General features: G+C 45.3%; 1 protein-coding gene and 1 long non-coding RNA gene across 2 annotated transcripts in view; one reads left to right on the forward strand and one right to left on the reverse strand.

The window, feature by feature from the left end:
* The first annotated feature begins 7679 nt into the window (after positions 1-7679).
* LOC131903744 (uncharacterized) lies at positions 7680-49707 on the forward strand. The gene is made up of 6 exons (XR_009377582.1): positions 7680-7781; positions 16902-17073; positions 33308-33470; positions 46350-46755; positions 47184-47678; positions 49587-49707. It is a non-coding gene; the product is annotated as an uncharacterized LOC131903744 (long non-coding RNA).
* Positions 49708-70289: 20582 nt separating this feature from the next.
* The window catches only part of Bnc2 (basonuclin zinc finger protein 2), a 407276-nt gene continuing 405476 nt past the window's right edge, over positions 70290-72089 (reverse strand). The window contains exon 7 of the mRNA XM_059254496.1: positions 70290-72089. This exon is cut by the window's right edge and continues 1463 nt beyond it. The gene's annotated coding sequence lies outside the window, so the exon portion shown is untranslated.

Here is a 72089-nt window from a genome sequence, read left to right on the forward strand (position 1 = left end):
TCAGGTCCCGTGTACCCACCCAGCTGGGACTCAGCTTAGGATCAACAGGTCTGAGGGCATTGACGTAGGGCTCAGACACGCAAAAAGGAGCTGAGAATCAGGCACAAGTCTCAGTCAGGTGGTGACTCAGGTTGATTCCATAGACTTGGGGCCCGAGCTACAGATTGGGTATTCCCCATCATCCCCCTAACTTTGCCTTTTGATGAACCGATAGACCAAAAAGCACCCAAGCACAGCTTATTGAACAAATGAGCCCAGTGAGGTTACCTGCAGGAGCATGGGTGACTCCTGGGAGCTGCATCGCTGAAAAGTCCTGATCCAGTACAGGCGACTCATAGGCAGCTATACTCTCCAGAAGTCCCCCTCCCAGTCACACATCTCCTGTAACACCCCAAGACCACGTGTAGCTGGAGCAGGAAAGAGAATGCTAAACACTTTGTTCACCACAGGCCTCACTATCTCAGTGCTGTCCTGCTTACCTCCTGGCCAGCTGAAGGCCAGAGTCACAAGTCACTCAGCTCTCTGCTCACAATGGTCATGTCAAGGCCCAACGGCACAGCCATACTACATGTCTCAATAAGGCACCTCCCTCACTCATCTTAGCACCAGCAGCCAGGGTCATCTGCTGGAGTGGAGGCTTTAGGCACATCTGGACAGGTGCAGGCTAATGGAAATGCCAGCATCAAGTGCACTTTTCTTGAGGCAGTTGGATTTATTTATGACTTCTTCAAGGACGCGCTGGAGAACAAGAGGTGAGTTGAGGCACTTTTCCAAGAACCTCGGTCTGCAGTCGCAGATGCATGGCTAAAAGGGGTTCATAGTCTGCTGGTTCATGGTGTGGCACCCACTGATGGACAGTCCTTCCGTATCTTTTGCACAGATGGAGCTACTGAGCTGTGATTTCCTGTTTGTGTGCTAGGTATGTGTCCATGGGTCACAAGTCTAGGTGACAGAGACAAGCCGTCCTGTAAAACGATTTTATATAAACGTGCCAGGTACCTGGGCACATGGTTTATGCACCACCAGGCACCAATTGTCAGTCAAGAGTGCCATGTGGGGCACAATTGTTTGCCCATTCAGGCACTCTACAGAGGCTGGTGGGATGCCCGAGCAGCTGTTGAGTGTTAGAGATCGAAAGTGTTCAAGGGAGGTCCAACTCCTTCCTGCGTAATGAGCTTGTAAGTTTATGTGTATGTACAAGTATATGTAAGTACACATGTATGTGTGGATATGTATACATTCGTATGTACACACATGTATGCATTTTGTGCTTGCTGCGTTTCCTTTGTAGTTCAGAGTCACTTCAGGGAAGAGCAATACTTCTTAATTTGGAGGAATTTTGCTTTTAGTAAACACCAATATGGAATTTCAAAACTGCCCTAGGAGTTTCCCATCACACCCAACCCCCAACCAGTGTCAAGCTTCCAATCCATTTGGGGGGAGTTGTTTTGTTAATTAATGTAAGGGGCTTCCTGGAGTAGTATATAAGAAGACAACATCCCTGTACAGCGCTCCATTCCTTCTGTTTTCAGTCCTACAGAGTGCAGGTGGGTTTTGGAATGTTCCACCAGACCTTCAGGCCACACTGGGGCTCCGGACACTTGGAAGGAAAGGAAACCACTGGGCTTTAAAAGAAGAATTTAAACAAGGGAATTTCAACCCACACTAAAGAGTCCCACATGTTCTGAATGTCCACAACATTCTGCTGTTTTAAACATTTTCCTCTTATTATAAAAGCCATACACGCTCTTTGAATATCATTTAGAATATAAAGACAAAATAATCACTTTTCTACAATCCAGGGAGAACCCTTATCATTTTCTCCCCCTGTGCTGGGAATTGAATCCCAGACCTCAGGCATTCTGGGTAAATTCTCTGCCCCTGAACTATGTACCCAGTCCTCTTTTCTTTAGAAGAAGAGCTTCACTAAGTTGCCCAGGCTGACCTTGAACTTGGAATTCTCTGCCTCAGACCTCCTGAGGAGCTGGACCATCTATACCATCAACCCATGACCAGCTCATTTTGGGATATACCTTTATATCTTTTACTATCGTGATAAACTTAAACCATAGCACCCTGCCTACATTAAATATTTTTATATTATTACATCTTGAGCATAAATGTAGGTCATTGATAGGGAAGAGACATTTGTTTGACCAACCTACTACTGTCACAGCCTTTTGCTACACAGACTTTCTGGCTTTTTCCAATAAGGAGTCACAAGTACTAGTTCAAATACTTCTTTTTCTGCTCAGCTAGTTGACATTCAGTTTCTGTTGCTTTCAGCTATGTCCTGGTGGACACACCCAGTCCAGTTGTTCGCAGCTGTCACCATTTAAGAGAGTGGCACAATTTTGGGAGTTACCCAATTAGTTCCTTGTCACTAGTCTTAAGAAGCAGGATTCCCAGATCACAGGCTTCACTAGTGTGGGGTGTAGCTCGGAGGAGCATGCCACCTTGTACAGGAGCTTCCATGTTGCTGTGAGGAGGACCCAGACGGAGTGCTGGCTGTGAAGCGTGGAACTTTACATACAGTATTTCCAGTATCACTGCCCCTTCCCCCTCAAGGGCAACTGTCACATGGATGAGAAAAACATATCAGTAAGCTGGGCCTCTTGTCCTCAGTCACAGAACTGAGAAATTGCAAAACTCCTTGAGACTTAGCTGGACACTCTGCTTCTCTGTCCCTCCCAATACAATCATTGTACTCTTCCTCTCCAGACTCATGATGAGCCATGTCACAGGCTCCTACTGAGTTCATCCCAGGAACACATGAGCAAGAGTTAGGAGAAAACAGAAGTGTGAGGACAGTATTGATTTCTCATTCTTTTCCCTGGAAGGCCATTCTGCTTGGCTGAGTGAGTCTACCAAAGGTCAACCTTATTCTCATCTAGATTGGAGAGTTTCTTCTTCCCTCAACTTGCCTTCTTCAAGTCTTAGGACAGCAAAGGCCCCATAAAACACTGCCCTTCATGGGGTTTCTATGGTCCCTTCCCTATGCTACTGCCTCCATCTTTCTTCTATTGATATCCTCACAATAGTGTGACTCTGCCTAGAGCCGATGCACATAGTTCCCTATCACTCTATATTGTACACCCGTGTATACCTTGCACACACCAATTCCAGTGGAGTGTGCTTTGAAGAGCACTGGGATGAGATTCAAGCTATGTTCTCTGAGGTGGCCTCAGCCCTCTTGAATTTAGTTTCCTCCATCTGAAAAGTGAGGTGCTAGACTAGAAGTTGTCAAACTCATGTACCCCAGGAGAAAGGACAGACAAATGCATGCCAGCAGATACAACATTTACATGTATACCAAGACTCATCTGTAAGCCAGTGTGTGCATTATCTGTGATGGAGAAAACGGAGCCTCTTTGGAAGCAGAGTTGGGGACCTTTTATTCCTATGGATTTAGAACCTTTGCTGTTTGTACTTGTCCAGATTTGGATGGCAAAACAGTCTATCCTCTGTGGAAATTATGACTTATTTTTCCAGCTGGTCTGCCAGTTGCCAAGAAATGTCATCTGAATATCATTATTTAATCAAAGATTAGTCCATGCCTGTGACATAGGCTGCAACTATTATCTTCTTTGATTCTTTACACAAGCACACATTTTCTGCAAAGAGTAGACCTGTATTTGTACAGACCAGCGGTGTCTCTTCCTTTACAAATGGCCCCAAATCAAGTCTACTGACCCAGAGCTGGTGGGGCCTTTTGTGTATCTTCGCGTACATGAATGTGTGCTAGGGTGTACATGTGAGTAGGAGGCCCTAGATGTGAGTGTGTAGAATTTTCACGTGTGCCGTGCTGAGGACCAGACTTAGGGCTTCATGCACGCTAGGCAAGGGTTCTACCACTGAGCCACACACCAAGCTGTCAGCCACCTCTGAAGCCATTTCTTGAAAAATTTCACAGAGAGGCCTTTCCTTAATCCCTGAGCCTGTCGGCATGGCCTCTTATTTTAACAGCTGATTTTTAGTATTGTATTGTTTTTCAGATTACAGCACATTTGAAACAAAATTCAACCAAGCCTCTGGGAGGCAGAAGGATGGACAGGACAGTGTTCACAGTCACACAGCAGACCTCTTGGTCAAAGCAAGGGAGAAGAGGGCAGAGGGGTATGAGCTCAAGCTGGGAATGTTGGCCTGGGTGATGGGAAAGTCTACAGTAGAGGACTGTAGACTGCTCCCACAAAGTCCAGAACATCTCCAACCTTTCTCAAGCTAGCTTCCCTTACTGCTGTCAGCACTTTCCAGAACATCTGTCCGTAGCCTTTGTTAGGCAGTTCAGGTGACAAGTATTTCAGGCTGATTCTAGTGAATCAGGGTCCCTGTTATCCTCTGAACAGGGCTCATTACAAGGCCAAGGCTTGCTCCCTCGTTCTTGAAGTTTCTTTGGACCCTTTCATATTTTTCAGCCTCTTCATTTCTGTCTGCTCCAAGGGACAAGCTATAGCCAAGCATCTAGAACCATCACAACAGGTCTAAATGGTTGTCAGGAAAGAGAAGCACAGCAAACAAGAACTTGAGCCTGGGGGATGGAGAGGTGGCTAAGTGGTTAAGGGCACTGGCTGCTCTTGCAGAAGATCTGAGTTCAGTTCCCAGCATGCCCATGGTGGCTCACAGCCACCTGTAACTCCAGTTCAAGGGGAGCTAATGCCCTCTTCTGACCATCAGGGACACCAAGCTTGCACATGATTCACAGACATACATGCAGGCAAAACATCCATACGCATAACATGAAATAAATAAAATAAACAAAAACCTTTGGGACTCTTTGTCACTTGATTCTTCTCAGACATAGATGAGGCAAGAGAAGTTGCTGGCTTTTTTGTTTAAAAGACAATAATAATGGAGAACCTGGGCTTCCTAAGTAGAAATTTTCAGTTAATTAATTAATTTGCTTATATTATTTATTTTCCTCTTTTCAAAGCCAGCCCATGGACGTGTCAACTCAAGAGCAAAGGAAATCTTAACAATTGTCAACGGGATCTTCATGCCAGGGCCCCTACACTTCACTGGCTATCTGGAATGTCATAGGCATATAGGCACACTTTAAAAAAAAAAAAATGAATGAGTGCCTGAGTGCCTGAGTGTGCAGATGGAGGAAGAGGGTTCCCAGAGTAAATCCTGAAAATAATCTTTGGTAAGAGGGGAGGGGAAGCAGCCTGACACTTGCATTTGTTATAGCATAAAAGATATCAAATTGCTGGCCTTTCTAAGAGACCCGGTCTTTAAATCAAGCTGGAACGTCTTCTCGAGCTCCTCTGGGTAGATAGACGAAGGCTGGCTGTGGAGGAGGGCTGCATGATGACAATCAGACCTCCATCCCCATCTGAGCTCCATGGCCGTTCCTGTCACTTTCTCACGCTGCTGTGCCCACCTCTGCCTGGCACCCCCCAGGGAACGGGAAGATGGCTAGATGAAGAGGGTGACCAGAAGCCCAACCATACATTTTTCAAGGTCCAGTTGCTAAGTGCAGAGTGACTCATAGGAACTTCAGACAAGAATGGCAATAGGAAAGAAATTGGACAGACCAGGGGAGGGGCTGAGCGAAGGCGAGGGGGACTCCAGGTTGGGAGAGAATAGGAAACATGTTTGTAAGAACTCCAGGATTTTGGGGGGCTGTTGCAAAGGACTCTTTCATAAGACCCATTATACTTCTGGGGTTTACATCACTATTTGATCTGAGCCCCAACAGGATGGCTACATCTGCTACTAAGCTGTGTTGTAAATGTCTTTAATTTTTATATTTCATCTGAAGGGAGTTGTTAAAGCAAGTTTACAGGGTGATGGCTCTTTGAATAAAAGCCATCAATACTGGAGCCGAGCTCTGTATGACACTTAATTTTCGCTCTAATAAGCCCTCCTAAAACATTACAAGATTTAGAGCCTTTCTTTCCCTTCCCTTTTCTCCTTCCCTTTAACTTCCCTTCCCGCCTTGCAGTTTTCTCCGCTAGCCATCTTCTGAGGCCCCTTTCTTGCCTTCCTTAAAGGACAGATTGGAAGAGGGCTTTTCTGCCCACATGCCATCACTTCCCCCTTCACCGCCAGCCAGATGTGCTCTTGACTTCTGAACAGGAGAAACGTTTCTTTGAAGTTTTTCAAAGACTTTGCTTTTATTTAGAATTTTTTCTCCTTTCTCTCTTCCTCATATTTAACTGGTTGGGAAGCCCCAGGAGGGGTTTTCGCCTGGGCCTCTTTTCTTTTCCTGGGGCATAAAAGGAACGGGATCAGAGGCGCTCTGTTCCCAGAGAGCCTTCTTGTTTCTGCCCTCAACGACTCCAAGTATTTTCTGTCGGAGCTGCTGTCCCCAGGAGCAAAGGGAAGATGGCTTTGGATTTGCCCTAGAAGCACAACTATTAAATGAACAGAATGGTTCTGATGGGAGTGGGGTCTGGAAAGCAACCTACCCCTTCTCCGAATATCTATCTTATTCTCTTGTCTGGGCAAAAGGAAGCTCCCTCTTTCCTCTCTATGTGCCAGACATGGTTTCTCAATGGCTGTGAAATTTTGTTCAAACAAAGACCAGTAATGGGAATTTCGGGGCACATCAGAAAACAAAAACCAAACAAAAACTCCCAACAGATCAGCACCCTACCATTAGACCAGAAGTCCCCCCAAAGCTGGAGTATCACAGTCGTCATCTCTGTCTCCCAGAGCATCCAGCTGGCGAACCTCTTGGTTTGCTTTGGCTCAGGCGCGGGTTTAAAGGCGGGCTGGGAACGTTAACACTGTGGGAGGCAGCAGTGACGATGGCGGGCTTGTTTGGAGAGCAAGTTAGTCTTCTGCATGATGTGTGAGCATGGAGGGTTTGGAGTATCGAGTCCAAATCAAAGTCCAGCTCCCCAGCTGACCATAAATTCCCAAAGGACAGCATCCCACTGACACGTTCTCAGGCCCCAGTGAAGTGCCAGGGACTCGAGGGCATCCGGCAGGAAATACCTGCTGCCTGCATGCATGCTTCTTTTTGACAACGGCCATGACACTTTTGAAGGGAAGTGTGTTCGGTTCCGAAACACCGATTTTTGTTTTAGTGAGTTTTTAGAGAAAATAGTAATTACGGGTTCTCTGAAGATTTATTACTCTATGAAAATATTTGTATTTCCTAAAAACCTCTGAGGTTGCTGAGGAAGCAAAGTGGGTTTAGATTTGGAGATTTTTGTTTTTGTTTTATATAAAAATGTATTGATTAAAACCCAAGAGTGTGTGTGAGTGCTGGATTTCATTTATCTAATGTGAAATATGTTCACTCCTATGTCCTAATTCAAGCATTCATTTGACTGACTTCTAAAGATTGAAACGTATAGAATTAATCCAGTTGGAGTACACCATCAGGCCCAGGCCTGAATCAGAATAGCATGCTGCAGATAATGGGGAGGGTTACAGGGATTGTGTCTAGGTCCAATCCCTTCCTCTTAATCAGTTTGCGCTCATAATCAACCCCGGAATGTGCCTTTTCCACTCCTGACTCAGGATTAAACCCTGAAATTGTCTTTATCTAGCTAAGGAAAGAGCTCACCAAACATTCCACGTCCCCTACTTTTCCCAGCTTCCCTGGTATTTATATCAGGACTCTGTTGTGATTCAGACCAACAGACTATGAATGGGGTCGAACACTTCTGTGCTGTCAGAGTCTTCCAGCCTCCTCCAATCCTCTCTTTTCTTTAGCTCCACATACATTTTAAGGTGCAAGGAAGAAGAAAATACCAGTTTCACTCAAGCTGAGATGCCAAATGGCTGTGTGGATTGGAGCCTCCTGCCAACCGTCCTGGATATAAGATGTGAGTGAGTAAGCTTCTATGACAAACACTGATATTCAAGATTGACTTGTCATTGCCGTACAGCCCTGCTCATCCTTGTTAATCCACCCTTGCCTGTCAGGCAAACCAGAAGAGACTCATCTGTCCCCAGCCATGTCTTCTGCCAAGATTCCCGTTCACAGCCCAGCCTCTCACCGGGTGGCTGTAGGAGCTCTTCCACATCTAGGCCCCCGGCTTGTCTCACTCTGGTTCTTCCTGTCAATTTCAGACTCTACAGCCTCCTGCTTCAACACCCTCACTGTCTCTGCTTAAACTGCTTCTCTGTTGCCTACACGACAAAATATAAGCACAAATGCCAGAGGCACAGAACTCTCCCTGATGAAAACTTAATCTGGTCTTCCCAACTTCCTTCCCCAGGTCTCCTCAGTCCCAGCTAAGCTCAGTAGTCCTGAGTCTGTCACACCCTCTCCTCTATCCATGGCTAAGTTTCCTCTCAGAAGGTCTCACTTCCCACCCCACATCCCAACTGTTTCTAACCCACAAAGGCTCCAGGACCAAGTCACCCATGACGCTCTCTCCCTGCGGCTCCATGGAGGCGATGTAGCACACAGCTGACCCCCTCACACCCTGGTCCTTTCTGCAGCAGTTAGCCCTATCTTCTTATGCTCCACCAAGTCTAGAAACTCCTTACATCAACATCCTCACCTAATTCAGAAACTAGCCCAGTACCCACACACAGTACATCAGAAACTAGCCCAGTACCCACACACAGTACTCTCCAATGTTCTACTGAAAGAATACATAAACAATGAGACAGTATCTCAGAAGCTTGGTAGGACTGACCGTTAGTGTTCCATTGTGTGGCCCACTGAGTGCTTAAAACCATTATGCTGAGAGTATGGTTTAAAAAGCATCTCCAAGGTGTTTGCTCAACTCCAGCACTGGGGGTTCCGATTCTACAGCTCTAGAGTGGGTGTTGGGATTGCACATTTTAACAGGAACACAAGGGGATTCTGATCCAAGAGATCTGCAGGCCACATTGAGAAACACTGAGGCCTATGCATACTGAGTACGTGTTTGTGAGTGCTCTCAGTGTGTGGATGAAATGGGCCAGTTTGCGTCGCTGGTGTGCAATGCTTTACGTTTTATCTCACTTGTCAACACCAATACATCGGTAGGGGCTGTCTGGAGGACCGTTTTAAGTAGGTCTCTGGGGCCACATCTGGACTACACAGGAAAATGTCCTGTGATTGATTGATGATGTCTGCCACAGGACCGAGAGGAGAGTGGTGGCCTGGGTGCCAGGTGCCTGCCGGCATAGCCAGTCCGCTATTCAGCAGACACAGAACCAGTACTTGGGAATGAAGATCAAAGGATCATTTGAGACTTCATCCAGCCCACAACCAGAATGGCTTCACTGTGGACTTCCTCAGGTGACTTGGCAGCAAGAGAAAATAAAATCAAGATGTGGCGTGAAAGGCACGGTGGAGAAAGGAGCCGCGGCGTCGCCGTAGCGAGCATTTGCTGTTTGTGTCCACGGCCTCCACTTCCTCCTTCAACGGCACCTTGATTTTTCCTTTCCTGGAATTTGCTCCTCTCTGTCTCCTTCTAGTCTCATTCCAGGGGTGCCCCACCACCACCTTCAATCCCACGGTGGGCCCCAAGTACTTCCGTCAAGAGGCGTGTCCTGTGTTCCCGGATGCTCACCTTGAATGTGAAGTCTGACACGGTCATTGTGTTATCACCAGAGAAGGGGATGCAGCTGCCAAGGGGAATCTCTGAGCAGGATGGGGATTCCATCAACCCTGCAAAAGCGAGCTAGTGAGATGGGAAGAAGCCGGACACGGGACGGCATCGGAGCCACAGGTCAGGTCTGACCTGACAGCTATCCCCCGCCCAGATTCTTGGATAGGTGAAACAACGCACTTCCTTCATTGTCTAACAGATTTCTTCCGTCATTTGTTTTTCAGCAGCTGCTCTCAGCTCTGTGATGGGGAAATGGGACTCAGTGGTGTTTGATTCTAGTACAATCCAGATACAGCAATGGCTCTGACTAGTCGGCCTGAGTCAGTGTGTGTCTCAGACCTCAGTCCTCAGCATCTGCACCTCCCGAGGGAGGGCACCAAGCACTTATACCTGTAGTTGGTTGTTTTTCACTCCTTTGGCTCTTTGCTCTTTGGGGGCCACCACCCAGCTCCCAAATAAATCACACGGAGGCTATTTTTTAAATGCCCGGCCTTAGCTTGGCTTATTTCTAGCCAGCTTTTCTTAAATTATCCCGTCTACCTCTGGGCTTTTGTCTTTATCCTATACACCTTTCTTTCCTTCTTACTCCATGGCTTGCTGTGTAGCTGGGTGGCTGGCCCCTGGAGTCCTCCTCGCCTTCTCCTTTTCATGCTCCTTGCTGTTTCTTTTCTCCTTCTATATATGCTCTCTGCCTGCCAGCCCTGCCTATCCTTTCTCCTGACTAGCTATTGGCCGTTTTCAGCTCTTTATTAGACCAATCAGATATTTTAGACAGACAAAGTTACACAGCTTCACAGAGTTAAACAAATGCAACAGAAGAGAATGCAACACATCTCTGCATCATTAAACAAATCTTCCACAGCATAAACAAATGTAACCGTCTTAAAATAATATTTTGCAACAGATGACTCAGCTTTAATTGCTATACTGCTGAAGGCCTTTGGAAGTGCCACTTGCCTAATGTCAGAGTTCTGAGTCTTTTGAACTTCGAAGCATGTCACTACACAAATAAAAATTAAAAAAATGAATAGCCAACAAATCATGCTGAACAAGAGTTGTTGGTTCACACATCAGCACCTAGATCGATGATTCCTTCTGTGTGATTGAATTTCTATTTTTTTGCACATTCCATTATTTTAATTATGAAAATATTTTATGAGCCACTACTTTTCTATAGCAACAGCTAAAAAGGGAGACTTCAACACTATTTATCCCTACCCTTGGCAGTGTGGACGTCATTCAGAAAAGTCTGAATGAATAACCACCCTGCAACGTAAGGACACCAGCCTCTGCGTGGTTTGTTTCTCCTTTTTCTTCCCTCCATCTGTTATCATTTCTCTTCTAGATTAAATGTAAAATAGACAAGAATGAGACTGTCTGCAAGCTGGAAAAGTAATCACTGGAAAAAATGACACTCAGATAGATCACTTAGTGTTATGTAAAATTTAGAAGGGGGTATTATTTTTCAAGACATTACCTCTGTTCAAATAGGTCAAATACAATACTGTGTCCAGCTTTGAGGAATGGCGCTCTTCCTCTTCCTCACTGTTAGTCCCTTCAGTAGCAACACTTGTCATTTTACTTCTTCTACTCTACTCTCTCTCTCTCTCTCTCTCTCTCTCTCTCTCTCTCTCTCTTTCTCTGTGTGTGTGTGTGTGTGCGTGTGTGTTTCTGTCTTTTTTCTCCATCTCTGTATATCTCTCTCTCTCTGTGTGCGTGTGTGTGTGTGTGTGCGTGTGTGTGTGTGTGTGTGTGTGTGTGTGTGTGTGTGTGTGTGTGTAGACCAGGGTAGGGGGGTAATAATAGAGTCTGTCTAAGAAGGAAGCCTTCCACATTGTCTTCTCAAAATGCTATTGTCAATTTCCTCAGTTTGGAAAAATATTGTCAAAACTTGGAAAGAGAAACAACCACCAAACCTAGAGCACCTTCCAGTCTCCTCTGAAAATCAGCAGGGGTCTGCAGGCCAGCCCCTGCTCTTTTCTTCTCCCCACCAAAATTATGCCGTCTGGTTTCCTACCTTATGAAATACCATCGATCCACTCCGAGGAGAGTGGGTTGTAAATTAATGCATGCGTCGTCGTCTCCCATCGGATGGTTGAAGCTGGAAAGCCACAGCTTTTAGGATGTTAAATATTTATAGTCATTGTTTCAACCAAAATAAGGGCTTGCACAGAGAACAGGATGCAGGCTGCAGTGGAGAAGCTTGCCTCTTGTGCTGTGTCTTTCGAGAGACTTCTGAATAACAGTGTCCATGAAGACCTACGCTGCAGATATAGAAGCTAACAAAAGTTCCCCAGAAGATACATGAAGGAGACCAGCAGTCACCTAGAAGAGCGTTCTGCACATCCTGGAAATGAAGGGTTCGTTTAGATTATCCAGTTTTTCACTCCAATTCTGGCAGACTTGTTCATCCTCTCAATCCTACCCCCAACTGTGGAGAAAGACTGTGCTCCTCAAATACTCATATGATGGTCATCACTGTGGATCAGTGTTGCAGACAGTGATTGTCTTACCATTGTTACTGCTGGAACTTTGGATGCCTGAGGTGAAACATCTGAGATTTGTTGTTAAGGAAAAACCTCCCAGCAATTACAGATCTGTGAAAGCTTCCAGGTAGTTTGTGAACATAGAATAGTATTTTAGAGGATAAAGCTGAATTCTCATTTGGATAAAATAACCACAGGGAAGTGTATTTACCTCCCAGTCTTGCAAAGGAATGCAAGGTAACAGTTTTCGTAGTCAAAAATGGTAGGAAGCAAATCACACTGACAATATAACTTGTAATTAAGAGTTGGTAGGGAAGATTTGAATCCCTGCAAAGGGACTTGATATCAAGCATGTCTCTAAGAGATCAGCTGGGCCTAGGAGGAATACTACACTCTCTGCCAGACAAGACAGGACAGTTTTTGAGCATCCAAACTTCTGAGTTAGAGATCAAGTAATTGCTTATATCTTCACCTTAGTCTCTAAAAAGTTTAAACTGGCTTACAAAGATGTTAGGTTAAATAAATTTTGCATATGTTTAAATTTGAAGGCAAAGGAAAAATAAGGTGGACAGAGTTTGATAGAGAGAAATAGATTAATTTACTGAACACCTGCCATTAAAGATTCCAGGTTAGCCTATGGAGGAGGGAGGATTATGGGCTTGGCTTTGAGCTTCCTAGAGGACGCTGTGAAAAAAAAAAACATAGAAGGTCATGGTATCTAATGTCGTCTGTAAATCTAAAACAAAAATAAATATTCTGTTTGGGGAAGGAACACAGCAATTCCTGATGCTATGGCCAATAATACATTTCTCCTGAGGGTCCTTGTAGGTAACGAACTCCATCTTCTGAGGCATCCCTGACCAGATTGATGAGTTTCATAGTTTGCCTCCTGTGAGCCGAAGAGGCCACAAGAGTCACGGGGCTTCCTGGGAAGTTTTCAAAGTCTATTTAAGGTTAGGACAGTAAAGTCAGACTCACTCCTTCCATGCACCAGGGCTCACACACTGAACTCCTCTGCAAAGTGCAAATGCTAGGCCGACAGAGCTTGATTAAAATATTGTGAAGGGCAGGCATTTCTGAAGAACGGACATGTACTGCTTTTCAGAGTCTACCTTCCAAGGAGACTGCCCTGGATTTGTTGTGACCCATCATCTCAGAGTTGATGAACCCGTTAAATTTTCAAGACTCCAGTGACGATTGCTTTGTCTTCAGCTGTATGTCTAAGATCCTTTCCTTTTTATACCATGACAAAGCTTTTCTGAGAGTAAATATGACGGTTTGAAATACCTCCGATACTGCCAGAACCCTTCCCTGCTCTTGAGACATCTGTTTGTCTTTCTAAGGATGTTGTTCATCCTTCTTCAAGTCCCCTTTTATAGTTGGAATGTAAAAACAAACAAACAAACAAGCAAACAAAAAACCAGCCCCTGGATCACAGCTGATTGATCTAGGGTGATACACGTCCCAACCTGGGCCTATCAGAACTCTTACTGGGAGTTTTCAAATAGAGCTGGAGAAAGAGTTTCTGTTTCTCCTTGGTGCCAGTATTGCCATACGGGGGCCTGGGGACTCTGGCTGGGTCTTCAGCCATGTGGCAGCATAGGCAGAGCAGCGGTCTAGATTGAGGCAAACAGGGGAGAAAGAAGTAGCCAGCAGCGTCATGGCCCCTGGTCCAAAGGCCTTGCTCTAAGCATTGCTAATTCTGCATTACCAGTTCAACAGGACTTTATGTTACTCACAAGCAGGAGTCTCAGGTAGTACACACTTCTACCCTCCCCTCAGACTGGTCACATACAGTTCTCCAAGTCTGCAAACTCAAGAAAATCTACAGCCCTGGTAAACTCCTGCGTGTTTCCCAGAAGGAGCCTGTTTGATTGGCAGTTCATGCGACTGCTGATTCTCAAAAGTGTACAAATACCAGGATGAAGAAAGGGGCAAATTCCAGGATTGTGAGTGTCAGCCAGGGTCTTGCATGAGCTCCAACCATTGCCAGCCACAGGCTGACATGGAGTCCAGCTTTACTATGTCACACAATGCAATCGCAGGCCTCCCTGAGCTTGGCATTTCCAGTAAGTGTTTAATCAGGGCTGTTTGGCAGTTTGTGTGATTTAGATGTAGCTATATCAGAAAGAAGAGTCCAAAAGTGTTTTCAGAGTCATTGTATGTTGGGCCGTCTCCCCTCAAAGATCAGATGTCCCCAACATTCAGCTTCACATTCAAAATGGAAGACCAGACCTTTGCATTATATAATGTAAAGTGGTTTTGAATATGAGAAATCAAGCTTTAAGAACCTCATCTGTAATCCTGAAAAGCATATGCTTAGCTTGTATAAATAGGAGCTAGATCTTTATCATAGCCCAACCATACACCGTTGATCCTCCAGTGTTTTAACACCCTGGTAATGGATAGCGACTGGTGTGACAGGATTCTGCTGTTGGCAGCCCCTGTCTTTCTCAGTGGTAGATAAAATGATAGAATTGCTCACAAACAAGAGTGCTTTTGACTTGACATAATGTTGCATTAAAGCAAGAAGGCATGTTTTAGTTGCCACAGTATTTTCAAATAGGTTTCTTCCTTTCCTTTTTTTCTCACAAAACAACTGATATAGAAAGATTTTTGAGGTTCCAGGACGGGCCTAAGGACTCCAACTGCTACTGGAAGAACCAGACTTTGTCCCGGGTGTTCTAGAAAGTATCCAGGAGTCTACAGATTGAATTAGACTCAGCAGAAGCCTAAATAATTAGCAGCCCAGCCACAGCCAGACAGTTGCTCTTACCATGTCCAGGCATCAAAACCAAAACAAAACAAAAATTCATCTTGGGTTAGGACAGAGAAAGCATAATGGAAAACAGGAAGGAATCAGTCTCAGTACCACCAGAGTGGAACCTCCCTGTCCTCTGTCTGGGCCCCAGGACAGCAATAGATTGATGGGCGCTCAGCCTGAGCTCAATTCTGCTGCTTGGTGGAGCCCTTTCCCAATGCCTCTGAGAAACCTTCACATAGAATAGATTGGCCAGCCACTGCCAAACCCACCCAGCCCAGGAGATAAAACATTCCACCTTGCCCTGACCTTGGCATGTAGCCTGCTCTCTTAACCCTTTAGGAGCTGGACTCGGCCTCCCTTTCTCCTCTCCTCTCCTGTCCATTTCCTTCCCATGGTGTTATCCTGTCTACACTGAGCTGTCTGTCAGAGCTAGAACAAAACTTCTCTTCCACATCCCACTCTCAGCCTCTATAGCAACACAGCTTCCTAATCAGAGGCAAGCTATTTGTGCTCTCAAATGGTTCTTCTCTGGGACCACTCTTGTATCAGGTATAAATTTGTTCCCCAGCTCCAGGCTCCAAATAACACCACATAGAGTTCTTTTTAACCTCCTGAATACACCTATGCTAATGACCACTAAGGGATGTGCTTTCGTTGGTGGGCCTGTAGCAGTGGGCATTTAGGCATCCTGGAGCTGCAGCAACAAGGTTCAAATGCTACCTCTGCTGTTTACCACTCATAAGTCCTTGGTCAAGAGACGTAACTTCTTTCTGCCTCAATATTGCTTATTTACAAAGAATTATTGTTAAAAATAATACGCACAAAGAACTGAACATAGAGCTTGTCATACGCGAAAGCTTAGGTGATGCGATTTATCATGCTGGTTGGCTTCCTTCCTGCTCTAAACTGGAATCTGTAAACATCTTAGGACTTCCATAGTACCAAGGAAGCAAAAGGTCCCTCGTTTTTAATGCCTTCACCATGGCCTTTCTATTATAAGATGCCACAGATGAGCACTGTTCTCTGCTGTCCCCAGAGGTCTTGGGGTGTGTCACCCCAGAACCCCTTCTCCTTCCCAGGCTCCCAAGCACTGGGAACTAATGATCAATCCAGACACCACCAGGCCCACTCTCTGAGAGCACTGTCTATACTGGGAAGGACAACAAGGAAGTAGAGCAAAAGTGGTGGCCGAGACTAAGCTCATCCACTCTTGCCAACTCTCACACTTCCTGCCCAAGCGGTAGCCGGGACTCTCTTGCAAGCCAGTCGTGGGTGAATCCCTGAGGATGCCATAGCATTCTGCATAGCGAAATCCTTCACCCATTAGGACTTGAAGATGATAGCATGCTTTTGTGCCTCCTACAAAAGGAAAAATGAGTCTTTTTGACTGTCTTGATTTGGAATTCCTGTGCTTCTCTTTGCCACTAGATGGAAGTTCCTTGTGGGTTCCAGCTCTGCCAGATTCATCCAAGCTTTGCCTCTGGAATGTACACAGAGACTCCTTATTTTGAGTGTTTGCAACAAACAGCATCCATACACCCCTGGATACTTTGTTTTTCCTTTCTCTGTCTCCCCCACCCCCAACCCCAATCCTGGAACCAACAGGATAAATGGCTTTCAAATGTACGCAGCCAGTGGCCTAGGCCAGATTGGGCTCTGTGGTCCCTTAAACCCAGCCTTAAATCCAGAGAGCATTGCCTGCCATCAGTCCCCCCACCCCTTCCTCACCTCAACTTAATGAGCAAATAAGGAAAGAAAATTAAAGCTAAAAAAATTAAACAGCTTTAGTGAAGATCAATAGAATTCTATAAAGCTCTGGGCTGTGGTATTGAGTGAGAACAGAGTAATCCCCTGCACACTGCATGTTAAGTTAACTTGTGAGAGAAATATGCTCCTTCTCAGCTGTGTACCTTGCCCTCCGTTGTGAACCAGGAAGCAGGGGACACAAATTAAAATAATGTTGATTTAGTTTTTCAAGGGAGTGCCCAGGAGCATTTTCTGCATGGCCAACCAAAAACTTCAGCCTTAGCTGCAGAAAGCCCGTCTCTGAACAATACAAAGAGAATATCTGATCCCCAGAGCTCTGCCCACACGTGGATTTTTATTTGGATTTTGAGTTCTCTTTCTTTCATGCTTCCCTTTTAGATTTCAACATCTTAAATGCCAACTTGAAAATTCCCTTTTCAGCACAAGCGCTCTGCTCTACTCCAGCAGGATCTTGAGGCATCGTGGTCATTAGTCTAAGCAGTGCAGGATCCAGACCACAGTGAGGGTGAAGTAGGAGGGGAAAGCACTGCGCGTGAGCAGGTACCACGAGGTTTGTACCGTCTTTGTGGCTTGGTTTTCAGGAGTGCTTAGAACACAGAAAATTACATCATCAGTTTTGTTCCTGATAATTCAGCCACCTGCTCAAATGCTGCAGATGCCACACTTAAATTCCAACTGGGGTGAGCATCCATCAGAAGCCATTCAAGCGCAAGAGATCAGTCCTCTCGGAGTAAAAGCAGCCAAGGTCACAGTGAAAAGCAACCAAGGGCCTGGAGTAGAATGGGGGATTCTGGCATAGCCGTGAGCAAACCTCCACTCCACTACCACCTATGCAGAATCTTGACCTAGTCAATTAACCTCTCCAACCTCATTTTCCCATCTTTAAGACACGAATTATAATGCCTCCGTTATAGAATGGCTTGGAATGAATAAAGAGTAGAAAAGAGGACTACCTAGCCAAGAAAATGCTCAGTGAATGCTGGTTTCCTTCTAAAGGGACAACCTCATGAACCCTGGAAGTGGACAGTGCCTGGAGAATCATAAACCAAACTGAATGCAATTCTGACTCTACAGTACTTGGCATTTAACAGCCTAAACAAAAGTAAGAGTGCCTGAATTAGTGAATGGCCAGAATGACACAGCCAATCTTACACACATTTTTCACATTACGAAACTAGTTCTGCTATATGGTGGTGGCACATACCTTAATCCCAGCACTCTGGAAGCAGAGGCAAGAGAATTTCTGAGTTCAAGGCCATCGTGGTGTACAGGATGAGTTCCAGGACAGCCAAGGCTACACAGAGAAACCTGTCTCACACACACACACACACACACACACACACACAAAAGACAAAACCTAATTGTAGTGGTTTGAATAGGAATGGCCCCCATAGACTCATGTGTTTAACTGTTTGGCCCATAGAGAATGGCACTATAGGAGGGATAGCCTTGTTGGAGGAAGTGTGTCACTGTGGAGGTGGGATTTAGGACTTATATGCTCAAGCTAAGCCTAGTGTGGCAGTCTGCTTCTGTTGCCTGTGGATCATGATACTGAACTCTCAGCTCCTTCTTCAGCACCGTGTCTGCCTGCATGCTGCCATGCTTCTCACTGTGGACTATAATGCACTAAACCTCTGAAACTGTAAGCCCGCCCTAATTAAATGTTTTCCTTTGTATGGCCAGAATGACACAGCCAATCTTACACACATTTTTCACGTTACGAAACTAGTTCTGCTATATGGTGGTGGCACATACCTTAATCCCAGCACTCTGGAAGCAGAGGCAAGAGAATTTCTGAGTTCAAGGCCATCGTGGTGTACAGGATGAGTTCCACAGTGTACACTGTGGTCATAGTGTCTCTTCACAGCAATAAAACCCTAACACCCATTCAATGTGGAATGTTTAAAAAATATAGACAATCCATGAAGGAAATGAAAATCAACCAGAACCACCCAGCTGGAAATAGTTAGCATTGCTGGTTTAGTATGTAACTCTCTGGGTATTTGTTGACATATCTGTGAAAAATATTTTTTCATGTAACATGGAGAAATCTTCAGGCACCTTTCAATGACTTTCTTTTGTGCTTATTTAACAATGGATTTTGACCATCTTTCTATGTCATTCTAAAAACTATTACACCGATTGAGTATATTTTAATTTACTTTAAAGGATGCCTTCTTAGCTGTTCAGGCCTGTCTCACTTGTTCTTTTCAATGTGCCCCTTTTAGAAATGATAATACAGGCAGCTGTCTCTAGGTCAACACCCTAGACAGTGCTCTCCCTGAGGACCGCTTTTGCATACTTCCTAATACTACATCCCTGGGTGGAGCATTGCTGGGTTCAAGTCTAGGGTTTATTGCAAGGGGAGAGGAAATTAAGGACAGCATATACACAAACCTCCTTCAATATTCCCAGCGATTTGACTCTTCCTTCAGAGAAAATGGGGCCACAGTCCCAGCCTCAGTTGTGATGAAGAACTAAGGGTGACCTTGGGAGTGGCCTAAGGCTGGCCACCCCACTGGGAAATGGGTGTGGAGGAGAACAGGGCCAGATTTCAAGTAGGTGCCTTCACCTCTAGCTGTTTGACCCCAGGCAAGTATTTTAATGACAGCAAGGTTCTGAGAACTCTGAGAAATGTGGACAATGATCTTTTCCATGGATGGGGTGGGGTGATTGCTGTGTGGCTCTAATGAAAGGATGTCTGTGAAAATGCTCTGCAAAGCGCAAATGGAACTGGAAGGAGCTTTCCTGGGGGCAGCTCAGGGAAATTGAGCAGCTTTTCTAAACCTCCAGAGACCATGCTCTCAGTGTGTGGCTTTAAGCTTTTGTTTGAAATAATGTGAATTCCCAGAACATCAGACACACCCGTGGTCAAAGGTAAGTAGGGCCCACACCCAAGCCAAGGGTGTTGGGAATCCTGGCCCCTTTCTGTTCACAGTTGTACACTGGGTCTGACTTCTTGTCTGTCTTTCCCCTTCCTGTGAAACCGACTGATTGTGAAGAAGGTAAAGTAGAAACACCACATTGCTTCCCCGGAGCGGTCATGTAGGACCCTCTTCCATCCCACCCAGTGATACCTGGTGGAGGGAAAGAAAGCAAGCAGACAGAAGCATGCTTGCTGCTTGATTTAGGTCTTCTGGGTCATTGGTATTTCCTGATAGCAAACAATTTTGCTCTGCTGAGATCTTAAGAGAGATAGCAAAGGTAGATGTCCTTCTTGCTGCTTGGTACTGTATCAGATGTTGTTGTTGTTGTTGTTGTTGGTGTGTGTGTGTGTGTGTGTGTGTGTGTGTGTGTGTGTGTGTTTGCTACCTGGGCTCTTCCAGGTTATGTTCGTATCTGCTATGAGTCCACGCAGGGTTCAAAAGAACCCGAGGAGAGCCACTGAGAAGAATAACTGCTCTCCTCTGCTCTGCTAGCAAGCTAAGGCTTTGGGTGGGACTGTATTTGGCTCTAAGGAATCTTCTAAGGTCAACCTTCAGGGACCTCAGCAGCTCTTCAGGCATAGATAGACAGCTTGCTGGGGACATGTGTGCTGGGGACAGGGACAAATGCTGAGATGTAGAATCGTGAGGAGCGATTCCCCCAGGAAACACTTGGCCCTTCTTCCTCTGTCAGAGAAGGGCGGAAGCACACTCCAGCTCTCCCCTCCATCACATGTGACCCCCTGGGCAAACCAGGTGATTTGTCACACCTACACAAGAAGGGAACGCACCTCTTTACCTCTACCAACGGTTGTGAGGATAAAGCGGGATGAGGTCGATAGAATGGAACATGTTGCAGTGGCAGCCTTATGCTTCTTGACCTTTCTGCTTGCCCACTCTGCACCTGCCCATCTCCTGGGAAGGTGACTCAGGTGGAGCCAAGAATGTCACCAGTCCCTCGGGAAGGTCTTGTTCTTGGAAACTGATATGGTTGAGATCGTCCTAGCACTAAACTTCCCAGCATCGTCCCAAGACAAACTCAGTAACCCTGCTTCCTGGCTCCTAGGGGCATCCTTTCTCTGTGTCCTCATGTGTCAGAAGCAGAGAGGGAGCTCATCAGCTGCCCTTTCATACAGGCACTGATTCCATTCATGAGGCCCAATCACCTTCTAAAGGCCCTAATACTATCCCATGGTGGATTAGAATTTAGCATGAACTTGAGAAAGATCCAAACATTAGGTCTATAATGTGTGCCAGAATAGCCTACTGATTTAGCTGATACTGCCAAGCCCTGCGTGGTTCTCTGTCTGACACCCGAGGCCTGTCCGCATAGGTGGTGCATCCTCCACATGGGATGGGCATTGCTCTGGGAAGGCCCTCCTCTCGGATAAGAACCCAACTGGGCTGTCCTATTAACACTGGAGGCCAGTAGCTCACCATCATCATTTCCCAGCTTGAGGTGTGCACCATGCCTCGTTCAGCCCTGTCTCCTCATTCTGTCTTTCCGTTAGCCTTTCTCCTTTAGACTTTGAAGTCTCGATGTCTCCATGTACCAACACTTAGTTTTCTGAGAATTCTCTTACCATATTCACCACTGAGCATGCCAGTGAGGCTCTAGAAGTTTCTTTTGTCCAACGATTTAGCTAGAGAATAGGGTTGGGGTTCATGCCTAGTCAGTCCTGCTCTGGCAACCTCAAACTTGGGCTTTCCCTACTGTGGAACTATTTCCATATGTGTTTACCTCACATGTAAGATCTCTTCACTCGAACTGATGCTACTTATATTAGCTGACCCAGGCTCTTAGCATGAGCTAAACACTGTTCTAAGAAATTAACATGTAAGCCTTTTGATATTCATTATTCTTCCCATTACAAGTAAGTACACAAAAGTATAGTGGTTAAATGATCCAGCCAAGCTCTTACAGCTGGTAAGTGGTAGATTAGAGATTTGAACCCATGCTGTCTTGGTGTAGTTTCTAGTCCCTACTCATAAACCCCCAGTGCCTCTCTGACTTTCTCTTTCCTAAGGTGGAGGTAAAAAATGGACAGAAAAGATTTTAGTCATCTCCTATCAGGTGCTTCCAATGTGTCTGGCCCCAGTTTTCAGAAGGTAGTATTTATTGTTCATTGCCCTCAGCTTTTAGTCAACCAAAAGTCCACAAGTAGCAGTCAAAGTTCTCTTTACTATACCATCACATATATAGATCTCTTAGAACCCTGCCAACCATTTATCAACAGTAAATGGAAGCTTCAAGGGTAGGAAGCTCATGGCTTAGGAGGAAGAGAAGTGGCCAGAAAATCAACCCTCATAATACAACAGTCCTTGATTTATGTAGTAAAGTCCACAAATATTTATTGCACACCTACTAAGGGGTGCTAGGAACTGAGAATATAATTATCAAGTTGGACAAGGTCAAGGTCTCTGACATATGGGAAATCCTTGCGATTCGATGGAAAAGCATTTACTAGAAAGAAAGAATTCCAGTTGTCCTTTGCTGCATGACAATCTGTCCTGGATTTAAAGATTTAAGATGACAGCATCATCTATTTGCATCTGAGTCTGTCACATGGGTGGGGCTCAGTAAGAAAGGTTCCACTCTAGCTCACATATGCTGTGCTTTCTTGGGCAGCTACACTCTTCTGGAGCTCCACTGGGGAACTGTCAATGAAGGAGTCACCTGTAGTTGGGCAATTAATGCAGCTAAGAGCTGATGTGCCTCAGTTATCTCCACACATCTTTTCCTTCTCCAGCCACCTGTAGTTGACCTCCAAAGAAAGGGCCTAAGAGAACAAACCTCATTGTGTAAGCATTTTTATCGAGTATCATTTTTATCAAGTCTCTGTAGGTAACACACTTGCTGATGTCTCAGGGCAAACTCCAGAGTCTATATGGAAAGAAGCCCCAATGAGAACAACACGAAGTGTCAAGGACCAGGGCACCAATGGAACAGTGCCATACTGCCTTCCTCTTCCGGTTGACTGGATCAGCTCTGTTCCTGCCACCCACTTTTCCCCCAGAAGCTCCATCAAAGCAGAAGGCCATGGGAAGGAGACCTCTTAAGTAAAAAGGGAAAGGACACCCCCCCCCATCAGCCCACAATTTACCTCCCTTCTGATCGCATTTGAAGCATCCATTCGAGAGGCACCAGGCAGGTGTCCCACCCCCAAATTGCCTCTGAATTCTTGCTGTTAGTTGTGTTCTTTGGAGCTGATGAATTCTTGTCCGACTAGAACCAACACATGGCTGGTTAACTTGTATCTGTGTCCTGCTGTGTGTGATTTGGTGTGCACTGCACTGGTGTGACTGGGTGAACACAAATCCTCTCTGTCCTGGAGATCCTTGGACAGTCCAAAGGAGTTAGCCAGATGAGCCAGTGCCAGTGAGAAGTCCCCATGCACGGAGGAGCGGTCCCTGTAGGATGCCAAGAACATTTCGGTTGCTATGCAGGGAATCCTGTGGAGGCCACAGGGAGAGAAGCTGACTAAGATCTGGGAGTACTGATGCCATGGATCAGAGGGTGCCTGACTGCCTGAAGCTAGAGGCAAGGTGTAGCCCCTCAAGCAGGACAACCCCCACAACCATGTGCTCTTAAGTCCCAATTCATCCTTCAACGTTCGTTAACCAGTTATTTCCTTCCGCAAAGGGGCTCAGTGAACTCCATGGTTAGGAAAAAGCTCCCCCTCTTTCTCACCACATTGTTTTCCTCAAGGTAATGAATACAGAATGATCTCCCTAATTGAAGGGGGCAAAGGGCCAGAGAACGCTGAAGGAGGGGACTGTCGACATTTCCAAAAATTCTTCTCCCATCACACAGACTTGCACAGCCTAGCCAAGCCGTGAGGTACGCAGTGGTCCTCTCACCGGCAACAAACCACCGCATTGTCTTTGTGAGCCGAGGACCTCTCCAGGTATTTTTATAGAGAGGGTGAGTGGGTGGAGCAGGAGCTGCCTGACTTGTAGTCAGGGTTCTGGCATCCAGACTGGGAAAAGTGAGGTAAGATGCTCCCATTATAAACAGGCTCCATTGGCAACTACAGCTTCGCAGAAGGATAGGCTGTGACATCCCGTCTTCCTGACATGATCAGAATTGTATTTGGAGGTGATTCATCTGGCAGCAATATCTAGTCTGATCTGGAGATGGGAGATGGAATAATGATATCCTCAAATTATAATAGCATCAGCGGTGACCCTGTGCTAGGCACCTGATGTAGACACTTCCATTCTATCCTTACACACCTGTGAGATAAGGTATTGTTTTCCATTCTTTACAGATAAGGAAACTGAAATCCAACACACCCAGACATTTGCCCAAGGGTTAAACTGCAAATGAGTAGTAGAGTCAAGATCAAATTCAGATCCATCTGACTCTAAATCCCCTGCTTCTCTCCGTTCAGAGGCTATTACAATAGCACAGATAAGAGATAATGAAAGCCAGAACCAGGGCACCAAGGCAAACACTGTAAAGAAAACAGTAGACAGAAAACCTGTGCCAGAGGAAATTGAGGGACTGGACTGTGCAGATCCGAAGGTGGCCTGGGTGATGGCAGGAGTGCTGAGTTCTTCCTGTCCGGCCTGAAGCAGGTTTGGAAGTGGATTCCCCCCAAGTCCACTGAGGGACATGACAGGAAGCAACGCACACAGGCTGGAGGAGTTCTACCAGCAATAGATCCAATGCTTTGTTTTCCTCCAAAGAACTAATGAATCTGCTGTAGTTAATAGGCCAGGAATAGTGTAATTATCCATTCATTTAAGTCCAATTCATCTTTTGTATTTGTATATTCTCCCGTTCAAGAAATGGGTGCTGGAGGGCAGAAACAAGGGGCGAGGAATCCTGGGGAAATTACTAATTGCTCTTTCATAAGAAAAGTTGTACCTTGAAACAACTGGCTGAGCTCTTCAGGCTAGGCAGGTCATTCACCCTAGTGTAATGCCTTCGCCTGGCTAACACCCCATATGTGCTCTGAGACAATGGTATTGAGAGTGTCTCTCAAGGAACTCTGACCACCTGGGTCCAGACTCTGGGACTGATGTCAGGCCTGTGGGTCATTGAGCAAGTCCCTTAAATCTCAGTACCTCTTGTTTTGTCACATGAAGGTCAGAGATGACAGAGGGACTTCTGTCACCAGGCTTTCAGTGACTTACATCTGAAGGACCTGGGTCAGTACACTCACTCACATCTGCCAGATAATATCATCAGTATCAGTATTGAGAGCGTGTGATTCCTGTCAGGAAATGCTATCTTGCTTTGACCCCTAGCCCCCAGGCTTGGTAGACAGGATTATCTGTGTTATTAAACATCAAATATTGCTGGGCAAAAGCTTAATCTCATTGATTTGGATGTTTATACACGAAGTTCTCTGAACCAGCTTTCACAGAATCCTTTTAGCACTGCTTTCTCTTACATTACTTGGCTTGGTGCATAGCCTAAGTCCGGGCTGTTGCCAGGAGCCGTGGGAAGATGTCTTCATTTCAGTCCAGGGCCTCCTTCCTCCCAGGAGACTCTCACTTTGGTCCCTTCAACTTTTCGGAGAAATGCTACATCGGCTCCGGTTTCCCACTCCTCAGCCCACTGTGTCAGCCATAGATAGTTCAGGAACTGTGTAGCACTCACCAAGAAGGTCAAAAAGAAAGCAATTTGGCATCTCTGACTTGGAGGGGGAGGTCCTGGAATCAAGCTCTTCGGCTTCTTCGTTGGTCCCTCCTCTCCCAAAGTTTCAATGCAGACTTCATCTTCCTCCCCACATCAACACGTTTCCCTACTTTCTGGGCCCCAAGGGAGAAGGACTCTCTTCTGAGGCCCTCTCCTCTGTGGGCTTTACCAGCTGCCTGTCCACCCACCTCTTGGTGGAGAGAGAACTTACAGTTTCTCTCTCTAACGGCTCCCCACCAGTCTTGCCTTCGTAATTTCCAGTGTCCAGCTGACAGGACTGTCTACTTTTTGAAAAGCCATAGTTCTATTGTTAGAGAAGCCTGACCCCCTGGTCTCCTGCCTTCTGTCGACTATTCTAGTTGGTCATTCTCATCCTCTTCCTTACGTTCTAGATGTCTCCTTCCTCTTCCCCCTAACTCTTGAGAGACTTTTCTCACAGATTTACCTTTGCCTAGCCTCAGCCTCACTGTCATGGGCCCAGGCTGCAGGTTGACTTGGCCCACTCACCCTGACTGATAGTTCCTTGGTAGAGCCTAGCCTTTGGGTCAAAGTGGCATCTCTTGCCGCTACAGTCTCCGCTCTCACTCTTCCTGAGTCCTCCTCTCGCGCGACTCTATTGAAATTGCTCCTCCAAGGTTCTCAGGAAAATACTGACTTCCAGAGCAAATGATCATTTCCTACTTCACATTTTAGGGCTTCTGGAAGTGTGTGTTCCCACTGAACATGCACAGGCCTTAGAAACTTCTCCTGACTTCCCTTCCCATTTCCCTTCTTGGTTCTCAGACTGTCCCACCGGACGTGTGTTTTCTTCCAGGGCCAATTCCAGGACCCAAGGCTCTTCAGTGACCACATGTCACCACTCAATGATCTCTATCACAGCAATACTGGCGTGGCCTCCAGTGCGGTGCCACCACATCAAACCAAGAGGTCTCAAACTCAGTGGCCCTGCCAGCTTTGGCAACGTGATTTCTCCTCCCATCTGTATTTCTCTGAGGGCGTGTGGCTTGTAGTAACGCCAGCTCACAGGGAACACTCGTCAGTGTCTGAAGCCATCTCTGTTTATGATTCATGGAACCCTGAGGACTTCCTTCCGTTTCTTCCTGTCATCACTGCCATCAATCCAGGACTTCCAGAGTCATGCCTCAATGATCACAGGCTGACATTTCTCTCCTCCAACTGTCTCCAATGTGCTCCATTTAGACGTCGCTTCAACCTTTGGTGGCTATTGGATGACTTCGAGCATGTTAGTCTCTTTTCACTAAATTGTCAACAGCTGAAGGACAGGACCATCCTCAGCTCCCTCACATAGTGCCATGTCAGCAGTGGACAAAAGAAATATTTTGGAAATGCTCATGAGTGAATCCACATTAGCAGGGGTTTGAGGAGTGACCTCTCCAGAGTTATTTCTGGAGCAGAGACTAGGGTAGTCTGTCTATGCGTGCCAAACATCTCCCTGGATCCCTGGCTACTTTCAAACTCGCTCTTGCTGCTGCTCCTTCTTAATCTTTATGTTCCCGAGCGTCTCTTAGTGGTATCATACTCTCAGTCTAAGTGCTTTCTGGGGAGAATTGTGGGCCTTTACTTAATGTGAGGACTCTCTAAAGATAAGGTCCAAACAATTCTGACAGCCATGAATGGAGAAGTATATTAAGACTGGAGATCATCCCCAGAGCAAACAAGTGAGTGAATGATTAGGCGTTCACAGGGTGCCAAGTTCCCAATTCAAACTAAACATCATTTATATTTTTTGGATGCTTCTTTTTCTTCGATGGGGAAAAGTTGCTTTCTTATAGAAGAAAATCAGAATTGAAAGTCCTTAGTTTTGCTGCCATTAGCTTAAAATATAAAGATTAAAGACAAATGTGCCCAAGAGTATCAAAGTGATTAAGCAGTCACGCTCCTTGCCTGTGGGAGGTCATTACCTTGAAGAATGCAGTAGTCTTGGTGGTTCCTATTAACGGTGCCTATTGACTGTATCTGTTTTCTAAATCCCTCCCCATAAAGATAGAACATGCTCCTAATGGCCACCAAGCTCTGTACCACTTATGTTGTATTGGCGACCAAGGTCATGACCCCAGCTCTGCACAGAAAGCCTGATACCAGGTTCATACTTGACCTCACAGTGACAGATCTGAGGAGATCAAACACTCAAAGAAGGTGAAAACAGAGCTGTGACTGACTTCAAAGGAGACCCCCCTGCCCCAGGCAGAGGGCTCTGGAGGTGCCATTGGCGTTACAGGACTGAGAATTGCAAACCCAAAGCAACGTGGCAGAGCATTTCTGTTTTGAGAGAAGATGAGCAGGTGGGGTCTGAGATAAATCATTTGATCATTAACCTCAGTTTCCTCATCTAAAATACATTTTCCTGAATGTTATGAGGGTGAAATATTGTGGAATGGGATTTGAGTACTTACTGTGTGCCAGGCACAATTCCAAGTGGTTCCAGCCCTTAAATCATCCTCTCAACAAACCCCAGACAAGTATTATTATCCTCATTTTACATGGGGAGGGGCTAGGGAAGAAAAGGCTAAGGAACTTGTGAAGGTCACCCAGCTAATCACGAACAATTGACCCAGGAAGCCACCAGCCAGTGAAGCTATAGCTCCAAAAGTTTGGAGTTGGAAGAGGAGACTAGTGTGGAGGTGACGACAAATAATAGCCGTGAGGAGCCAAGGGCCCGTGAAGAACCACGGAGTAGGCAGGGGTCACCTTCTGAAGGACAGAAACCCAATTTCGCTTTTCATGCCCTTCTTCTTACTGTGAGAGAGTGGATTATGTATGAACATGTTTTTTGTGCATATTTATTTGAGTATTTTTGTGTTTGTGTATATTTGAATGTATGTTTGGACTAATATATTTTTTCTGGGAGCCTGCATGCATTTTTGTGTGTGATGTATGTATGTTCGCATGAGTGCACACTTTTGTGAGTATATGTGTATGTGATGAGGACAAAGAGGCTTGATCACAGGTACCTACTGCTTTGTCGACATTCCTTGTGCCTTCCCTTTACCCTCATACACTCACTGAAGCCTTAGCCTTAGCAAAGCTCTCTTTGCCCTGGTCTCCTCTTCTCCCTGCCATTCTGGTTACTTCCTTCTGAGTAGCTACACTTGGCCTGTTTTGCTCACCGGGGCATGGATTAGGTCCTGTTAGGAGGAGAGCATTCTAGCGTTTTAAAAGCCCTAAGATCTTGTTTGTGGGTATAGAGTCTTCCCATATATACCCCAGGGGTTATTTGACCAATAAAACTTTTAAGAGTTAGATAGCAAAGTGTGTATAACGAGTTGCTTCTGGTAGAAGCTTACGTTGAGCAAGAAACTAGTTATCTTTGGCCAGCCTGCCAGCGTTTAGGAAGAGCTTCTTTTGTGTTGAGCTCCAAAGCTGCTGTAGAAATGATGTCTAGCGGTAGGATAAGCATGGGAGGAGACCCAGGTGGGTGAGAGGTAAAGTAGATATTGGAAAGACTGAAGAATGGGATGCCAGGACTTGAGTCCCTGAAGGAAGCCCTCAAACCTCTGGAACAGCTGTGTGACTGTTGGCTTCTCCAGAATCTCTGCTCAGAACAATCCACAGTGACTCCACTTACCCATGGCTTCTAGAAAACTCCATCCAAGCTTTCCTAGAGATAACCCAATTCACTGCTCTGTATCTGCCAACACCAAGGAAAGCCCAAGGTCAACTGCTCCATTCACTCAGTGGCGTGTGTAGTGTAGTCATCACTGTAGACACGCACAGTAAGAGACACAAGAATACCCACTGAGATTTTCCTGACAACCAGAACAACTATGGGGACTGGGGCTCAGAATCACCCCTTCTCTTCTGGGCTTTGCTGGAAGATGCTGACCTGGGGAGTCTTAGTGCTCTTCTTTCTAAAGGTGTAAGGCACCATTTTACATTCCGATTGCCCTGGCCTTTTTAAAATGCCACACTCAGGGTCTCTCTTCCGCTCTTCCACCCTGTCAGCAGCTCCAACTTTGCTGGCCCTTCTAGGCAGCCTTTGATTTGCAGGCTTAAGACACTGAAAATTTGAGTCCTTCTGAGACTGGGTCAGCACTGAGCTCCCTCTGGGAACAGGGCTGGTCCAATTCAGAGGGAAGTCATTCAACAAACAAATGTTCCTAGGAGGGATAGCTATCAGGGACTTGCGGTGATGAGAGATGGAGTGTCTTAGGACTTCCTTGAAGATGTCCCATGTCCCTGTTACCCATTACCTCGCTACAGTGAAGCCAACAGCTCTTCATCTTCAAGAAAACATGAACCAAGAAAGGGTGTTGGACACACTCAGTAATGAAAATGTGTGATTCAACTGTACATTCATAATTATTTCATACACAAATGGCTTCTGTAGAAGCGCATCTGTCTCCTGCCACCAAGTGTATGTCTTTCATTAATGCACCCTGGCTTGCACAGGGTGTAAGAGCTTGCTTGTTCTACTCCGGCTCTCCATCAACTGTCTACCACCAGGGTTTTGTGGTTCTGAGAGAGCTGCAAGCCCCACACTTCTGTGCAAGACTGATGGCTTGTCAATAACATTAGCCAGCATTATGGGCTGCATTGGGGTAAGCAGAATCAATAGGACCAAGTAAAAAGTCTAATAAGTTGACATGGCCATCCTCCGCACAGCTCACATTACAAGAAATGAGTTTCCTTAAGGAACTAGCGTCGGGGTTGCTCAGGTGCCCCACACCCAGATGTCCTGACCAAGATTTATAGCCCCATGCTTAGCTGGTGCAACAAGGTCAGCCTGGAAGTGGAATGGTAAATGGGGTTAACTGCAGAATAAATGGGTGACTTGGGCTACTCTGCTGATATCCGTTGAAGCGCAGGGCTAGAGGAGCCCTGGTGTGGCCGTGGTCTCAAAGAGCAGCCACTCTTGCTGACTCTGGCCTGTCCTCAGGGGAAAGGACCTGCTGAGTTCTAATGCAAACCCTCCTTTGAGTAGGCTGCTTAGGGCCTGTTCCAGTTCCTGCAGAGTGGCTTTCCTCATGTCCTCACTAAACCTTCCATCTAGTCATTCCTGGAGGAGCAGAGGACAAAACAGAGCAGGCATTTTACCTTCTGCTAACTCAGCTGCTCATCCTGTGTCATTGGTCCGCTCATCCAAGGGAAGCTCCACGTTACTAAGTAAGGGGGAAGACCTAACAAGGGCCCTCGCTCAGACCCAGCTATTTCTAACCACTGCTAGCCCTGGTACCAGGATTCTACAGAGTTGCTATCTTCCTTTAACAATAGAACAATACTCTACTCCACCATTATGAAACCTTCAGCAGATAGTCGCCAGTGAGCACTCATGTCATTAATCTTAGTTCTTATGAGCTCAGACAATCCTCTCCACCCTGTACCCACAAGCGCACATCAAACACTGAGTGAATATTGTGGGCAATTAGAGAGAGCAATGGCCTCTGTCCCCAAAGAGAAGGCGGAAGCAAATGCAGGAAGACATTGAGAGCAGCTCTCTTGTTCAGCCACGGGGAAACAGGCTCCTTCTTCTTCCGTTAGGCACATGGGCATTGAGGACCTACTAAGTGCGCAGCGCTGTCAGCAACCAAAAGGCCACAGCTCGCCTTGCAGAAGTGCGTGCTGATCTAGGAGAGGGGAATGCGAGCGGACATACAGTCCCAGGAGATGTTCTGATGGCGACGGGGAAGGAAGGAAGGAAAGGTGATGAAGGAAAGCTGCTGCTTCAAATCTTGGGGTGGGGGTGGGGGGCTCACCAAGCTGCCAAACTTAAGCAAGAATAAGAAAGCAAAGAGAGAAGGTTTCTAAGAAGGCATATTTGAGTGTATTCTAGGAAGAGGTGAGTGAGTCAGGGAAACAGATAGTCTGACCAGAGAGGACATTGGAAGAGCACAGGGCCTGGGTAACCCAAGTGAGGAGTGTGGAAGTCACCTCACGTGTGTGGGAAGGAGTCTTGGGGTTGGCACACGTATGTTCTTCTCATCAGGGCCCTTCAGCTGCTTTCTGGAGGAAAACTTGGATGGGGGGGGGATACAGATGAGTTGGCTAAGAACTGGCTGACTTAGCAGCATGGACAGCAGGGTCTATTTGGAGGAAGAGACCGAAAGGATTTGAAGGCAGTGAGGGCTCTGAGAATCCTCATGGCCGGTGGTCTAGGCAGGAGCAGCTGGATAAAGGTGGGCCAGTCTTCCTCAGATGCAGACTAACTGGACAAGATGTCACTCAGGGGCAAGCTGAACCAGGGATGCCCTTGAGGGACTCAGTCAAGATTAAGGAGCTGCTGGTATAGTGAAGCCTGGGGCCAGGGAGGGTTGACGCCAAAGAGATAAATGTAAAGTCATCTGGATATTAATGGTGATGGTGTTTAGCATCACTTGCTTGGATGAATTCATTTAGGGTCACAGTAGAAAAGCCAAAGGAAAGACCAAAGACTTGCAGGGGGGAGCCAGCAGAGAGGACAGAAGGACAGGGAGGAGCCAACAGAGAAGACAGAAGGACAGGGAGAAGACAGCAGAGAGGACAGAAGGACAGGGAGGAGAGAAGGGCAGTGGACAACATGAACACTTGAAGAAGGAACTGTATGGTCACTCAGGAGAGCAACTAGCTTTTCCTGGAGCTGGATGGAGCTGACTGGAAACCCTGAAGAAAGAGACAGTTGTGACAGCTAAATGACATCAGAGCAGAAAGGGCGTAAGTGTGAAGGTTGGGTCTGGGAATGTTAACTACTTGTCTTCTCACTGTGACAAAAAAAAACAAACTGAGAAGAAGCAACTTAAGGGAGAAGAGGCTGATCTTGGCTCTCAGTTTGAGGGGATCACAGTCCTCCTTGGTGGGGAAGGCGCAGGGATTAATGTTTTTATCTCTGGTGGTAAAAGCTGGTAGTATAGCTTCTTAGTGGATCTGGAAGCAGAGAGTTTTGGCCAGATTCATAAGTGCAAACACACACACACACACACACACACACACACACACACACACATACACACACACACACACACACACACACACACACACACACACACACGAATAAAACACTTTCTCTTTCACAGTCCCACTTTCATAGCTCCCTAACTTCCCCAAACACCACCAACAACAGGGAACGTGAGTTCAAACACATTAACCTATCAGGGACACTTCACACTCAAACTCTTTTACTGAACTTCAGCAGAACGCATGGGGTAGAGGCTCAGCGCCGGCAATAGCGGTTTGGAGCCAGAGCCCTAACAGAATGCACATGACTGGATGGGAGGGTGACCTAAAGGTGACAAGCCACCAAACCACGTGAGAGCCATCACAGGGTGGAGACACCATCTCAACAGGCATTCGTGAGTGTCCCAACCAAAGTGCCCTCTGCCTCATCCACAGTACCCATCCTCACCATTTCACCAGAACTGTGGTGGGAGACACACAGCAGTCCTGTAGAGTCCAAGCCTCTGCGTGAATAAGAAAAGTTAAACCGTCAAGTGCGTTGAACAACTTGGGTCGCTCACATGTCCCTTCCACAAAACTGAACCGAAGCCTCTTCCACAAATCTGGTATGGTTACTTGGTGATTTATCTGACGAGATAAACACTAGCAGACTGTCTTCCCTTCCCACCAATGTCTACGTTGATTTGGTGGTAATTTGCTTTATGTTGTGTTTAGAAGACCCAGTGATGACAAGCTCGGCCACAGCTTGGGCCAAAGCAATAATGTGTTGACCCTAAGGAGACCCGGTGCTTCTTTTCGGGGAAATGAGGATTTACCCCACAACGTCCCCAGGAAACTTAAAATCTGCCAGGGGAGAGAGCACAGAGAGTCAAGTGGTGAGGCCACCACAGGCAGTGACTATCTGAACAGGAGAGCCCCACACCCCCCAGCAGGGTGAGAGACAGGCCAGGGCCGCTGGAGGGAAGGGAAGGGAACCCGAGCACTGTTTGCTGAGAGCAGACCCAGATTAGGGCTTTGCAGGGAAGGTTTGTTGTTGTTGTTGTTTTGTTCTTGGTTTTCTTTTCTTCCTCCTCAAACAATGCTACTCACCCCTATTCTAGAGAGGAGCGAGCCAGGCTGAGGGAGGTGGTGGGTTTAGGAGATGGAGCTGGAGTGGCCACCTGCCTGTAAATAAACATACAGTCTGATTCTGACAGGAGCCTGTGCTGACAGGAAGCCGGGAGTGAAGGAGAGGGGCGAGGGAACAGGGGTGGGGTGGGGAGGGAGTTAGGCAACCTCTGCACACCTATCTGACCTTTAATCCTTCGTCATTTACTCCCCAGCTTCCCACAGAATTGGTGGAAACAACGTGCAGAGCAACGTGGGGAAAGGAGAGACACCTGATAAATCCACAGGTTAAGGGCGCCCATACTCATCGTATTCGGCCATGACAGGGAACCCGGGTGCTCGTAGTGGCACATGGGAGAGACTACACACCATCCCCAGGTAGGACCTTAGCACACAGAAACCTAGCAGAACCTCCCAACAGGACCCTCCCTTGCCCCCAACAAGGCCTTTGTACCTGGAGCGGTACCCTGCTATTAGAAGCACGAATTGCCCCTTTCCTCACGTCCACTCCTACTAGACAGAGAATCCTCAGATGGCTTAGAGTGATTCACCTATGCCAACAGATTGGATAATAAGTCACACCTCCAGTTTCCAGTGTGCACTGGGTGGGTTTGGACACTGTGTCTGTGTGCAGAGCGCAGCCTTCACATGTGGGTCGGTTTTGTAAGAAAAAACAATGTAACTATGTCAGCTAAGCCGCCTCGTCCATTCTGACTCACCTTCCTTCACCTTTGTCTGACAGGTGGGAATCGGAGCACTGAGGGACTGGGGCTGGGCTGCGGAAAAGTTGACTTTGGAGATAAGTGGGGGGTGAGTGTACCCCTGTATGGATGAGCGTTTATGACATGAGCATCAGCCAAGGACCCCAGTGCCTCAGATCCACAGCAAATGCCCTCCCCTGATCCAAGTATGGATGTTGACACTGTATGCAAAAGTATTAACCACAGCTTCTTCCTCCCATCTGCATCCCAGGACAGCTCCACTATAGAGACCTCCTACCTAGGTTAGCTCATCCACCCCCTCAGTCAGTTGTATATAATATACTGAGTTTCTGGGCTGCTGGTGCATCTACGTAAGAGCTCACAGCCCACCAGATCCAGTTTTTCTGCATGTATATCTGTCATTTCTTTATTTTCCATTGCTCCAGTCCAGAGCCATGCAGGTCAGGTCATGACAAAGATACATTTAGCTTGGGCTAGTTTACACAGCATATGTGGGTGGTTCCCAGTTACCTCATGTCTAGTTAGATCATTTGCCTCCGTGTTCACTTAGCTGGTGTCCTGGGGGAAACGGAGTCAGAGGTCATACCTTGATAGTGACCTGTTCTAGGAATGGGTGGGTAGATGAGAAACCAGGTTTTAAATGTATAGAGTCAGAAAAATTCTGACTAATGTGGAAAGATTTTCCAAAACTTACACTACTATTTAAAATAGACTTCATAAAAGATGTCTTCAATTTGGGAGTTACCCTAGAAGGGAAAATAGCATTAGGTGAGTTTTACATCTAAATGCAACTCTTATTCTAAATTATCAAATTTTCCTGTATGAGTAAGGTTCAAAACGTATTTGTCATACATGATTATTGTTTAAACTTGTAGAAAATTGGACCAGAAAGTCATGAGACAGAATAAAAAAGGATAATTGACTAGAAAGAATTGGATAGAATACTTGTTACATTTAGAAGTCAAGATTATAAAAACAAAATTACATCAAAGTATCCATTTTAGAATGCTTAGAATTAACACAGACACACACATATAGTGAGAACAGGGGAGACATTGTCATATACTCATCCCATAAATGAGCAACAAAATGAAAATTAAATTGTATTTTTACCAATCAAGTTTGTAAAACTAAAGGCATCCGTGGCATCTTTTGTTGATAATGCTATGAGGACACAAAATGGCTGGTAAAGAGGCTAAATGGCTCATCCTTTACAGAGAACAATTTCCACAGAGGTGTGGATAGAGTGGGCATGTATACTCTGGACACATCCACCATTCCCTAAGAATCAACTCGGAGACCATAACTACACAGTGTTAGGATTTACATGTAAGACTGTTCATTGATGATTGTCACGGTTAAGAAACTTAGAAGTATCTAGTTTTGTAAACAGAGGATTAAATAAATTCTGAACTATCCAGCAGGATGCCACGCCACTGCTGCTTCACATGAGTTGAATCTCTATGGTTGAGCACAGTAGGAAACGCTTTCTATATGGTTAAGCAAAGAGAGGACCCTGGTTTAGTAAAGTGTCTCATGGCAGCGAGCCATTTTCATTGTTTTAAGTTTAGACGTGGAACACACATGAGATGGATACAAACCAAACCGCTAATGGTGAGCATCCTTGGAAATGCAGAGGTGATCAGAGGCAACCTTACGTTTCTATTTTACACAGTTAAGCAATTATTTGAACGCCATATTAAGCAGATACTCCTTTTGTGATCCAGACAAAAATGATAATTCCCTGCTGAAAAATAAATAACTTCAGAACGGAAAAAAGGCTTCGGGGGGAAGTTTTTCAAGCTCATTTATCATTAACTGAAATAAATTTTAGTTGGATTCAAGTTAGGCATAAAAATATTATATAAACACTAGAAAGGGAATAAATTATTAGTAATCTCTGGAGAGAAAAGAATGTCCAAACACAGGGAAATATAGGAAACTACAGGGAAACGATATTCTTCATTTAACCTAAAAACAGAGAGCTGACTTTTGTATACCAGAATCATCATGAGTAAAATTGGGGAATTTTTTTTTCACAACTCTGCCAGAAAACAGTTACTACTGCTGATTCATGAAGGCTTCACAGAAAATGTTAGGATAAACAATGGGCATTCAATTTAAAACTAGCCAAAGAAGGTATACAAAGAAGGTGGCAAAACTATGTTTTTTTAACACCCCATCTATCATCCATTTCTAAAAGGAACATAAAAAACATTGGAGACATTTTCTTTATTGTTTCACCTATTATATTAGCAAAGATTTTGATGAAATAATACTCAGTGCTGGAGAATGGAGAACCTGGCCTGGCTGGCAAAGGTACAAGAGAAGAGAGTTGTCGTTTCTAGCTGTGTGGAGAGCACTGGAAATATGGAAATCTTTTTCTGTGCACATAGTACAAGATGCGCACAATCCCACATGCATGTTCACCATTGTAGAAATGGAAGGTCAGTATCCAGGGAAGCCACTCCTTACCACAGACACTGAAAGCCTAGGAAGGAGCTCTCACCACCCAGGGAGTGGTTGAAGACCACATACATTGAAGCATGGCCTAGCAGGAAAATCAGGACCAGCGCTATAAACCAGGGCCACATCCAATGAACACATTTGCCCTGTTTTGGTTTTCCAATGTGCATGTGGTGTGTTTGAGGTGTTAAACATTCACACCAACACTCAGTGATGTGAGCAAGGAGAACATGGCTTATCTGGGAATGTGACTGTGTTGTCAGGAGAGGAGCAGGCCAGAAGTGGAGTCACGTCTTCTTGGTTTCCTGCCTTGGGAGGACCAACACATACACATGCAGGTGAGGCTTGATGGGACACTGGCTGCTTCTGTTCCTGTGTTCCTGGGTCACCACATTTTCCTAGCCACTTAGCTCTGCCTCAGTTATCATTGTGAACTTTCCCCAAACCAACAGAAAGAACAAGGTAGACTCCAGGAAGGAACCAGCTCCAGCATCTCCCCTACCTACCCAGCCGAGGAAATGGCACATGGCCCTTCCAGGAACCCATTATAGTTTAGAGAGGGAAAAATAAAAGAAAGCAAGGATATACCACAATACTTACTTTTCTCAAAGTATATATTGTACATACTGTGGTATATCCTGCTTCACTTTATTTTTTACTATTTCCCTTTACTTTTCTTAAAGTAAGTATTGTGCTATTCTTAATGACATCATTTTGGTACTAATTGCCGAGAGATTTTATTACAATCGAAGTGTTTGTCAGCCACTGTTGGAGACTGCCATGTGTTCTTTTTTTTTTTAATGTGTTCTTTCAAGGTGACCTAGGCCCAGGGTCAGTCTGGGAAGGCACAGGGTAGGGGAAGAAGAGGCCATCAGCATAAACCCAAAGGCTGGATGAGAAGATACATTTGTTTCCTGTTGCTACTGTGACATATTACCACAGACTTCTTGCTAAAGCAACATAGACTCACCACTTCAACCTTCTTTGGGTCAGATGTACCACAAGATCCAGTAAACAAAATCAAGATGTTGACTGCCCTTCATTACCAGAAGTTCTGGGTGGAAATCCGGTTCTAGGCTCATTCGAGTCATTGGCAGAACTCAGTGCCATACAAATCTAGAACAAGTACTTGAGCCTTTGGTGACTTCTAGCCAGAGTTCCCCTAAGCCTTTAGAGATTCCTGAGGCTCTGTGTTCTCAGAGTCTCCTCCCATGAAGAGTCTCCTCTTCAAATCCATGCATGGCTAAACTCTTCTACTCATGCAAATCTCCTCCTCCTCATTTCTGTTATCATCATCATCTATTTATTTTTTATTTATTTTGGTTTTGCAGTATTGGGGATTGAATCTAGGGCCTTATACCTACTAGGCAAGAACTCTACTAGTGAGAGGCAACTTCAATCCTTTTTCCTTTATCTGTGTTGAGACAGGATCTCACACAGTTGTGCAGGCTGGTTGTCCATCGTTCTGTGGCCCAGGCAGGCAGGCATTAAACTTGCTATCTTCATGCCTCAGGCTTCTGAGTGGTTATGATTAAGAATCATCTGCCATGGCACCACCTTATTACTATGAAGCCAGCCAGAGAAGTTCCTCTGCTTCTCTAGGCTCAAGTGAATTAATCAAGCGAAAACTGGTCTGCTTTAGTCTTGGGCTGGCTGATTTCATAGACTTGACATCTGTGAAGCTGCTTCTTCACAGTCTCTAGATCTGCGATTCATTAAACATCCACAAAGGCAGCAGTTTTTTCTTTAGGAGGGGCATCTATAGAATTATGCCTACCATAGATGATCTAGAAGATAAAATAGAGACACAAGCAATTTGGTGACCACTGATATCTAGAGGATATAGAGAGAGATGACCAAAAGTTCATCCTTGTGACTGCATTTGGCCAACAGATCTCAGGGACAACGATGACAAATATTCAGCTCTCTCCCCTTCCTGTTCTTTGCTGTATCCTCTCTCCCACATTACCTTTTGTCCAGTGTGGTGTCAGAAGGAACTTGACAGGGATGTGTCTACACTTCAGGAATCAGTCCTTTACCAAGAAGGCAAGTATTACCCAATGCACCCCAAACAGACATCTGTGAGTTCTAATTGACTCCCATCATCACGGCTTATGCGTATCATTCATGTACTAAACAAATATTTTATGTCTACAAATTATTCAATATTTAGAAAGGAATTAGGCATTATTATTATTGTTCCCATTTTAGAAATGAAGCTCATAAAGTCAATCAGTTTTTCCGAGTTTACTGATTAGAGCAAGGTAAGTTGCTTAGTCATCAAAGCTGCAAGAGAAGCTGGGAGACTGGCTGACTGTGAAGGCCAGGTTTTCCAAGGATCCAGAGAGTACCCTGAGTGTCTTTAAGGATTTTCAGGGGTTCTGTGAGCCCTTGACTTTTCCAACTATTTCCCCTGACATCGACTCTCCAACCAAAAGAGCTCATTGCGTCAGTCTGAACACAAAAGCAAACATTCAAATCCAATTGTCTCCTATTAAGCTGGACATTAAAGAGATTTGCAAAAATGTCAAGTGGCATCTCACTAATTTCTTTGAAAACATAGATGTTTTCCAGAAAACATGTGTTATTTATGCTACCATGTAATGGATTTATTATTGTTAATTTTAAGTAATATAAATATTTTTTTACATTTTAATTTGTAATCTCTCTGTGTAAACATCAATAAATATAACCCTTGTAGACAAATGCTCTTTGGTGCCTTTAACAATACTTAAAAGTATAAAGAAGTCCTGAAACAGTTTTTCACTTAAAATCAAATCAAGTGTCCACAAACTGTAGCACTTGGGGAAAAAAGTCCAGCCCATCACCTTTTTGATAAAGGAAGTTTTGTTTTTTAAACATCACTGTGCTAGGTTTCCTTTGTAGTATCTGTCACTCTTTTCTCACCCTTTCAAGAGAGGTGAATACTTGTGACAAAGAGTGCAAGGACACAGAACACATTTACTAACTGGCCTTTTGGTGAGAAAAAAAAAAAGCCAACCTCGATTTAGATACACTTGATTCAGCACCTAGGGCTTGACACACTGTCATCTTGGTGGGGTGGGGGGAGGCGGGATAAAAATGAGGTTTCTGATAAGTGTGAGCAAGACAGATCCATCCTCCATCCTCTACCAGCGAAGCTTGATTTCAAGTCGGGTGTGCAGGGTAAAGTCATCACCACAGCAGCTAGGCCAGGGCCTTCCATGGTATACTGTAGATACTCCACAAGTAGTGATTAAATAAAACCAAATGAATGAAGCCACAGTGCATTCCCATGCTCTATCTAAACAGACGCCTGTCACTCCCTTCTCTCATTAATAAAACACTTTGGAAATGACCTAAGGATCCATTTTTATTTTGATCTGGTAATTGGTGAGTTCCCTTCCCATTTCAGCACTCGGAGTTTGCCAGCAAGTATCAGTCTCCATAAACTTTTCACTATTGCCTCGATGCCCCTCTCCCCCCAACTCCACACATCTTGCCAGAAGGACTTCTGCAGCATTAACATAACAAAACAACTTATGCCACACCAGGGTACAACCATATCCTGTTTCTATGACAGAGTTGAAGGTAGATTGTGGATTGTCCTTACATAGCTTTGACTCTGTGAAGTGTCCAGGATAGTTTAAATAATCATTCTGCCTAAACACGCTGGTCCATGCAAGTCTTGTCTTTGCCCAGTGTTGGTAGTCAAACTATTTGACAATTGATATGGCCTGCCAATGAGTTGTTTTGCACTCAGTACAGCGGCTGCACCTTAAGCAACTGTTGTCCCAACCGGCAAATGCAACTCTGCAGCTACCAGCAGCAGTTGGGCTGCATGGGCTGCATGGGCCGCAGCCAGGTGGGAATTCTGTTCCCTCAGGCACTGGCTCTGTCATATGGCTAAAGGACACTTTACCTAAATTTTTATCCTCCTATAGAACGCAGGATTCAAAGGTTGAGGTGAAATCCCGCTAGCTCCGAGAGGCTGAATAACGAATAGCTAACCTTCTCTCCTTGCTCGTGTCTCCGGAATAAAGGGCCGTCCTTCCGCTCAGCCCCCACTAAAGAACCCTGGCTACACTTAGTTCCTTCCTACCACTCCTGTCAGCTACTTGCTGACTCAGCCTCCTGACCCCAGGTTAATTTTAGTTAATCAAACAAATGTAACATGTCTTTACACAGTTAAAATAATATTCCACAACACCACTGGCTGATTGCATGGGAACTAGCCCTAGGCAAGCGTGTGGCTGCACTCAGGCATCTAGGCTGAAGGTGAGTCCTGCCCTGCCTTCCTGCTGGCCTGGGGAAAGATTTCCTTCATTCTTCTTTTGGGAATAAATAAGTCTTGTCACAATATAAGCCACGTTTTCCACACTCTAATGTATTTAATTAAGAGAATAAAGCCACCCTTCTATAGATCATGCCCCTAAGCATCCTATGGTCCCATTCTGATGAGGTCTTTGGAGAAGGTATGTAGGATGAAGGGCAGGATGGGAAGCCTGCCCATTCTGCAGAACCATCTTCCTTCATGGAGCCTGTGGTTCTGGCTATTGATTGGCTGGAGAAGATGGCACATTTATCTCTCCCTGAACTTCCTGCAAAGCATTTGTGGTGGTACCCGAAAGCCACAGTCACAGAGAAGCTGGGACACAAGAATGAACAGCGTATTCATTCATTGGGCCAGCGTTTCCTGAGTGCTCCTCTCAGTGAGGGGCTGTGATGTGCGGAGATTGAGAGAAGGAAATAAAGCCTTTGACCCTGTGGAGCTTGTTACCTGTGGAAGGATCGGGCCTGTCAATGGGCCATGCCACCAGATACAGGTGCTGAGCAGGAGGCTGAGCAAACACGGGGAAGAGTTCCAAACTTCTGCAGGCTAGGTCGGGAGAGGCCTTGTCGGGATGCAGCATCCAACTCAAGTCCCCAAGTCAGCTAGATGAGGCTTCCTAAGAGAGAGGGGAGAAAGCTGGGACCTTAGAAAAGAGTGCAAATCCCATGGGAGAATCAGAGAGCGAGTGTGGACCGGACCGGGATGCTGTAAACAGAGTCAGTGTGACTGAAAGGCAGGACACGAAGTGGAGAGATTAAGATAGATCAATTATCCTCTTATGTAAACACTGTTGGGTTTGCTGTTGTTGTTGTTGTTGTCTTGTAAACACTCTTAAGGGGCTTTGTACTTTGTCCTAAGGGAGACCCACTGACATAATTTTCTTTTTTAAGTAAGGAAGTGACAAGCTAAGATGAGCATTCTGAAATATCTGCAGAGAACAACAGGGTTCAGAGTCTAGATGAGGACTCTTGAGAAACAGAACAATCAGGCTTCAGCCATCTCTGGCAGAGGAACATCCCTTACCACAGGGCAGCTGGTGACCCACAACAGTGTCTTTTAGCTGTTGAAAGCCATTCTTCCTTGGGGCTCAGCTTTCTTAATCAGCCCTCCCAGAGTGTAACTGTCCTTGGGGAGCTGACTCCAAAACCTCTCTGGGGTTGGATAAGACAACAGAAAGATGTCTGGAAGAAAGTCGAGGGAGTGAGTTACCACATTGCAGGGGCCAAGGTAGTAAGTCCGGCGGCTGCCTCCTGCTGAATCATCACATGGACTCCTTACAGCTGAGTCCTTACAGCCTCCTCTCCAGCTACGGGCAGCAGGGTCAAGGCCATAGGCCACCACCAAGGAGGGTCTTCCCGGAGCCATGCTGTGCTTGCCTCATTTGTGACAACCAGCTCTACAGACTCTCCACTCACAGCATTAGAGCAGGCCCACAAAGGGTTCTCACGGTGGGAAGAAGAGGAGTGCTGACTTACTGCCTAGCTGCAGCAGCCAGCGACATCTACATGTGCTGAGTATGACATACCCTTATCGTCAAGAAGTAGGTACCAATGACTCTCTGTAGCGACTGATGACTCTCTATAACCACAGGGGATTGGCTACAGGACCCCAGAAGAACCTCAAATTGAATCAACATAAAATGTTGGTTTTGCAAATAACCTACGCACATCCATCCTCTTCCTACACATTCATCATCTCTAGATTACATATGCTACCTAGAACCACATGAATACTACAAACAGTTGTTAGACCATGTTGTTCAGGGAATACAGATGAAAACTATCTCTATATGTTCTGTGCAGACATGATTTTCTTTTTCAAATACTTTGTCTGTGTGATTGGTTGAATTCATAGCTATAGAGAGCCAACTGGTATTCTTCCCATCACTGTAGAGATGTGCACATGGAAACAGAAAGGAGCCTGTAGCTAGAGAGTGGCAGAGCTGGCCCAGGAACCCAATCCACCAGACTCTAGAGCCCTGCTTTCATCTGCCTGGCCATGCTGCCCAGGGAGCACAGTGCAGGACCCGGAGCCTCTTTCCTCTGCTGGATTCTGCTACAGGAAAGAATCTGAAATAAAGTTCCTAGGCTCCTTGTTTTCCTCTTACAAGGAATCCTGAACTTTAGAAACCCTTTGCCTGGCTGTTGTATTTTGAACATCCTTTGAAGTGGTACCGACTTCCTTGGTCTAGTAATGTGAGTTTGAGGGTTTCTATGGGAAACTCTATATAGCTAAATATACAATATTACTGTTGGTTATCATATTAAAATATGGACTTTAAAGCAATGAGCTAGGGATGAGCAAACAACAGGACGTCCAAGTGTTTCTCCCATGATTCTTTCTAGTGTTGGACCATTTGCATGGTACTGATGTATATTTGTGGAAGGAAATTGGCCAGGGAGGGAGAACCCAGATGCCTGGGTCCAGAGTCAGGCCGTTGGCGGGAACTGCCATCTCCATGTCAGAGTTTCCCCAGGAATAGCCAGTGGCCCCAAGTGGGGCCCCCTCCTCTCTTCCTGAAACTCCCAGTTGAACTTCAGGCCAGCTCCTTGAAGGCTGGTCTGGTGTTAATTATGATGCAATCCCCCAGCCATGCAGCCTCAGCAACAATTTCAGGAGTCAGGGTCCATGTGCAAGGCCATTAACACTAAACATGTTTTAATCCATAATTGTGTGAGATTTATTTAATTTAGGGGCTTTATTTATAGTTCGATCGGAATTGTAATGTATTTTCAGCTCTCCGCACTGGGATCTGTCAATTTTTACAGCATCTTTTAATTGTGTTCTTCTAGGGCCAGGTGCAAGCAGTTTTCCAAAGCAGGCTGATCAGAGAAGGCCCCTTGTCATGTGGTGCAGTGGGGGAGGGGTGCTGGCCGCATACAAACGTGACTCTATGCCACTATGGGGCAGGGGTACTGAAGCTGGATCCTGATGCTCTGAGCCCATAGCTTAAAAGTCACAGTCTTAAGCCTAGCCTGGCTAGCCTTTTCCTTCATGCTCTGTCAGCACTTGTGTGTCAGAATGAACTTCCCCAAATCCCTCTACTGTCCCTTTGTTTACTCCTTTGTCTGTTTAACAAACATTTACTATCTCAGGGTGTGTGCCGAGAACGCAAACACAAAGATGTGCAAAGCGGTGGCCAGCCTTTCAGGAGTTCTCGGTACTACAGGGAAGGGTAAATCAGAGAGACAGTGGCTACTCACGGAGCATCTGGTCAGTGCCAGGCACTGGAAGAGACAGTAGAGTCACAGTGCTTACAGATTCTGGGAATTTGGTCCAACCTAATTCATTGAAATGACTAAAATTTGGCTAAAAGCTATATAAAGTTAGCAAGTCAGTCAATGCAGCAGTTTGGGGTACATACCTACAGATCTCTGGCTAGCCTTCTGATTGATGGTAAGGAATATTTTACTCAAGGATGAAATTTCTTCCCCTATTACTTTTTGAGTATCAATGATGATTTTCAAACTTCATAAGGGTACTCTGAGAAGTCTTCATGCATCTTTAAGCATTTAGTCTGTTTTCCCCATGCTATTTTCTTCCAGATCATATACTGCCACAAGCTACAGCTCTTGGCATGAAGACACTAGAAGTCGAAGTAACAGAGTGGAGGGAGAAGGGTGGCCCTGCCATCTGGGAACATGCACTGGGGAGAGGTTCCTTCAGACATGACTGGAGGAAGCTGTCACCCAACACCGTGCTACAAGCAAGACACTCAGGAGGTCATGGGAGGTTAGCCATGTGATTCTGCACTGCCAGAGACCAGAACAATGCCAAGCACATTATCAATAAGTAGCAAATGGATAATAAGAAAGATCAGATATGGAAAAGAAGAAACCAGGGCTAAGGCTTTCCTGGCTGGAAGAACTAAGACTGTTGGCCCAGGAAACACAAAGAAACCCTTGTTATCTCAACCCCTTCCAACATCATCGAGCTAATGACTTTAGTTAGGAAATCCTCAGAGAAGTATGAAGTGAGGCCATTCTCAGCTCACAGAGGAGGACTCTATCTGAGGGGATTTCAGTACCTCACGGTCCCCAGTTATGAGAGCTAAGAGAAGGAAGGGGCTGGGTGCTCCTGGGAAAAAGGTAAATTCCTCTAGGTTTGTAGACGAGGCCCAGCATGCAAACAAAGATGGAGCAGCTACCAGAGGCAAAACATCGCTCCAGGAGGGATTTTTCAAATTGTTGATATGATGGTGCAAAAATGATTTGCTATATAGGTCGAGAATAGCTTCCAGGTTGAAGGAGTTCTAGAGAGTCAAATAGAATACAAGGTGCTCTGTGAACTGTCACCATGCCCTGGTGTCAGCCCTTCGTGTATTTCAGCATTTTGTCTGGATTTCTGGGGCTGCCCTGTTTCTGTTCCTTCTGCCTCTCTTAAAAAGCCGGTTAGGAAGGGCTCCTGAGGCCACATATGAGGCCTGAAGGCCATTTGAAACTGTCCACCGAGGGGTGTCTTCTGATGAAGACAAGAGAGGTGTGTACTCTGACTCGGGTGGCAAAAGGCTCACAAGGCCTGCACTCCTCAACCAAGTTCTCCTCTGGGAACAGGGAAAGCAATTTCCTCATGACAACCCAACATGGCTGTGATGCTCACCCCACGCAGCTCTGGCTCCTACATAGCCCTGCAGTGGGGAAGGAAATGCCACCTTTTTGAGATATATGAAGAAATACAGCACCATGTGAAGAAACTGGACTGGTAGGAAGAGTAGGGACTTTCGCTAAGCATTTACCGAGAACCTACTGTGTGCTGAATACTATGGATGGTTAGGAAAGATAGGAACCAAAACAGGCTGTCCTTAAGACTCTAGCAGAAAGGTGTGGCTGAGGACTCTGAAGCTACCTAGAACAGAAACAGCTGGACAGCTGCCTTGGCCAACTGGAGAAAGAATACATTAAGATATCATATAGACTGATCTACTTCCTTTAATGCCTAACGGGCCTTGAATGCGGTGCATTATTTAATCAATTCTCTCAGTCTCAGGCTAGCAGAGATAATACCAACAGTGTGTTGAGGAGGGTTGGATCAAAGAGGAGAACCGATGTATTGTGTCCTACCCAAGGCTGGGGTTCTGCAGGTGGCCATTGGTCATACTAAGACAGAAAATGTCCAGAAACGTGATAGCTTGGAAGTTGAGGGACTCTAAGATATCAGACTCAGAGAAGGTTAGGGAGGGAGCGTGTATCTTTAAGAGATGAGTTGGATGGATGGGTGGCGGGTGATTCAGGGGCGGACAAAGTTCAGGCTCCTAAAATGATCTGGTTTCTACATTCTAGAGGTTCTCAAGGATCCCTGATCTCTATAAATGACTTTGGGAAAGGCTTTCTTTTTCTTAGATTCATAAGTTAGGGTAAGAAGATTTGGGAACACATGAAAGGTTATTAGATAATCCTGCTATGGGATGATCCTTCTGTATGCTGTGAACATGCATTACTCTTGTTGGTTAATAATAAAGATGTTTGGCCTATCGCAAGGCAGGATAAAGTTAGGTGGGACAATCAGACTGAAGACTGGGATGAAGGGTGGAGTGGAGCAAGCTGCCCAAGAAGCAAGATGCCAGAGGACTAGTAAAGCCATGGGCCACACAGCAATATAAAGATTAATGGAAGTGGGTTAATTTAAAAGTAAGAGCTAGTAATAAGCCTGAGCTATTGGCTGAGCATTTTGTAATTAATATAAGCTTTTGTGTGTTTATTTGGGACCAGGTGGTCAGAAACAGAAAAACTCTGCCTCTGTTTACAAAATCCTTTGTAGGTAAATTCAGAAAATTGTGAAATACCTTGGATGCCACCTGAGAAGGCAAAGTTTATTCCTTAGGAGACTGCAGCAGTGCCTTGGGACGGTCACACTGGAGGAGGAAGCCTGGGAGAGCAGCGCACATACGTAAGAGCCAGTGGAACAAGTGGGCAGGAGAGATCAATGGAGGAGACCTAAGGGAGTGCTGTTCCTAATGCTGGTTGGAGGAAGACGATGCCTTTGACTCTTTGGAGTTCACAGAATTCAGGACAGAGAGGCAGAAGTAGGAGGAAGGGGAATTTGTGTGGATTTACACAGACTAAGCCTAAAATCCCAGAAGGAAGTTCATATGCGGGAGATATCCTGCCACCATGCATCCGGAGCCCACAGAGAGTGACTGATGGCATAGTGGCAGCTCTCAAAGGTAAGAACTGAACACGTGGGTTGGATGGAAATTTCTAAGGGTGAGAGGGAATGAAGAATTGGTCCAAGGAGATCGCTAAAGACCACTGAGAAACAGTGGTTCCAGGAAAGGGAAATCTCAGAGGGGTGTCCAGGGGAGTTTCAAGGACAGTGGCATTCACAGTCAGGGGCTTAGGCCATCAGTCCTGATGGGTGGAGAAGGGAGCCTTTGTTTAAGGGAGAACATTGGTGACCTTGGTAAATGACCAAGTGACAGGTGAAGAACTGAAGCTGTGAGCATTGGAAGCCAGTGGAGGAAGTTGTGAGGAAGGACGGAAGTGAGAGGAGGGACTAAGCGTTCAAGAAGACCTGGAGGTGAAGAGAGAAAGTTGATTGGGTGGCATCTCGAAGGGAATGTTTTCTTTAAAATCTCTCATTTTACACCTGCAGCATCAGCAGAAAGACTGAAGATGTGAGGGAGAAATCACAGAAGATGGAAGAGACTGGGGCCAGGAGCTGCAAATGAGAAAAGGCAGCAGAAGACCCCCACCCGAGCCTGATACGGAGCATTGAGAACAGTTACTTGTTGTATGACCTGAGACCTGGGTGTACAGTTACTTGTTGTATGACTTGAGACCTGGTTGTACTCTCTTCATACCTAACGGGAGGACCAATATCGGCTTCAGCATCGATGGCTTTTCCAAAAGGGGTCAGCTATGAGGTCTACACAGGCTGTTTCCAGCCCCCTTGCTGTCTCAGAGCAGAGTGAAAAGAGACTACTGGCAAGCAGTCTTACTGCTAAAGATGGGTGTAAATGTGACAGGCATACTTGCAGCAAGACCCTAAGTTTTAGAATCTCGAGAGGGTAAAGGTCACGTGTCCTGCGTGCAAACACTATCCTTGGTTTTCCAAGGACTGGTGTTTTCTGATGTGAACAATCAGAAGGTAATTTAAATAAGGTTCTTTTATCTCAGTTTATATAGTCAGCATTATGTGTGTGTAAATCTAATGACCTGCACTCCAAAAGTACTGCTCCATTTAATTTTTATATTACTTTAAACTTTTTGTGCATTTTAATTATGCAAGTACTACATGAATATATTCTCCTGGTTAAAATTTTTCTAACAAAATAGGTTTTTATCTCCAGGTCTTTACTCAGCCCTTTTCCTACCCAAGGGAAATGTGCATACATATTCAAAGTTGTAATTATATTTTGGGGATTTTTTTTACATCAAAATTTTAAATATTGTTTTTTAAACCTGGTTATAGATGTTACAAATCTGTGTTGGTATATTCAAACATACCCGAATTTAAAATTTTTTATTTATTGATTGTCATTTTGTGTGTGTTGTGTATTGTGTATGTGTGTTGTGTATGTTATGTGTTGTGTGTATGTATGTGTGTGTGTGTGTGTGTGTGTGTGTGTGTTGTATATATGAGTTTGCATGTGCCATAGCACAGATTTGGAGGTCAGAGGACAACTTTGTGGAGAAGGCTCTGTCTTTTAACCTTTTTGTAGGTTCTGGGGTTTGAACTCAGGTTACTTGGCTTATGAAGCAAATGTATTAATCCGTCAAAATGATGCTTGGAACCTTGAAGAGTTTGGAGAAAACATACTTTGTTAACTGCCTTCCTTATGATGAAGACTGTCTCCATTTTGTATCATTATCAGAGTACCAAGTGACATTTCTCAGTTCTCTTCCTGGTACTGGTTAAGGCTGTGTGCTCGGTGAGGAGACTCCTTCTGAATGTCATCTGTGACAGACACTGGCTGTGTGTGTCTTCACACCTTGGCTTGGCTTGCCTTCTGCGTTAGGATTGTGAGTGGGGACGACTGTGTGGCAGGTGTGCTTTAGTGAATAGTGTATTCAAGTGCATTTAAACATCCCGAAGAGGAGCCGCGTCTTTAAGTTGTAACCAAGATGGTAGCTGGGTCATCATGCCCTTGAGGTTTTCAAAAAAGTGAAGCAGCTTTCATCACATGCCAGAATTTGCCTAAGTCTCCAGCCTTGTCCTTCTTGGGCATCTTTGGGGAGCATTCCTGTGTCCAGGAATACTGCCTCCAGATGCTGCCTTCACTGTGCTGATGCTTACAGATCATGCCTGCATTTCAACAGTCCTATCACTGCTTTCCACAGTACTGCTCACCCAGGGCCTCTCTGTGGGCAGACACAGGGGTAACCCCTCCCCTCAACATCTTGAGTTTTAGTACTGGTTGGTGGTGGAAATCTTTGCCTACATGGGAATTCTTGCTAGCTCCCTGCCTCCCAACCATTGCTCAATACCTGTCCTTCTCACCCCACCTCTTTACCATTTGAAGCAGAGAAATTTTCCCATCTTCTCTCTGCATGTGCTGAAGGAATCCCGCCTTGGCTCTCACTTCCCAGACAAGACTTGGGAAGTGACTTCCCAAACAAAGACTCTCCCTCCTTTATTCAGAGGTGCATTATGTTAGTGAGTCAGTAACATTTTGCACCCCTTAAATAGATAACTCCACTCTCCTGGAGCACCCCAGGAGACTTCCTACACAGTAGCCCAATTGCTGTACCTTTGACAAGACTGGATTGGAGGGATCTGGGAGAGGGCTGGAGGAAATACGTTCCACAGGAATATCCTTCCTAACAGGAAGAAAAGATGATTTTAAAAGACAAAGACATTTGAGATGAGTATGAACTGCTGCTCTTGGCCTCGAGCAATGGAAGGCTGGATCCCCAAATTATCTGTTTGCTGTGGGTCAGCCAACACCTGGCACCACCACCAGGTTCTGTCTGACCTCTTCTGAAAAGCCCTTAAGGTGAATTCTCCTTGGAATTTGTTGGTTGACCTGCTTTCTAATGTAAGGATTCTTTTCAGCCTGTGAACCAAGAACTGTTCTGAAGGACTGAACACCATGAGCAGATGTGAGTGCAATTGTGGAGCCCTGAAACTTCAGAGAAAGCCAGAATTGTACTGGGCTTCATTTCCTTAGGAGAGGAAAGTAATTCCATACTGAACAGCTATGACTATTTTATTTTAATTAAAATAAAATAAATAATTCAAAAATAATAGATTCCTTGTTTTTTAAATACATCAAAATAATATATTTAACTTTTCAAAAGAAATAAATCCACCTAAAACCAGATTTGATGCTAGCACGCACACATTCACACACACACACACACACACACACACACACACACACGCACACGCACACACACACACGCACACACATGCACACACACACACACACACACACACACACACACGCACACACATGCGCACACACGCACTTGCTTGTTGACAACTTTTTATTGTCTAAACCTGCCTTGAGTGTTTTCAAAAACCATTCTCTCCCAGTGGAAGACTTCTCTGATCAATTTTTAACATTCAGTGATTTTTTTTTTAAAAAAAACTAAGATCAATATAAATAATCTCTCTAACAAACACAGAATAGAAATTGTAAAAAATGAATAGAAATTGTAAAGAATTAGCTGATTTGGCCCTAGGGTTCCTCTGCTCAAGTACACTTTGGACCCTGAACATCCAGTGAAGACCCCTGAGAAAGCTGTAAGGAAAGTGAAGCCTTAAAGAGGACAGATGGTAGGCTCTTTAAATATTATATGTTTGGGTGGATTTTATATCCAAAATGAGTTTTTAAACTCAATGTCATTTTTGTTGTTGTTGAGAATCCTGTCATATGAATCTTAGAGAACGTGGCAGTAAGCAATGGTAAGCACCCTCAGTCTTCGTGGCTGCTAAGTATTTAATTCTGGATACCAATGCATCATAGGACAGTGGCTTCCTCCTGTATCATCTACATACACAGGACCCAGGCCAAGCAGCAGTCCAATCCAGAACACAGGCAGAAGGAAAGCTGATGTAGACTACACGTTGGCTTCTACTGCATTTACTGGGAAGTTATCAGCAACAGTTCTGTTCATATTTTATTGGCCAAAGTAAGAAACATGGCTAATTGTGATGTCAGAGAGGCAGCAAAGCATACTTCTTCCTCAAAAAAGGTTGTATTAGGAACAAAAGCATATCCCTGTAGGCAGAACCGCCACCAACCCTGCCTCCCCTCTCCATTATGAGCTTGCAAAGACTGCAATGGCAAGAGAGGGGCCATCCAAGATTGACCCTGGATTGATCAAAAGCCGTCTCTGAGACAAGCAGAAGTCCCTTTGGGCCTAAGGGTGCCAGTCAGTTGTGGATTCCAATGCCTGGAACCAAGAACACAAGGCAGGTCCTCACTAGACCCGCCCCGCAGTGTGAGTCGGCGCTGGTTGCCTGGGGTTTAATCTCTCCTGTGCGGTGCTCGGGCTTAGTGATCCCTTACAGGATAGCTGCTCTCACTCCCTTTGTGTAACTGTCAGTGGTTCTCCACTACTACTTCCAGGTAACTGTCAGTGGTTCTCCACTGCTTCCGGGTAACTGTCAGTGGTTCTCCACTGCTTCCGGGTAACTGTCAGTGGTTCTCCACTACTACTTCCGGGTAACTGTCAGTGGTTCTCCACTGCTTCCGGGTAACTGTCAGTGGTTCTCCACTGCTTCCGGGTAACTGTCAGTGGTTCTCCACTGCTTCCGGGTAACTGTCAGTGGTTCTCCACTGCTTCCGGGTAACTGTCAGTGGTTCTCCACTACTTCCGGGTAACTGTCAGTGGTTCTCCACTACTTCCGGGTAACTGTCAGTGGTTCTCCACTGCTTCCGGGTAACTGTCAGTGGTTCTCCACTGCTTCCGGGTAACTGTCAGTGGTTCTCCACTGCTTCCGGGTAACTGTCAGTGGTTCTCCACTGCTTCCGGGTAACTGTCAGTGGTTCTCCACTACTTCCGGGTAACTGTCAGTGGTTCTCTACTGCTTCCGGGTAACTGTCAGTGGTTCTCCACTGCTTCCGGGTAACTGTCAGTGGTTCTCCACTGCTTCCGGGTAACTGTCAGTGGTTCTCCACTGCTTCCGGGTAACTGTCAGTGGTTCTCCACTGCTTCCGGGTAACTGTCACTTGTTCCCCACTGCTTCCAGGTAACTGTCAGTGGTTCTCTACTGCTTCCTGACAATAACTTGATGGCACAAGACGGTTTGCAGTTAACCCAGGCAATTCTTAGGCTCAGTTTCTCATCACCAGGATTGTTATGATGCAGGCCTTGTTACTCAGAAACAGTCTTCACTAAAAGACAGTGGATAAGTAACCTGAGTAGGAAGGCTACTTGAGTCTTGGTTCTGTGAACTCATTACATGGCAAAGCAAGGGATCATACACACACACACACACACACACACACACACACACATGCTTGCACACATACACACACATGCTTGCACACACGCGCACACACAGGACTTTGTTAACAGGTCAAGATCTGGGCAATGTGAGCTCTGAAGAGTAAAGATGGCAGGCAGTGAGGTTTCATTAGACATACCACCTATTCTAGTTTGCTGGGGATAGTCTCAGGTAACCACTGTTGGGGTCATGTGAATACAATGTATTCTTTGTAGTGCCTTTCTTCCACTTTAAAATGTTTCTTGGCTTAGACAGGAAGTGAAGTGGTTGTTCACCTCTAATGGGAACGGTCTTGAATCAGAACTCAGAAGATCTGCATTGACTGGTGGAGTGACCCCAGGTGGATGAGGTGAACTGCTGCACCTCAGCTTTCTTATCTCAAAATGTGGACAGGGGACATCACTGAGAGCATTAGTTAACTCACAGTGTGTTCTGGTTTTCAGGACAGTATAGCAGCACCCTCCATCTGCCAAGGAAGATGAGGCCTAATGGGGCCACTCTGCCTGTCCTAAGGTGTCCATCTGCCTGTCCTAAGGTGTCCACTCTGACTGTCCTAAGGTGTCCATCTGACTGTCCTAAGTTGTCCACTCTGACTGTCCTAAGGTGTCCACTCTGACTGTCCCAAGGTGTCCATCTGCCTGTCCTAAGGTGTCCATCTGACTGTCCTAAGGTGTCCATCTGCCTGTCCTAAGGTGTCCATCTGCCTGTCCTAAGGTGTCCATCTGACTGTCCTAAGGTGTCCACTCTGAGTGTCCTAAGGTGTCCACTCTGACTGTCCTAAGGTATCCACTCTGAGTGTCCTAAGGTGTCCATCTGCCTGTCCTAAGGTGTCCATCTGCCTGTCCTAAGGCGTCCATCTGCCTGTCCTAAGGTGTCCATCTGCCTGTCCTAAGGTGTCCATCTGCCTGTCCTAAGGTGTCCATCTGCCTGTCCTAAGGCGTCCATCTGAGTGCCCAGGCACTCTGCTGGTATTGACTTCATGCCTTGGGCTGTACCCAAGTACTTTGTTTGGAGAAAGAAAGTGTTTCACAGGAAGCAATAAACATGCGTACTCTTGAAAGTCATTGGCCTGGATAATTTCTGAGGACACAGGTCAGGAATCCTGCCCTCCTGCTGTCACCCCCATACCCTGACAAGGAGCAGGCTGTGGGGCATCATCTAGAAGCTGGAGGAGGTGGCTTTGTCAGTCTCAGCCATTCCCTTTACTTGAGATAACACCAAACTCCTCACTCTTACCCAGCAAGGTAGATGATATTGACATTTACTGGATTATTTTGTTTGTAACTCTCTTTTTATCTCCTAACCCCCTTCACGCCTGCCTTCCCAGACTCTAAAATGGCCGCAACTAGACTGAAGCTTTCCTGTGTTTCTGCCTCTACTCTTGGGGTCTCTCAGCCTCTCTAGGCCAGTGCCAGTTTCAGTGTGAGCTCAACTCTTCCCCGAGGCCTCCCTAATCTGCCACAGCTCTGGGAGACGATGCCTCCATCCCAAGCTTCAGCACCATGACTGACAGCGCCTGTGTCCTCTTGTCTTCCAGCTCTGAACCCAAGATTCAAGTGATGGTGGGAGCGCGTTCCTTCCAGCCCCATTCCGCCTTTGCCAATTGGACTGCTGCTTTGTGGTGACAGTGGTGCTAATTCCAGAGTTTGGACTCCCAACATGCACATAAAAGTTGAACACAGAATTGGGGAGACGATGACAAGCAAATCCCTGGAATCTGTTGGCCGGCCAGCCTGGTGGGATCAATGAACTCTACCCAGGTTCAGAGGCAGACCCTCGGAGAGATTGAGGAAGACCCTCCACTTCATCCTTCCTCCAGTCTCCATATAAACATGCACATATACAAATATCCACAATCACAGCCACACACATACATCACATGTGCACACAGGGCACACACACACACACACACACACACACACACAAAACACACACACAATGAAGTAAAAACTAAGGCTTGCATTCATTTTATCCACACACCTTTGTATTCGAGAGCAACAGTAGGGTACAGTGTCTTTATCCACGTTACGTGTCATTCTTTCTCTCCTCTTGAACAATGCTAGTCTTCAATATGTAATTATTATCTTTTCTTTGAAACAGATCTCATTGCCGCTCACTGCCCGGTGAGTAGTCAGGAGTTCATGCCCCATCAGTTTCTGGTCACTGTTATGAAAAAAATAATGTGCCATGACCTGCTTGTGTGGAGATCGAAGGCCACGTCGTTTCTTAGCAACAAAAGCTGTGTGCGGTGGGCACTATAGTCTTTATGTCTAGGATATGACTCATGCCACTCCAGTATTGACAATACCCCTAATCACAAAATCTCAAACAGATCTTCCAATTTCCATTTTTGCCTAAGCTTTCTGGAGTGTTCTACATTGTGATTATGACTCTGATCTGCCTCTCTCCTTTACCTCGTCAAAAGCCGACTTTACGCCTGTCTTCTCTCCTTGGGTTCCTTCCCCACCCAGCTCTTGCTTTGAAGCAACAGTTCATCCCTGGCTTGATGGTGCAGAGAGAACGTCCAAGGGGATCTTCACGCTGACACTCTTGTGTCTCAGGGGTGCTACCACTTTGTGTGTGTGTGTGTGTGTGTGTGTGTGTGTGTGTGTGTGTGTGTGTAACAATCTGGAGGGAGGAAGCAAAGATCTGGGGGTTCCATGCAGGAGGTGCAGGGTACTGGAGGATGCCAGTGCCCTGAATCAGCAGTCACTTACTGTGCTAAGTGGAGACTCTTGGTGGCTTATGTCACAAAGCTCCCCCCAGCCTCCACTGCCCTTTCTTGTCAGGCTTTAAAGTATTCTCCAACGTAAAGGACAGACCCTGGTGGCACCTCCTCCCATCCTGTCTGTGTCCTTTCCCTCTCTCAGACTCCCTTCAATCCCTGTGCTCTGCTGGAGCTATGCAGGGAATGTCTAAACCTTAAGCTGACTTAAGTCGATGGGTTTCCTGACAGAGTTTTGTTTTAAGCTTTATAATTTTGCTATTAAGGACTTTGCCTTCCTTTAATCATATTCTTTTCAAAGAAAAACAGCAAGACCTGTGTCAATTGGGTCCATGGGGTCAGGAGATAGAGGAAGATTTCGGACAACCAGGGTTTCTATCTGTACCTCCAGTTGTTTTTAAATTGGTAGACAGTAAAATCGACTTCTCCCCTGTGATGAGTTCCGTGACATTTCACACATATAGATTTGTCACCGTACCTGGGATCCAACACAGTTTCATCTCAGAGAAGCCCATCTGCCATCCTCTTACCTGGCCTCCTCTTGTCCACCCGGGACTTCCTGAGTAACCACCCGCCTGCTCTATGTCTCTCTGCCTGCATCTTCTAGGGGATGTTTTAGAAATGGAGGCAAAGAGTTACTGCTGATTTATATATCTTATTTACATACATAGATAAAAGCACCAGATTTCACATTTTCTTTAAATAATAATAATAATAATAATAAAACTTAAAAGACAAGGTGCGTCTCACCTGTGCCATCCCCCCTTCCTGCTTCTGCTGTCCTCCCGCTTCCACACCCTCCCCCATTCCTGCTGTCTGTCCTCTTCCACATCCCCCCTCCCCTCCTGCTGTCCTCCCTCTTCACCCTCCTCCCTCGTTCCTAGTGTCCATCCTCTTTGTGGGCTTCCCATGCTCCTTTTCATGTCCTGTCCCTTCATCCTGAAGAGTTTCCTTCAGCAGCACTTTGGAGCTGTTGCACATGGGGGATGGGGGGGGGTGAGAACAACTTTAATTCACCCCCATTTTGAAGAAATTTTCCTGAATTTAGAGTTCTGGATTGACAACTCCTCTTCTATCCCCTTCAAAATGTTCCTCTTCCTTCTGTCTTTCTTGGGAAAAAAGCCTAGCTGCTCAAAACAAAAAAATACTTATTGTCCCACTGTTTCTTTGGGACTCAGATGAGTCTTCTCCTTCAGGATCCATCAGCGGTCCAAACAACCATGTGCTGATCAAAGGTCTATGGTTTTAATTGGAAGGCTCATTCTGGAAAGGGTCAGCATCCAGCTCCTTCAGTGGCTGTTGGCATTCCTTTCCTTATTGTTGAATGGAGCGTCTCACTTCTCCTGTGGCCCGTGGCTGGAAGCCCGTCTGTGTTCTTTGTGACACCATCTTATCTCAGATGGAAGTTCACTTTGTCAAAGTGTTCAGGTCAGAAAGAGCGTATGTGAGAGTACTGAATATGGTGAATATAGAGATAGAAAGACTGTGGAGCCACAGGAGAAAGAGATTTAATCCATTAATATGGCAGAAGTCACAGTGTTTTGCAACCTGATCAGGAAAGTAATAGCTTTATCACAGTCTATTTGTGAAAAGTAAGTTAGGTACACCTTCCATTCAAAGGGAACGGATCACACACAGGCTAGACAGCTGGTATGTAAGGATTATGGCTGTCTTAGAAATGTGCCTACTTACAGAAACAACTCAAATATCAAACACTGGATAGTTGAATAAACAAAACAGGGCCCATGCATTGCACAGAATATTGTTCAGCTTTAAAAGAAAGGTATGTGCTATAATATGTATGAATCTCGAAGACATCAAGAAAATGAAGTAAGTCAGACACATATGATTTCAGTTTATGAGACACCCAGAGTAGTACAAGTCAGACACAGAAGAATGGTGGGGATGGAGGAGCTGACGCTTAGGGGATGGTGGTTCCATTGGGGAAGATGAAAAAGTTCTGGAAATGACTGATGGTGATTGCTGTACAATACAACCAAACACTTAAAACAGTAAATTTTATGAATTTTTAGCCAGAATTTTAGGAAAATAATGAGTCATAATTTTAGGAAAAGAAGAAGAGGAAGGTGAGCAGAAGAAGGAGAAAGAGGAGAACATTTGACATATTGGCCTGTCAAGTATGCCGTAAGATGCCAAGACTTGCTGTCTCTTCCAGTTTCAGATGCTTCAGGAGCAGTGAGTCCTTTGCAGACAAGTTCAAGAGCACACTGCATACTGTAGATGTATTTCTAAACAATCTTATCAAATAAGAAACACAGAGCCAAATACAGAGATAATAGCCAAAGAGATCAGAGCGAATAGCCATGACTAGCCTTAGCTTACCACCACACAGTAGCTTCCGCAGAGAGAGCTTCTTCCTGTCTAACCTGAGCTTGTATTGCCTTCCTGTTCTGCCTTCTCATTGGCTCTAAACTCAGCCACATGACTTCCTCGTCACTGTCTGTCTATACAGACCTCCAGGTCTCTATGGTTGGTACTGGGATTAAAGGCTCGTGTCATCACGCTTGGCTGTGTCCTTGACCACACCGAGACTCTGCCTGCCATGTGATCGGACTAAGGGTGTGGGCTACCACTACCTGACTTCTGTTTATGGCTCACTTTGACTTCTGATCTCCAGGCAAACTTTATTTATTAACATACAAATAAAATATCACATTTCAGCACAAATAAAATATCACCACAGCATACAAAAGGCCTCCAGTGGCACAGACATGGTACGAAAAAACAACAGCCACAAAACTAGGAATCTTCTAAGGGAGTCCACCCAAAGCTCCCGAGGAGCATAAATCTTGCAGAACAACAGAATAAGAAAGGCCTGAAGAAGATGCAAGTAAACAAGGCAAAGGTGATGAGCACTTGTGCCAAGGCCATCATGGCCCCTGTAGAGCCTGAGAAGCTTAAGCCCAAGACGCCAAAGGGTCCTAACAGCAAGCTCCACCAACTCGCTTTTGCTGATTACCCAAGCTCGGAAAGTGAATTTATGGCTTGATAGCCAAGGGTTGCAGGTTCTGCCAATCAAAGACAGAGGTCCAAACCAAGGCAGGGCCTTCAGCTCCAGCTCAGGCCCAAGTTTCAGCTCCTTCTTCAGCTCAGGCTCCCAAAGGTGCCCAAGGCCCTGGAGGGCCCACAGGGAGGGGCTTAATCTGCCAATGTGAAAACTCCATTCACACCCACCTCTTCATTATTTGCTGATGTCCAGGGCTGTTTTCTTGTGAATAAACTTGAGGAAGGATCTGAAAACGAATAAACAAACAAAAACAAAAATAAAAAGGCTACAACCCTTGTTTAAATCCTACGGATGCTGTTGATGTTTTTTTAGCAACATTTGACACATGAATAGGTGGAACGTTCCAACAGTTTCTATGGGTCATGGTTCTAGTGTCGGTAATCAGTTTTTAAGCCTTAACTGTGTTCCATTCCTACACTACTCAGTAGTCAGCGTGGGACTTGCTTATTGGTCCATCCCACAGAAAACTTTTCAAGTTCAGTTCCGGGCATGCGCACTGTGGACATAAGCCTAGACAGTGGGCGTTTGGAGGACTCACTTTCCCGAGGACTTCCCTTTCTGTGGCTCTCTGGGAGGTTGCTAGCCTTGCTTTCTTCAGTAATCTACATCTTCGCTCCTGTGGCCCTGATCTCCAGGCCCAAGCAGAAAGACAGCAATAAGAAGCAAAAAGAACCCTACTCTCCTCCCCTCTTTTTAAAATTTTTTTTTTATTAATCCTTTGAGAACTTTATACAAAGTATTTAGTATATCCACTCCACCATCTCTTCCCAGAGCTACATCCTCTGTCTCTACTCACCCAACTTTGCATCTTCTTTTTATTTATTTATTTATTTATTTATTTAGCCCCTGAGACCAATTTGTGTTACCCACATTCTCTTGGGCTTGGGGGTCACCCACTGAAGTATATTTGACCTACTGGTGGCCACCCCTTTAAAGAAAACTTTCTCTCCCAGCAGCTCTCAGTTGCCAGTGGCTCCCCAGGCAAGGGTGGGATTCTGTTCCCACCCCCCATCTCCACGGGAGGACTTTGTCTGATTGGGCTTCTGCAGGTCTTGTGCAGGCTGTCACAGTCACGGTCCATTTATCTGTGCAACTGCCCTGGGATTTCTGGAAGGTATTGTTTCACTGTAGCCATTCACATCCTCTGGCCCTTACTACCTTTCTGCCCTCTCTTCTGGGATGATCCCTGAACCTTGGGAGGGTGGGGTTTAATACGATGTCTCATTTAGGACTGAGAACTCCACAGTATTTTATTCTCTGCATGACGACAGCTCTGCCTTTCTATATTAATCATCATCTGCTACAAAAAGAAGCTTCTCTGATGAGAGTTGAGAATTGCACCAATCTGAGGGTATAAAAATAAGTCATTAGGAGTCAGTTTAATACTATGTTCATAGTTTTATAGCAGACTAATAGTAGTAGGTTCATTCCTAGGGCCTATTGCCTGTCTACCATAGGCTCCTGGTCCTGAATGGTACCTGGTATGGGTTCCATCTTGTGAAGGGGGCCTTACATATAATCAGAGAGTGGTTGGTTACCCTACTTATATTTATGCCATTATCGCATCAGTGGACTTAACTCGCTGCCATGCCAGTCATGACTTTAGCTTGCAGGATTCACAGCTGAGTAAGACTGACGATTTTCTCCTTTGGTAGTGTGCATAGCACCTTTCAGAACTATGAAATCTAGCCAGTAAGGATGAAACTTTCAGCTCAGTACCAGCTTGATTTCTCCATCTTCTATGTCTCAGGTATGTGGTGTTTCCAGCAATGGAGTTTTACTGTCAAGTTCTGGAGAATAACCAAGACCAATGGCACTAGTCTGTAGCGTCCTCACATTCTTGACACAGTTCCTGGGTTCCCTTCTCATAAGGTGCTGGCCCCTTTAGGCCTCCACTGTGGTTGTTCTTAGGGATTAAAGTAAGGGGTGACAGCACATTTCTCCCTGAGATTTCACTGTGTGTCCCCAGTCCCTGACTGCTGGACTTCTGAAGATGTCTCTGCTCCTGTCCTGATGCTCCTGTGCTGGATTTGTACTTCTGTTCAGACAGCAAGGCACACCATGGGGAAAGAATCTTCACTGGCTACCATTTCATGGCACTTTGGCTTCTGGTCTTATTTCTCGCTATTTTTTTTTTCTAGCTCTTAAATGGATGCTTTATGCAGTTTCTGCCTAGATGTATTCAGTTGGAGAGATGGGTCAGCTCCTCCTCTGCAGGAAAGTCAACTTCCCTCCCTCCCTCCCTCCCTCCCTCCCTCCCTCCCTCCCTCCCTCCCTCCCTTGTTTTGCCCTCTAGCCTAGGCTTGCCCCAGGACTGTTGGTAATTCTCCTACCACAGTCTCCTGATGCTGGGTTTACAGGTGTGAACCTACACTTCATTTAGCTCACGTAGAATCATAAAGCTTCTATGACTATACATTGCCAAAGGGCCCTGCCTATCCCCCATCTACTCACCCACTGACTCTAAGGATAAGACTGGAATAATCACTGCTCATCACAGCCGTGTAAGAAATGTATCACATCTTCACGGAGTTTAGAACAGAATTCCCATGTGAGACATGGTTCCTGAATTCCACCTGTACACTGTCCCACCCAGCTCACAGAAGATAAATGAGGAATTCAAAGAGTTTTGTGTCCTTGAGCTTGTGAGCATGTCACAAGCCCCCCTTTCTTGCTCTGGGGGTGAGAATGAGGGCACCGGGAGAAGTCCTGTTTTTAAGCACAGGTTTGTGGTTTTTGAAAGAGCAGAAAGCACAAAAACATAACCACTTATATGATTGTTCTCCGCTGAAGACCGACTGACAAGACGTCTGAAAATAATCCAGAAGTGTCTTGTTTTCAGCAAATGACTGTGAAAGTTTGGGAGGAAATTTTCACTTAAGAAAAACAAACAAGGAAAATTGAAATGGAGACACTGGAAAGAACAATGATGGAGGAGCTGGAGAGTGCTTCAGTTGTTAATGGTATTTGCATCTGTAAAATGAATCTCTCTGAAAACCTGGAAGTGGCCTCATAATTTAAAATCATCTCAGACAGCACACGTCCCCAAACCTGATAACCTCTGAATTCAATTGCTCAGAACCATTTTTTGAATCCTCCTAAAAACATGAAGTTGTGAGAACAGACAGAACTCTAGACTTTGAATTATCAAAGACCTTTATATATATATTGCCTGTAAGGTCTTGCATTAGGAAAGAAATCAAGGTACAGGCTAACCCCAGAGAATCAAATTTTATTGAATCTTTTATGTGAAAAAGAAAAGATGGTGTCAGCGAAGAAAACAAGAATTGAAGTGAGCATCCTGCAAAGAAGAGCCGAACCAAGGCTGCAGGTGTCACGCACAGGACGATTCCAGAGTTGGAAGGCTGCTGGCCAAGGTAAGAGAGACCAGGTCAGGCTGGTGAGGACACTGACGAATAAGCACCTCACCTGGCCCAGGCAAGGGGAGCCTGGGGGAAGAAAAGCATGCAGCACCTTGCCTAGGTGGCTGAGGGGTGGTGTGGCATTGCTATAGCTCTGTTAGTACTCTGCCAGGAGCTGCTGACGGCCCTTGGGGATGCCAGGCAACTGACTGTGAATTTCTGGTTTCTGACCATGCATTTGGGATTTATTTTCTACAGCTGTCCTTGTCTTAACCATGCACTCTTTTTCCCCCCTGGGTTTGGTTTTTGGTTGCATTGGGCAGCATGCAGCCTGCCCCTTGGGCGGCACATGGCTTCTGAGGTTATGGTGCTTGGCTGATCGCTAGTTCTTTGCAAGGACATGTGCTGCATACTCCCTGGAGGATGAAACACAGCAGTGCAAGTTCAGGGCATGGGCCAGACCTCCAACCAAATGGCATTTGCAAAAGGCAACTCGGCAAAATGCTTGGGAAGTTGTGATGTATTGACATTGCCAAGTTTGGGGTCAGCATGCTAAAGCCAGGACTCATTATGTTCCTACCATGCCAACTTGGTACGATTAGCCTAACTGGATCATTTCCTGAGGCCGTATGTTGATCTTTAGGGGAGAGAAGTCTTCATGTGCCCGATGGCTCTGAGCTGTGCCTGGCATGGTCCTGCTTTGGGCACATTTCTGTAAATGAAGTAGAACAGTGAGCCTGGACAGTGCCGGGAGACTTAGAGCAGGCTTGGGTACTTGTTGCAGAGCTATGCTTTTTTTGGTTTTCCTTCCCAAGCAAGCCTTCAGAAGAAGGTCAAGGCAGCTCCACTGTGTGCAAGGCCGACTCCCCCGCCTCTGCCCTCCCACACAAATAAAATCAATAGAAGGACCTAGAACACTATAAGTTATGTTTCTGGGCTGTGTAACCTGTATTCCCATTGGAGACCTATCAATGTGAACTAGCACTGTTGGGAAATCTCTTCAGCGCCCCTCCTAATCAATACCTCTGTTCATTATACATCTCTGATGAATATGGGTAATGATTGGGTGTCCACGAATCAGGTGACTAAAAATAACTGTGCCTTGCTGAGGATCGATAGCCGTCCCCCCAGTATTACTTCAGGCAATTCGATATTCTCAGCAACCCCTCCCAAGCTCAGTCACTGTGGTCCTTTCTCGTCCCCACTGATGGATCAGCTTCGTCCTTAGTGGCTTTATTAAATTAGTAGCTCTTAATCTACTGTCACATTGTCAACGGACACAGAGCAAACCAGCAGGAAGCAAGTCCTGCGTGGCTCAGGACAGCACCTGGCCACAACCCTGGCTGTTTTGATAAGCTTTGTGCTAGGACCCGTCTTCATGGGTGCCTTTTCACTAAACAGAAGGTGCCTCATCATTTAATAACATTTAAAACGACTTTTTTTTTTCTTAAGGAGAAGGAACTATGTGAGGGAGAATTCTTGCCAATTACAGATGTGTTATGACAGATGAAGAGATCATAATTATGCCTGGAATCCCTGCAGGAGTGTGTTAACACATCAGTGACATTCGTAACCACATGCCTCAGAGGTGGCTGCTTTCTCCCAGATCACTTAACCTTTTTTTTTTTTTTTTTTTTTTTTTTTTTTTTTTTTTCCGACACCCCAAGCATATCTCTGAGTGCTTGGAAGCCAAGGGAAGAAGCCCCATGGTGGCTGGCTCTCTTAATGCCATGGGAAGGACCATTGGTCAGGAATGTCTGCAGCTGGGCAGCTACTGGGCCTGGCCACAAGCAGCCTGCCCAGAGGTTTGGGCCAATGGGTTGCTGTGGTGTGTGGGGGCCATGGTCTTGCCTACAAGCCAGAGGAAACAGGGTAAGTAAGCAGTCTGGACCCGGGTACGGAGAGCAGAGAACACCCAGTTGGAGGGGAGGCTTTGGTCATGGTCTCCAATGAGCTGCTTTAAATATGCTTGCCTTAAGAGGTGGGGCAAGAATAAAGCATCTTGCAGTGTGACAGGAGAAAGAAATGCCACCAAATATGACATCTTTCCTTCTGATCATTTTATTTCTAGATTTTAATAAGCACAATCTGAAAAAAACAAAAACAAAAACAACAAGACCCGGCAAAAGAATATGCACCAAAAGGCAAGCATTTAGCATGAGAAAATCTACAGTCCTCACTCCTGAGGTCTACATGTTAGAGGGCCGGGGGTGGGGGGGGGCGTGGGGGGAAGGAGATGTGTGTGCAGGAAGTTATGGCACAAAGACCCCAGTTCTTCCTTTTGTCTTCCTCGCTCAAAGAAGCAGAGCAAAGGCTTTTGGGGGGAAAGCCTCTCTAGAAAGACATCCAAGAGGCACCCTAAAGAGTGAGCTTCAGTGAGGAAAGTTTGAGGCAGGGTCTGCCTGGCTCTGTTGAGACTGGCTTAGATTTCTGGGCCTCCAATCCAGCTTTAGGATGTTAGCAGGAGACGAGGTGGTCTCCTAAGAAGCCTCATAATAATACCATGTTCCAGTCTCCTGTGGAGACTGGCTCTAAGTCAGCCAAGAGCAACAGGAAAATTGAGTGACTAGCATCAGGCAACAGAGGTAGAGCTGTGAAGGACAACTTAGGAGTTTCTTGAGGTTTCTTCAAGTCAAAAGGCCAGAAGCTTTCCGTGACTGATAAATCTTTAATATAAAAATTGTACAAGAATTTTGATACAAATTACAAGAGGTATTTGGACAAAATATGAATAAAATTCCATTTACATCCCCAAACCCTTATGCATTTTATGCAAAAGACATACTGTAGACAGTTATAGTACAGAAAATACAACAAAGGAAATAGTAAATAAACAATTTCAATTACCTTAGACTGCTAATAAAAACAAACCACAAAGTGAAACAAAACCAAACCATCGATTAAAATACATACAGTATTCATGGAGCTACTGATGTCACAATGACTAGGTCGGGGTGCACGCTGTCCCATCTCTTGGTGCAGCTGTCTCTCCTCACAGAGATGCTGGTTCTGCCAGAGGCTGGGGGGAAGAGACCTCGAAGCATGCAAACGAGAACATAAAGAAAAAAGACCAAGCCTCTAAACTCTAGGTGGGAGAGGGACATATCTGGGGCAAAGTTCCTTTCCCTCAAGATATTTCCATTCCCTTTATCCACTTTGAGTATGGAATCTAAAAGCTGAGCCTAATGCTTTTGTTATTAGAGATGTACCAGAGGATTTGGGGGGGGGGGTTCCATGTTCTCTTAGCCAAGGGAGGGGTCTCTTCACATCCCACAGACCCAAGTCTTGCCCAGTTTCTTAATCATCTTTGCCCACCCCCTGAACCACACTGAGCTCTCCCATGACTGTTCAGATGGCACTGGCAGGAAACGGGGAGCTTCCTCAGTGAGACAGCAGAACCAAAGTTTGCACAGGAAAGTGAGTGCATTGCATACAACGAATCTTAGTCCTATCGTGTTAATACATAATACTAGAACATCTCATTTGCTTAATTCATGTTATGTAAACCTGGGCAGGGTAGAACACACACACATCTCTGAAGTGATCAAAGCCAGGAAAGGGGAGGGAGTGTTCTACCCACTTGCCCCAGAAGAGATTGATTTATTTTTTTTGGAGGGGAGTGGGTACCATCAGGAGAGGAAAGGGCAGGAGTAAGGATGGTAGAAAAGCCAGAGGAGAGTAAGACAGGCAATGAGAGGAATGAATGACCTGTACAAAGACATGCAAAAACGCCCCAAGTAGAGTATGAGATTTAAAAGAACCAACAGTCTTGCTTTATACATCTCAAGTGAACCTACTAACTCAGCACATTGGCTGGAGTTCAAGAGCATCATGCCTCGTGAATCAGCGCTTACAAAAGCTATTGCACGGATTCAGGAGTAGGTAGGGGATGCTTTGTCTCCTAGCAAGGAAGAGGCAGGCAAGTCAGTGCCCACCAAGACAGGGCCAGGGTAGTCCACCTTGCAGAGTGGGTGGGGGACACCATGAGGGCTGGAGTTCTCACTTCTTGAAAACTTTTCCAGGGCCAGCAGAGTAGAGCTCTTTCCCACACCTGGGGTCTCCCCAGGGTCTCCTCCCAATCCTTGCATTCCATGACAGAAGTGAACAGAGCCGGTTAATAACTGATGCCTTTGCCATCTTAGTGGTGTGTTTACTCAACAACACATTTGGCAACAGGAAGCCCCGATAAAAATCATGGTACAGCACTTAGAGTCTCCCTGTCTTGAAGAAATATACTTTTATACTATCTACTACTCTCTGTTTTTGTTAAAATACCATTTCCTGCTCTTCTTTCCCTTCAAAGATTCTTTAAAGAAAGCTAAATAAAGCATGCCAACTATACAATGTCCTTATGTGTCCCTGTCACTTAGAGCTCAGGGGGGCAAATCTAATATTTGCTAGCAGAATTTGTGCAATTTTGGCAACTGAGTCTTTAATTACAATTTTATTAAGATGCTTGGTAACTGCTTATTATAAATACACGAGGGAATGTAAAAAAAAAATCAAACTGTCTTTACTCAGACCCAAAGTCCTTTTTCAAAGTGCTTTTCTTTTCAGTTCTCAGGCTGGTTTGAGAAGTGACTTAGCACTGCTTCGTCAGCCCAGACCTGATGCGTCCTGTCCCGAAATCTGCTCTTACTTTCCTTGCAAAAGTCTACAACGAAGACAACACCTCCACACGTCACCTTGGGTGACTAACACCTCATCTGAAATGTGACTTTCTACCGGGTGTGCCACGGTAGTTGGCAGCAAACAGGACGGCCCTTAGCTCCATGTGGAAGGTGTGCAGATACAGCTTGCATTTCATTGCCAACTAGCCACTTTCAAACTACCTTTTAAGTAGTCTTGTATTCAGAAATAACCAACAGGACACATTATTTGGATTCAAGGTATTCTGGAACATAACGTTTTGACTGTACGTCCTTCAAGCCTTTGCTCTTTGATCTTGTAAAGCTCACTATACTTAGATCTCACCAAATTTTCCAACATGGAGAATTTCTCTTTCACACCTAAGCTCTTCATTGTTTTAACAGCTAAAGTTGAAAGAATAGAGCCTTATTTTATTCTGATTGTCAGCTCAGTTTGGCAAACAAAGGTTAATCCATCTTGTTAAATATGGATTTAGAGTCTATTATTGAAAGACAAATGTATATATTTAGTGTAATGGTTTGATGCCAAAGAAGTAAACATCCCAAACCATGCTTTTCAGCCACCATTCATAAGCAGTTTGTTTACAACACACACACTTTTTGACAAGGAAGAAAAGTTTTTTTAATCCTTTCCTCACAGAATAAGGACAACCTAATCCTAGTGATGCCCCTGATTTGTGGGGAAATGTTCTCTATTGCATGGCCACACCCAATACTCCCCAAATGGATGGGCATGGAATTGAATTCCTGTTTCAAAGAAATAGAGAGCAGTCAGACTGTGACTCTCTCCTGACCCTTTATGTAAGACATCATCCTTATACTGTCCGGTTAATAGCTGGTGAGAGCATGTAGAAGCAGCCTAGAGTTTCCTAAAGACACAGGAGGTGTGCATGTGTGCTTGTGTTGGAGGCAGGGGAGAGAGGGGATGACAGAAAGAGACAGGAGAGATGGAGGCGGCAGGCTGATTGTGAATGAGTGTGTACAGCAGGGAACTGGTGGGGAAGCCTGGCCCTCTACTCAATTTCCCCTTCACCAGGGATAAACAGGCAATTACGCATCCTTTTATATTTGATGGCCAAGTGCTGAACTGGAAAGCACACTATTAGTTTGTGTCCCTTCAGGGCCAGGGCAATAAGCAGCCAGGAGAGCAGGGGCTGAAGTAGAGAGGGTGTTGTCCGCTGTTAGTGTGACAGTCTTGTCAGCAGCGCTCACATTACTGGAAGGTAATAAAGTGACAAGTAAGTTATTAGAAAGATATGAGGTGAAATTGAACTGAAGCTTCTTGCTGCTCGGCCCCGGCTTTTGCCTTTCCTCTTTGTAATGGTCTGCTATTTGTTACAAACTGAGCCTTGTCCTGAACCCTATATAATTTTTTTTCCTGCAGTAAAGGTCAAATGAATTTACAAGAACACTTTGGAGAAGAATTAAGATAGTTTTATGACAACTATAGTGTGTTGCTTCAAATATATGTTATGTATATATATATACATACATATAATTATAATGAACAATAACACTGACTCAATTTAGTATACTTGTAAAAATGTTGGACTTTTTAGCCCTCTGTTATTAGGCATTTGGAATTTTGAAAAATAAATGTCCAGAGGACAGTATCTGTTATCCAATTATTGCAGAAGGACTGTAAAAATAATTCTGTGTAAAATGTGGGAAGACTGTGGTTAAAAGGACGCGAGGAAGGCTGGGTGTGTGGATGAGCATGGAGGATGACCTACTGGTCAGCTGTACTAACAGGCTCTTCACACTATCACTATAGTGAGGGCCTCTGCAGTGATGGGAAGGGTGGGCAGGAGCCTGGGGCAGTTCAGATTTATTTTAACAGCCACAGGAGCAAGAATGGTAACATTCTGAGGGAAAAAAGAAACTAGTTGCCTCTGCCTCAGCATCCATTCTGATGACAAGATAAACAGCCACAAGGTTTTATGATCACAACTATGTTGTTGCAGTATGTAAATGCAAATCACTTGCATGCTCTCCACTCATCACAATCAGAAGTAGGTTTCATGCTGGGTGGTAGTGGTGCACATCTTTGATCCCAGCACTCGGGAGGCAGAGGCAGGTGGATCCCATGAATTTGAGGTCAGCCTGGTCTACAAAGGCAGTTCCAGGACAGCCAGGATTGTTACACACAAACCCTGTCTCAAAAAACCAAACAAGTTAAAAAAAAAAAAGGTTTCATCACCGGCCTTTTATCTAGGTGACTCCTTGCATTTCTGTGGTCCCAAAGGGACTCTGGCCATCACTTCTCAAAAAGAAGAGCAACCCCAAAACTCACAACTGCCTTTTCTGGCTATCCTGACCCACAAAGAACATCTTAAGACGTCTGTAAGTCCTTCCCAAGATGTGCTCAGTGACTCACCTGGTCATGGGGCACTCTGCAGGACACTGGAGGATGTGTTGGCATCCACTGTAAGGCAGGACTGACTTAAAGATTTTTCTCCTGGACAAACACTTGCAATGCATGAACTGTTTTCCTTTCCAGCTACCCTCAAACCAGGGTGAAGCCGACTCTCTGCTACAAGAACTGCAGCCTTGCCAGCGGCTTTAGGCACCCGCCTTTTATTGGCACCTCCTTGCTCATTTAGATCCCTCCTAAAACCAAACACCAAGAGGGAAAGAGCGAAATCCACTAATTTAAAGAGTTCTAGTTTGGGGAAAGGCGAAGTCTTTAAATTTGTCATAATTTGAAAAAGCTCTGAAAAACAGTGGTCACAGGACAGAAGCTAGGCTCTCTCCTAGTGTCTTGCTCCAAGAGCAGATGCAACCTGTCTTAGGACAGGTGGATTCTAGTCTGTCACTCAAAGTAACTCAACGCCTGCAGACTTGATTCAATCAAGGACTGCTCAGGCATGTGGTGTCCATCTCAGTCTGATTATTAGCTTGTCTGTGTTTGAACTGCTGAGGGTCCCCATTTCATTCATTTGCCTGGCATATTATATGGAGTATACAGAGGACGAGGTGGGGAGGATACCATTATCCTAGGTGGCATGTGTAGTTCCTCCTGAATACAATGGAGGCATGATTCTAAGCCAGCCCATTCTTCATAGATTCAGCCTTCTTTTCCTCCTAAGAACAATGTGTACACTAATGGGCTGTAACTGGTTAAACGTCTTCCTCCTCTTACTGGAAAGGCCTGGAAAGCCATGACCAAAGAAGTCACAGGATGTGGATGGTGACAATCCTAGGCTAACACTGGTTTCTAAAAAGATGTTAGTCACATTGAGAAGGAAAACGTTTATACATTTAAACCTCAAGGAAGGATCCGGCTGACTAGGGCAGCGGCACTAAGACTGGGGATGAGCTACACTGAGCTGGTCTGTTTAAATACAATTACAAGCAGAACAAAAATGGCAGGCTCTTTCATCATACTTTCCAAGCCAGATTACTTATTATCTTTTTCCTTGCTCTCTTCCCCCCCCCTCCCCAGAGCATGCAGATATTCCCCAAAGTGGACCCAGCCTTTCTAATATTTACAAAAACATAGTTTAAAGTGATCAAAATAGTATACTTCAACATTAGCTGGAGAACATGCACAACTAATATTGCCTAATTATGTACCAGTGATAAAACTTGGGCAAAAATCAATCAAACGGGAGAAAGCTACTTGGATGAAAAACCTATGTTCCTATTAATTTTCAGCTAGAAAAGGATGGATGTAGCTAGAAACTGTTTAGGGACAGGAAATGTATAAACGAACAGACAAGTAGGAATGGGCAGAGGTGAAGAGTGCCGCTGGTCAAAATGCTCATCTCCTTATCCTACCTATTTGCATGTATGCCTTGGGGCTACTGTCCTCAGGAGAAACAGTGGTTAAGCCGAAGCACTGTACTCAGGCATGCCTGAGAACGAGCCACGCTTTGGGAGGAGAACTAGACATCTCATGAGTCTACATTTCATGTGTTATATCCACTGACTTCCCCTGTCCCTTTGAAGCGAATAGGCTTTATACTGAAATATTTAGTTGTGAAAAGGCCACCACAACAATGGGCACATGAGCAAATAAGAGACATACTTTAAAAAAGTGCCAGCTGCCCAGTCCTGGTGCCGTATCTAACGAACAGGGGTATGCATTAGAGTCTGCCAGCAAGGGAAACACCACTTCTTGAATCTCATTACTTCTGGACCTTTTCTAGCTGGCTACAGACATCAGCCAGGTGTGTGGCAAGTGACAAATGCTTGTTCAGAACCTGGGTTGTTGGCTGAGGTGACTCCTGACAGCTAGGTGATTCACTCAGGAGAACCATTTGACATTTTACCCGACATTCAATTAAACACACTAAACACTGATTTTTGTAGAGATGAATTCTCACATCTCTAAGAGGGTAACACTTGAAAGTTGTTCAAACATAAATGCATATTAATGTTTACAAAACAAGGTGTAGGTTAGTCTCCACGCAATCTAAAAGACAGTTTCCATACTTTCTGATGAGATTGTAACAATGTGTTTCAATCCTCTTTGAATCCAGCACTTGGTAACAGACAACAACGCAACATAGAGAACGCTAAGAGAACCAAATGTTTGCAAACAAATGTTCATTATTCTAGTTCAATCTTTCACAAACATACTGTACAGAGGCTTGTATGTTATAAAACAAAGGAACACATCTGTTTGTTCAGTTTAACACGACACCAAAATAAAGCAACTAAGCTTTGGGAAAATCAAAGGTACAAGGAAACAGAACAGTTAGTACTAATTCCTCAGCTTTTTACGTAAACATTTGTCACTAACAGACATTGTGTGTGAGAGTTTCTTTTGTACTGCAAATGCTTTTGGTCTTTCCTCGCAGTGGAATACGTGAAGGACCCAGTGGACCCTGTGGCATCTTCAGAAAGAGACAACGGTAACACTTTAGGAACACCTAGTTCATCTCTAAGAGTCTACTGCTTGGAAATTCTCAAAAATAAAAAATCCGGAACCCTCGATGAATGATGCTTAATTTTGGAAAAAAAAAATAAATACTGTGAGGTACAATAAGTCGCACAGGAATAATAACAGAAACATATCAACGGTTTCCTTTGGCAAATTTAACGGAAGTGAATGCTGATGTGAACACAGAAAAAAATTATAAAACATGAAAATGGAAATGATATAAAAATTGAAACAAAGGGCATTTCTAAGTTTTAGACTGTTGGGAGAAATGTTTGAGGCCATTAAATGCAGAAAAGAAATACATTCTCTATTATGTAGTTTGACAAAATACTAGGGTTTACCCCACCCCACCGCCACCCCCCCCAAAAAAAAGAAAACAAAAGACAACAAAACCCACTCTGCAAGCACACCCCAGCAGTTCTGGCTGTAGACGAAGTTGAGTAAATATCATCATTTAGTCAGTATGCTGTGGTAGCCGAGGCTGCCGATGTGGTTAACCAGCTCAGGCAACACTGTAAACATCAGAAACAAAACAAAAAGGTTTGGAGCAGTCCCCCCCCCCCCCAGCCCACCCCTTGTTCTCACTCTCAATTGCTTGGTTTCAGGCTTCCTTTCATTTCTCTGACAAATTCGTGTGGGGAAACACAAAACACTACACAGTGAGATCCTGTCTTTCTCTCTCCTTCTACCGCTGGCTCGCTCGCACGCTCGGAGAGGAGTGCTGCTCAATTCAAGTTCAGCACGTGTTTCCAGAGCTCCCCAGAACAGTGACTGTGAATCGGCTTTTGATTTGGTCTATTAAGCAGGCCCGGCTTGCAGTGCTACTGCGGAATTGTGACAAAATGAGCCAGCCAGACAACAGACTAAACCAGCTCACACTTTCTTCCTTTTCAAAGGAGAAGGGTTAGGGCCTTGGAAATGAGTGTTCAACTCTTACTGTATTCAGCTTTGTTCTTTAGTGAGTAATTCGGGCTACTGTGTCCTGAAATATTATCCTGCCTCTACTGAAGAAACGCCTTGGCTGTTTCACGCCACCTTATTTTGTTTTCCTTTTATGTCAGTTAACGTGTATGGAGGAAGGATGCAATATTGATTCTAGTAACATTCGGCACTCGAAAGAATCACGTGGTTTTTTTGTTTGCTTGTTTTGTTTTTTTAAAGCGGTTTTCTGGTGGCCAAAAAAGTTGGCCTGTGGTTGTATTGAGTGACTAATCGTATTTTCGTTTCTGAAAACTTGTGCAAAGTTGGCAATTCTGTGTTAACACTAGTACTCTTTGTTTGGCATTTGTGCCCTTTACTGACCAGATCATTTTTACACAAATGGGTTGTTTTTGTTTTGTTATGAAAGAAAGATACCTACTGAAGTATGGCGATAGTTTTAAGGATAAAAAGAAGCACAGATATTACACATCCCCTTGTAGTGTCTGACAAAGTGCATGGCTGGGTTT

This window comes from Peromyscus eremicus, chromosome 2 (genome assembly GCF_949786415.1).
Source record: "Peromyscus eremicus chromosome 2, PerEre_H2_v1, whole genome shotgun sequence".
NCBI lineage: Eukaryota > Metazoa > Chordata > Mammalia > Rodentia > Cricetidae > Peromyscus > Peromyscus eremicus.